Source organism: Cheilinus undulatus, linkage group 1, assembly GCF_018320785.1.
Source record: "Cheilinus undulatus linkage group 1, ASM1832078v1, whole genome shotgun sequence".
NCBI classification, from domain to species: Eukaryota; Metazoa; Chordata; class Actinopteri; order Labriformes; family Labridae; genus Cheilinus; species Cheilinus undulatus.
Window position 1 is genome coordinate 3,425,119 of NC_054865.1, and position 72,089 is coordinate 3,497,207.

Genomic DNA, 72,089 nt, shown 5'->3' on the forward strand with positions numbered 1-72,089 from the left:
GCTATTTTTAGATCGGCAGTGCTGAGTTAGGAGCTGCTCTGCCAACGCAATGGAGTCTTATGGTATCTCAGCTTTCCCTCATCAAACTCATCAAATACACAATCCAACAACTCCAAAACGATCTCGTGGACAAGTTGTGACCTGAACATTCACCACGCTATGAAATAATCATGGACAGTTACGAGACGGGGATGTTTTAAAGGTAAATGTAAAGCCAGAACTACACTTCAGACATGGCTACCGCACTGTGTCACTCCACCCAGTGTTTTACTCAAGAAATAGTTCAGAGTATACCTTCCTGCTGCCTTCCTGACTTGTTCACTCATTTTCAGTTTGGAGGGAATCACATATTCCTCCAGATATATATGTATAAAAATAGCACTCTGCATAAACTCAGATGGACAATAGGGGGTATATAAGAGTGTAATACTGTGAAAAGACAGCAAAGGGTCATCAGCAATGTTGACCAGTCATCAGACTTGTTCTGTTGTTTTGGAACTTGACTGTGTTTATGTTCTCAGCTTTCAAGCTGATTCAAACAAAGCAGCGTACTAAAACCACTCTAACTTGTTTTCTCCCTAATTTTTGTCAGCATCAGTATGCTCTTATGGACAATACAATAAGAGATACACATTTTTCCACAGCGGCAAAATCCACATGAACTGAGAGTTCAACCAAGGAGCTTAAAAGCATACTTGCCCCTCATACCACCTGACTGCAGGCACTGTTACACCTCTGTTAAACAGCTGTTACACCTCAGTTACACAACTCTTACACTACTGTTGCACCTCTGTTACAGCTTTGCTACAACTCTATAACACAACTATTACACCACTGTTATACCTCATTTACACCACTGCTACAACTCTATTACTCCTCTGCTACAACATTGTAACATATCTGTTATACTGCTGTTTCACTGCTGTTACATCCAGTTACACCTCTGCTACAACTCCATTACAACTTTGTTACACCTCGGCTACACCGCTGTTACACCTCTGCTACAACTCCTTTACAACTCCATTACAGCTCTGTTACTCTTCTGCTACAACTCTGCTACACCTCTGCTACACCACTGTTACACCTCTGTTACATCTCTGAAACACCACTGTTACACCACTTTTACACTCAGTTACTCCACTGTTACACCTCTCTTACAAATCTGTAACACAACACTTACACTACTGTTACACATCTTTTAACCCACTGTCACAACTCTGTTACACCTCTTTTACACCGCTGTTACACCTCTGTTACCTCACTGTTACATCTCTGTTACACCTCTGTTACAACTCTGTTGAACCACTGTTACACCTCTGTTACATCAATGTTACACCTCTTTTAACCCCCTGTCACAACTCTGTTACACCACTGTTAGACCTCTTTTAACCCACTGTCACAACTCTGTTAAACCACTGTAACACCTATCTTGACCCACTGTTACAGCTCTGTTGCATCACTGTTACCCCTTTTTTTAACCCATTGTTACAACTCTTTTACACCACTTTTAACCCACTGTCACAACTCTTTGACAACACTGTTACCCTTTTTTAAACCCACTGTTACAACTCTGTTACACCACTGTTACACTTTTTTAACCCATTGTCACAACTCTGTACACCACTGTTACACCTCTTTTAACCCACTGTCACAAATCTTTTACACCACTGTTACCCCTTTTTTAACCCACTGTTACACCTCTGTTACACCACTGTTACACCTCTTTTAACCCACTGTCACAACTCTGTTACACCACTGTTACACCCCTTTAAACCCACTGTTACAACTCTGTTACACCACTGTTACACCTCTTTTAACCCACTGTCACAACTCTTTTACACCACTGTTACCCCTTTTTTAACCCACTGTTACAACTCTGTTACACCACTGTTACACCTCTTTTAACCCCCTGTCACAACTCTGTTACACCACTGTTACACCTCTTTAAACCCACTGTCACAACTCTGTTAAACCACTGTTACACCTATCTTGACCCACTGTTACAGCTCTGTTGCATCACTGTTACCCCTTTTTTTAACCCACTGTTACAACTCTTTTACACCACTTTTAACCCACTGTCACAACTCTTTGACAACACTGTTACCCTTTTTTAAACCCACTGTTACAACTCTGTTACACCACTGTTACACTTTTTTAACCCATTGTCACAACTCTGTACACCACTGTTAAACCTCTTTTAACCCACTGTCACAAATCTTTTACACCACTGTTACCCCTTTTTTAACCCACTGTTACACCTCTGTTACACCACTGTAACACCTCTTTTAACCCACTGTCACAACTCTTTTACACCACTGTTACCCCTTTTTTAACCCACTGTTACAACTCTGTTACACCACTGTTATACCTCTTTTAACCCACTGTCACAAATCTTTTACACCACTGTTACACCTCTCTTACAAATCTGTAACACAACTCTTTGACACCACTGTTACACCTCTTTTAACCCACTGTCACAACTCTTTTACACCACTGTTACCCCTTTTTTAACCCACTGTTACAACTCTGTTACACCACTGTTACACCTCTTTTAACCCCCTGTCACAACTCTGTTACACCACTGTTACACCTCTTAAAACCCACTGTCACAACTCTGTTAAACCACTGTTACACCTATCTTGACCCACTGTTACAGCTCTGTTGCATCACTGTTACCCCTTTTTTTAACCCACTGTTACAACTCTTTTACACCACTTTTAACCCACTGTCACAACTCTTTGACAACACTGTTACCCTTTTTTAAACCCACTGTTACAACTCTGTTACACCACTGTTACACTTTTTTAACCCATTGTCACAACTCTGTACACCACTGTTAAACCTCTTTTAACCCACTGTCACAAATCTTTTACACCACTGTTACCCCTTTTTTAACCCACTGTTACACCTCTGTTACACCACTGTAACACCTCTTTTAACCCACTGTCACAACTCTTTTACACCACTGTTACCCCTTTTTTAACCCACTGTTACAACTCTGTTACACCACTGTTATACCTCTTTTAACCCACTGTCACAAATCTTTTACACCACTGTTACACCTCTCTTACAAATCTGTAACACAACTCTTTGACACCACTGTTACACCTCTTTTAAGCCCCTGTCACAACTCTGATACACCACTGTTACACCTCTTTTAACCCACTGTCAACACTCTGTTAAACCACTATGTTACCTATTTTAACCCACTGTTACAGCTCTGTTGCACCACTGTTACCCCTTTTTTAACCCACTGTTAAACCTCTGTTACACCACTGTTACACCTCTTTTAACCCCCTGTCACAACTCTGTTACACCACTGTTACACCTCTTTTAACCCACTGTCACAACTCTGTCAAACCACTGTTACACCTATCTTGACCCACTGTTACAGCTCTGTTGCATCACTGTTACCCCTTTCTTTAACCCACTGTTACAACTCTTTTACACCACTTTTAACCCACTGTCACAACTCTTTGACAACACTGTTACCCTTTTTTAAACCTACTGTTACAACTCTGTTACACCACTGTTACACTTTTTTAACCCATTGTCACAACTCTGTACACCACTGTTAAACCTCTTTTAACCCACTGTCACAAATCTTTTACACCACTGTTACCCCTTTTTTAACCCACTGTTACACCTCTGTTACACCACTGTAACACCTCTTTTAACCCACTGTTACAACTCTGTTACACCACTGTTACACCCCTTTAAACCCACTGTTACAACTCTGTTACACCACTGTTACACCTTTTTTAACCCACTGTCACAACTCTTATACACCACTGTTACCCCTTTTTTAACCCACTGTTACAACTCTGTTACACCACTGTTACACCTCTTTTAACCCCCTGTCACAACTCTGTTACACCACTGTTACCCCTCTTTAAACCCACTGTCACAAATCTTTTACTCCACTGTTACACCTCTCTTACAAATCTGTAACACAACAATTACACCACTGTTACACATCTTTTAACCCACTGTCACAACTCTGTTACACCTCTTTTACACCGCTGTTACACCTGTTACCTCACTGTTACATCTCTGTTACAACTCTTTTACACCACTGTTACACCTCTGTTACACCACTGTTACACCTCTTCTTAGCCCCTGTCACAACTCTGATACACCACTGTTACACCTCTTTTAACCCACTGTCACAACTCTGTTAAACCACTATGACACCTATTTTAACCCACTGTTACAGCTCTGTTGCACCACTGTTACCCCTTTTTTAACCCACTGTTACACCTCTGTTACACCACTGTTACACCTCTTTTAACCCACTGTTACAACTCTGTTACACCACTGTTACACCCCTTTAAACCCACTGTTACAGCTCTGTTACACCACTGTTACACCTCTTTTAACCCAGTGTCACAACTCTTTTACACCACTGTTACAACTCTTTTTTAACCCACTGTTACAACTCTGTTACACCACTGTTATACCTCTTTTAACCCACTGTCACAACTCTTTTAAACCACTGTTACCCCTTTTTTTAACCCACTGTTACAATTCTTTTAAACCACTGTTACACCCCTTTAAACCCACTGTTACAACTCTGTTACACCACTGTTACACCCCTTTAAACCCACTGTTACAGCTCTGTTACACCACTGTTACACCTCTTTTAACCTAGTGTCACAACTCTTTTACACCACTGTTACCCCTTTTTTAACCCACTGTTACAACTCTGTTACACCACTGTTATACCTCTTTTAACCCACTGTCACAACTCTTTTAAACCACTGTTACCCCTTTTTTTAACCCACTGTTACAACTCTTTTACACCACTGTTACACCTTTTTTAACCCACTGTCACAACTCTTTTACACCACTGTTACCCCTTTTTTAACCCACTGTTACACCTCTGTTACACCACTGTTACACCCCTTTTAACCCACTTTTACACCTCTGTTACACCACTGTTACACCTCTTTTAACCCACTGTCACAAATCTTTTACACCACTGTTACCCCTTTTTTAACCCACTTTTACAACTTTGTTACACCACTGTTACCCCTTTTTTAACCCACTATTACAACTCTGTTACACCACTGTTATACCTCTTTTAACCCACTGTCACAACTCTTTTACACCACTGTAACACCTCTTTTAACCCACTGTTACAACTCTGTTACACCACTGTTACACCCCTTTAAACCCACTGTTACAACTCTGTTACACCACTGTTACACCTTTTTTAACCCACTGTCACAACTCTTATACACCACTGTTACCCCTTTTTTAACCCACTGTTACAACTCTGTTACACCACTGTTACACCTCTTTTAACCCCCTGTCACAACTCTGTTACACCACTGTTACCCCTCTTTAAACCCACTGTCACAAATCTTTTACTCCACTGTTACACCTCTCTTACAAATCTGTAACACAACAATTACACCACTGTTACACATCTTTTAACCCACTGTCACAACTCTGTTACACCTCTTTTACACCGCTGTTACACCTGTTACCTCACTGTTACATCTCTGTTACAACTCTTTTACACCACTGTTACACCTCTGTTACACCACTGTTACACCTCTTCTTAGCCCCTGTCACAACTCTGATACACCACTGTTACACCTCTTTTAACCCACTGTCACAACTCTGTTAAACCACTATGACACCTATTTTAACCCACTGTTACAGCTCTGTTGCACCACTGTTACCCCTTTTTTAACCCACTGTTACACCTCTGTTACACCACTGTTACACCTCTTTTAACCCACTGTTACAACTCTGTTACACCACTGTTACACCCCTTTAAACCCACTGTTACAGCTCTGTTACACCACTGTTACACCTCTTTTAACCCAGTGTCACAACTCTTTTACACCACTGTTACAACTCTTTTTTAACCCACTGTTACAACTCTGTTACACCACTGTTATACCTCTTTTAACCCACTGTCACAACTCTTTTAAACCACTGTTACCCCTTTTTTTAACCCACTGTTACAATTCTTTTAAACCACTGTTACACCCCTTTAAACCCACTGTTACAACTCTGTTACACCACTGTTACACCCCTTTAAACCCACTGTTACAGCTCTGTTACACCACTGTTACACCTCTTTTAACCTAGTGTCACAACTCTTTTACACCACTGTTACCCCTTTTTTAACCCACTGTTACAACTCTGTTACACCACTGTTATACCTCTTTTAACCCACTGTCACAACTCTTTTAAACCACTGTTACCCCTTTTTTTAACCCACTGTTACAACTCTTTTACACCACTGTTACACCTTTTTTAACCCACTGTCACAACTCTTTTACACCACTGTTACCCCTTTTTTAACCCACTGTTACACCTCTGTTACACCACTGTTACACCCCTTTTAACCCACTTTTACACCTCTGTTACACCACTGTTACACCTCTTTTAACCCACTGTCACAAATCTTTTACACCACTGTTACCCCTTTTTTAACCCACTTTTACAACTTTGTTACACCACTGTTACCCCTTTTTTAACCCACTATTACAACTCTGTTACACCACTGTTATACCTCTTTTAACCCACTGTCACAACTCTTTTACATCACTGTTACCCCTTTTTTAACCCACGGTTACAATTCTTTGACAGCACTGTTACACCCCTTTAAACCCACTGTTACAGCTCTGTTACACCACTGTTACACCTCTTTTAACCCAGTGTCACAAATCTTTTACACCACTGTTACCCCTCTTTTAACCCACTGTCACAACTCTTTTACACCACTGTTACCCCTTTTTTAACCCACTGTTACAATTCTTTTACACCACTGTTACACCCCTTTAAACCCACTGTTACAACTCTGTTACACCACTGTTACACCCCTTTAAACCCACTGTTACAACTCTGTTACACCACTGTTACACCTCTTTTAACCCACTGTTACACCACTGTTATACCACTGTTACCCCTTTTTTAACCCACTTTTACAACTTTGTTACACCACTGTTTCACCTCTTTTAACCCACTGTCACAACTCTTTTACACCACTGTTACACCTTTTTTAACCCACTGTTACACCTCTTTAAACCCACTGTTACACCTTTTTTAACCTACTGTCACAACTCTTTTACACCACTATTACCCCTTTTTCAACCCACTGTTACACCTCTGTTACACCACTGTTACACCTCTTTTAACCCACTGTTACAACTCTTTGACACCACTGTTACACCTTTTTTAACCCACTGTCACAACTCTGTTACACCACTGTTACACCTTTTTTAACCCACTGTCACAACTCTGTTACACCACTGTTACACCTTTTTTAACCCACTGTCACAACTCTTTTACACCACTGTTACCCCTTTTTAACCCACTGTTACACCTCTGTTACACCACTGTTACACCTCTTTTAACCCACTGTCACAACTCTTTTACACCACTGTTACAGCTTTTTTAACCCACTGTTACAACTCTGTTACACCACTGTTACACCTTTTTTAACCCACTGTCACAACTCTTTTACACCACTGTTACCCCTTTTTTAACCCACTGTCACAACTCTTTTACACCACTGTTACCCCTTTTTTAACCCACTGTTACACCACTGTTATACCACTGTTACACCTTCATTAATGTGGAAAGGGTACAGAGGAAAATGCTTTGCTAAATCATATTGCCACAGTAGCACTTCTATACTTTTCTAGTGTCATTTCTTGGTATCACTGATACATCCTTCTTCCGTATGTCTGGGTGTCTGTGAGGGAGCACAGACTAAAATCAACCCCTACCAAATCTCATCAAATCTGATCAGTGTTCATTTTTTCATGAATCCTCAAAAATGGATCAGAGCATGCAAATCAAGTTCCACATCAGACAGACATTTTAAGCCCTCAGGCTTTAAGGCTTTGTGTGTCGACATAAAGACTTAGCGTCACGATTCTGATTTGGATTTGCTCCGTTCAGTGTTTGATTTCCGTTTCCTGTGTCCCTTCTGTTTTCATGCATGTTTTTCTTTTGTGTTGTTTTTTTCTGGGTCTCCTTGTCCCCTATTTTATTATCTTCTCTTTCTTGTGTGTTTCTGTATGATATTTTTCTAGTGCTTTCTGTTTTAAGCCTCCAGTCTCCCCCTTCTTTTTGTGTTATTATCTCCCATGTGTTAGTTAGTGGTTTCTGAGTTGTCCTCAAGCGGCAACCTCTGATCCTGAAAAATGAAGCCAATGCAGAAATGCCAAAAATTGCTATACCGCGAGTGTCCACTTGAGGCTGGCTGCAGGAACACCGGAAGTTCCATCTGCACACGTGTTAAACAGCCGGTTTTGACACACAAAATAAACTGGTTTACAGCCTAGTTCAAAACACCAAACGTGTCTCATTAGCTGGTGTCTTACTGTGCTCCCACTGTACGGGGGGTGAATTTTTTTGTACTACAATCATTTGGATTATATTTAGGATGAAAGCTGATTGGCGTGTCTCATTTGGTTGACAGATAGCTCAGCAGGCAGAGGCTCCATTTCTGCCAACCGGAATGCTAGCTAGCAGGCTGACAAGAAGTCGCGCTTAGTGGACGGGCTGTTAGGTTGACCCAAAGTTCGGTTGAGACCTCGATTTCAATATGGAAGCCTCGACGAATGGGCTTCAAGCCCGCCTATTGTAAGCAGACGACTGACGTCACACGGCGTTTGTCCAATTCTTTCTACAGTCTATGGTTGTCCTTCTTACCTCCCTGTTTTCTTGTTCTGGTCCTTGCTGTTCTCTTGGTGAGTTTCGTGTTTCATTTTTGTCCTTGTACTTGTCACTTGCGTCTCAGGTATAGTTTAACTTCCTGGTGTTTCCTCTCCACTGTGATCATCCCATTAGGCACAAGTCATGCTAAGTAGCTATGTTTGGACTAGGGTTGTCACAATATCAGATTTTCACTTCACGATTATTGTGGGCAAGAAATGTCACGATAATGATATCATCACGATTTCAACAAAAAAATTAATAATAATGGAACAATTAATCAAATTTATCTTTAACTTTATTTATGTTGTGTTCTCTCTTTTGGCAGATGAATTACTCTCAAAATACCTGTCTAAAGAGGTACTGCAGCTGCTGTGGCATTGCAGAGGGTCAGTGTTTGTGTGTAAGGAGGAAGGGGGAGGGGTTGTTGGGGTGCTACAGGAGGGAGACGAAGCAGGGCGGAAGAAAACAGGGGCAGATGTAGAAAACAAACTGTGTTCAAGTGGCACTGGATCATTTACACGATATTACCATATGCACATTTTTAACACGATATTGAAATTTTATTTTTTAATACCACGATTATCGTCAATATTGGTATATCGCGACAGCCCTAGTTTGGACTTTTGTGTTGAAGCCATAAATTCTGTTTTTTGCCTCTTGGACTTTAGCTTATTAAACAGATTTTTGTTTAATTTGCACTTGGTCCCTTTTATGTTTTACATTTTTGCAAAATCATGACACTTTGAGTACAACTTCCTCCCAAGTCCTTTTCAAACCAAGTCTACTTTACCCCCGGAGATTCAGTGCTTGCTACTTTATGGAAAAAGGTACTTAAAGGGTTTAAATAAAGCCCAGGCATGTCTGACTCAACACCCCAGCTCATTTAGACAAACACATGACCCTTGTTCCGGCATGTTTTCACTGCAGTCTGAATAAGAATGTTTGAGATGATGTTATTTTTTAAATAAATATCGACAATTGAGTGGACATTTTGAGAGATACTGGACATTCTACACTCAGTTATCAACATAAAAAACACACCTTTGAAAGGCTATCATTTAAAACCAAAAGTCATAATCATTAGCGGGAACTCTCAACTATGAGAGAGCAAAAAACAAACCCTGAGATCAAGACAACCACACAGCCTGACTACAGTCAACATTAAAAAAACATAGAGTAAGGAGAAAACAAGACCAGCATGTAAGAGATCAGCTCCATGTTACAGAAAAATTCATAGAAACAAACCAGTTCTCAGAAACTGGAAAATTTTATATAAAAAAAAAAAACCTACAAGAGGACCTTCCCATCAAAAATGGGTAAAACCACTTCTGCATCTCTTTTGACCCAAAGAGATGTATCAACTAAAATAAATTCAAACAGGATAGCCTCCATAGTCTGGGGTCGATGATTAAAAACTACCAGAACCCACTTGATTCCCCAATCACTACAGGAATTAAAGGACAAAATAAAGTCACTACGGCCTGTGGAGTTGATGAAATCTGAAATGAAATGATAAAACTGACAGACCTCAGATTCCAGCAGACTCTTTAAGATTGTCCTTAGTCCTGTAAAAAGCCCCAATATTTATGGTAAATGAACTTGATCTTGTATAGAGCTTTTCTGGTAATCTGACTACACTTTTACACTTTCTTACCATTCATACCCTTTCACTCCATATTCACACGCTGATGGAAGAGGTTCCTATGAAGAACTGGCCATCAGTATTGGCTACTCCCATTCTATTGCATCAATCAATGGAAATGTGGCTCTAGAATGTGAAGATATGGGATTGCCACTGGTTGCAGAATCTCATCTCCGTATCTCTGGAGATTGTCTTCAATGATGACAAGCCTTGTTTTTCCAGTGAGGGAGATGCTGCCTCACACCATCACCCTGCCGCCACCAAAAGATTTTACTCTGTCGGTGCTTCAATCAGCATTGCGTTCTCCATGCCTTCTGAATCAGATTTTTTGCTCATATGTGACTCATATCTGATTTTTTTCTAACAGTGTGAACAGCGCAAGTCACATTGAATCTGACCTTTTCAAATCAGATTCAGGCCACTTTCATGTGTGGTTCGGAATCAGATATGTATCTGATCTTTTGGAAGTTGACTTCAGTGTGAACAGGCAATCAAAAAAATCAGATCTGAGAAAAGATCAAAAATTAGCATTAAGGCCTGCAGTGTGAACGTAGCCTGTGACCCGCTCCATGCAACTGCTGTAGGCAGAATCATCACAGGTGCCACTCGTCAGCACCTGGGGGTACCAGAAGCTCAAAACAAGAGTCAGTAGCAACAGCAGAATAAGCTCTTTGACAATAGCAAAGAAGATTTTGGAAATTTGTATCATGGGTGCAACCCAAATACTCAGCTCTGCTGCTCATCCCATAAACACTTGTTCATTACAAAGGTGGCACCATTCAAAAATGAAATAAGATGCTTTCTAATGGTATAAGATTTTGGGAAGAATACCTCTTTATAGCCTTTTAGAACCAGCACTTAAAAGTTCGATATCCCTAACCTGGATATTAGAAATAACTCACTTCACTTCAGATTTAGTTTGGAGGGTTTTGGACGGTGTGTGTCGTAACGTTGTTTATGTACAATATTAAGTTCCTGTGGATGGATCGTAGGGCAGAAAGCTCAAAAAGCACGATATAGTGTCACGAATGTCAACCAACCTGCCAACCATGGTTTGATGGAGGAATTCTTTCTGTCTACTTTATTTCCTGTACAGCCTGGTGCCGTAAACCGTAAACCGTTAGCTGCGAACCACATCCAAACAATTGTTGTGGACGAGCAATAGCAGGCGGTCTCCTACCTGACTGGCTTTGTGGAACTGTTTCTTCAGCCCGGCCACAGACATCTTCTCAACACGTGAAACGTTCCACTTCCTGAAATATATTCCACAAAACCTTAAGGATGAAAGAGAGAGAAAGGAGAGGGAGAGTGAAAGCAAATCCACGCAAGAAGTCTAACGACTCCACAACAGCGCTCATCAGTCCACCGACCAACGCTGGAGCTCGGTCTGAGTCTGAGAGGGTGTCAAGCTCACACAGAGAAGCCGACCACGACCAGAAACGGTGTCGGGCTCTGGAAAATAAAGTTTCAGTTTCAACGATGGAGACTGAGACTCCTGTTCATTTACTGTCAATGAATCAAGCCGTCATTACAGCCGTCATGTCAGAGTTTTCAGGCATGCTAAACAAAATGTTTAGGTGGCGAGAGGTTTTAAGACCAGATCACTTTTAAAGCTTTTACGGTCATCAGATAATCCCACATACACAACCAGGACAGAATTCTACCACTGATCAGTGATGAGCCCCGACACATTTAAAACCAGGTCATTTTAATGATGACCCACTCTACAGCTTCATGGCTTAAATAGTTCACTTCCTTGTGGATGAATATAGGAAGATACAGCCCGTATATTATTGTGAAATTAAATCCGGAAGTCAGAGTTGCACATTCGCGCGTTACCTTGGAGTGGCAGAGGTGGATAGGGTTTCCTGAATCGCAGAGATGTCACCACTTCTGAAAGCTCATTGGCTGACAGCTGCTCGCGCTAAGGAAAGCACGTAGAGCAGCGATGACCTCAAAACATCCCTGTGTTTATATGGACGGATGGATTCACACCCACCCCGAGAAAAAGTAGTGCCTTAGAGGGAGACTCTATACTACCCTGGTGCTGACCAAATATCATTAGCAGCTATTAAAACTAAAGAAACCTTTCTGCTGCCTTTGTCTAAACTTTGAAAAATGTAAGTTCTTTCCATTAAAACTGTGACACTCCTCATATCTTTCATATACAAGCCAAGGAAAAGGGCTTGGAATAACACGTATGAGAAATGAGGAAGCGCTGAAAATCTTTATGTAATTTTTGACAAGACAAGAAAAAAAGTAAATCAGTGGTTGTAAAAAGATTTGTCTTTAAAAGGATGAGCTCTGCTGACAAAGGTAGGTCTATCTCATCTCTCCTTTGTCAATTAGCAACTCAGTAACTGCTGATGAATTATTTTTCAATTCCCTCTGGAAAAACAAGATGATTATGCAAAAAAAAACAAAACAAAAAAAAAAAAAAACAGTTAAAATACATGACTTGAATAAACTTTCATGACTTAACTACTCTGAGCAACACTTTAAAATACGCATACGCGATGCTAATATGGTGTTAAAATGCACACAAATACAGGAAATAGCATCTACTTAATTGAAAATGTTCTGTTCCTAGTCTGACTTCACTGGCAGGCTGCACTGCTGTAGCAGTCAGCTCACTGATGAAGCACACCTGTTGAAGATCTTAGGCCGGGGCTGGCAGTGTGCTGCTGGCAGGACGTCTTTGTTCTCTAGTTGTTAACAGCCATCTTATGATTTAGAGATTTAGAGACTGAGTGTTTTATTCAGCTGCTCAGTTTTCAGTTTGATTTGATATCCAGAGGGATTTTCAGTTTGGTTCTGAATTTTTTTCAACTCTTCTTCTGTGTTTGAGTCTTCCTTTTGAGTCCTCCACTTCCCCGTGTCAGTTTCAGAGACAAGTCCCTTCTACACTTCCTGTTGTCTCTCATTGGTCTAGATTTGTTGTTACCCTGAACTTAAGGAATATCTGGAACAAATAACTCTTTACAATACAGTAAGAGAAGAGACTTTTAAACTCAAACCGTTCATACCATGAAACAGTGGTACTTTTATTTTGGCGGTGTCCCCATGCTTACAGATCCTGGAAAGCTTTTTCTTGTTTTGATGTTGAAAACATTGACTCTGAATTTTCTCTTTACTGGAAAAATGTGCGGTTTGCTTTCGCTAACAACAACAACAGTAACAAATAGAAAAAATAGACCTGTTGATGATTTTAGGCAAATATCACATTTACAAAGAAAAATTCAGTCATTCAGAATCCCCATAGAGCTTTTAAACAGGAAACTGAACAACAAATTAAAGCCATTAATGGCTCTAATAATAAGAAAGCCCCTAAAACTCTTCTTTTGTGCAGCTTATTCAGAGAGTTTATGTGAGAGCTCCTCTGGCTCTGTTACTGCATCCTTTAGTTTTGACTGAATTACTACAAAATACACATTATTATAACTATGACTGTATCTGTGCCTATTATATTTGAATAAAGGATTATCTAAAAAAAAAATAATGGAAATAACATCCTCTTTAGTAAATATATCTATCTACAGTCCCCTCTAAAAGTATTGGAACAGTAAGACTTAAAACAAATTAAAGTGAACAAGACTTAATATTTAGTCGGAAATCCTGTTCTTGCAGTAACTGTATCAAACCTGTGATCCACTGACACCACCAAACTTTTACATTCTTCTTCTGTGATGCTTTTCCAGGCTTTCATCACAGCCTCTTTCAGTTGTTGTTTGTTTTGGGGAGTTACTCTCTTCAGTGTTCTCTTTAACAGTTTAAATGCTCTACAGGGTTCAAGTCTGTCTTGGCCGGTCTTAAACCTTCTACTTCCTGCCCCTGACAAACTCCTTTGTTGTTTTAGCAGTGTGTTTTAGATCATTATCTTGCTGCATGATGAAGGATCTCCCAATCAGTTTGGTCTCATCTCTCTATAAATTGGCAGACAAAATGTTTCTGTAGACTTCTGAGTTCATTTCTGCTGCCATCATGTGTTACATCATCAGTGAAGATTAATGAGCCTGTCCCCAAAGAAGCCATGACATTACCACCACTGTGTTTCACAGATGAGCTTGTAGGTTTGGAATCAGGAGCAGATCCTTTCTTTCTACAAACATTAGCCTTTCTGTCCTTTTAGTAAAGGTTCTTCTTTGTCTCATCAGGTTGGTCTCTGTACTTTTTGGCAAATTCCAGCTTGGCCTTCCTGATCTTGCTAATGAGAGGTCTGCATCTTCTGGTGTGGCCTCTGTACTTTTGTTCGTGAAGTCTTCTGTGAACAGTAAATGGTGATACCTTCACTCCTGCTGAGGTTGCTGCTGATGTCACTAATGGTAGATGGTGATACCTTCGATCCTGTCCTCTGGAGGTCGTTGCTGATGTCACTAACAGTAGATGGTGATACCTTCACTCCTGTCCTCTGGAGGTTGTCGCTGATGTCACTAACGGTAGATGGTGATACCTTCGATCCTGTCCTCTGGAGGTCGTTGCTGATGTCACTAACAGTAGATGGTGATACCTTCACTCCTGTCCTCTGGAGGTTGTCGCTGATGTCACTAACGGTAGATGGTGATACCTTCGATCCTGTCCTCTGGAGGTCATTGCTGATGTCACTAACAGTAGAAGGTGATACCTTCACTCCTGTCGTCGAGAGGTCGTTCCTGATGTCACTAACAGTAGACAGCGATACCTTCACTCCTGTCCTCTGGAGGTTGTCGCTGATGTCACTAACAGTAGAAGGTGATACCTTCACTCCTGTCCTCTGGAGGTCATTGCTGATGTCACTAATGGTAGATGGTGATACCTTCACTCCTGTCCTCTGGAGGTCATTGCTGATGTCACTAATGGTAGATGGTGATACCTTCACTCCTGTCCTCTGGATGTTGAATTCAAATAATTTAACATGAGTTTCATTATAGCATTGAAAATATTAGGTTTATGAAACGTAGGAAGCATGTATGTAAATAGGCATGTGCTTATCTTACAGTATCCTGCCTCCAAAAACAACCAGAAAGGACAACACCTGTGTGGCCTGTTATTGTTAATGGCCAACACACTGTCGCAAAATTGTGAAAAAATATGAACATTCTCAAGGATCTCCAGAGATCTTGAAATCTCTTTGTCCACTGTGTGTAATATAATCAAGATGTTTATAACCCATGGAACTGTGGGTAATCTCCCTGGATGTGGATGGAAGAGAAAAATTAACAAAAGAATGCAATGCAGGATAGTTTGAATGGTGGATAAACATTCTCAGTCAACTTCCACACAAATTCAGGCTGTCCTGCAGACTCAGGGTGCAAAAGTGTCAGCTTGGACCATATGTCATCATCTGAATGAGATGAAGCACTATGGCAGGAGACCAAGGAGAACCCCACTGCTGACAAAGAGACATAAAAAAGCCAGACTGGAGTTTGCAAAAATGTACCTGAGTAAGCCTCAGTCCTTCTGGGAGAACATTTTAAGGACAGATGAGACTAAGGTAGAGATTTTTTTTTTTTCGAAAAGCATGTCATTCTACTGTTTACAGAAAACGGAATGAGGCCTACAAAAAAAAGAACACAGTACCTACAGTCAAACATGGTGGAGGTTCAAGGATGTTTTGGGGTTGTTTTGCTGCCTCTGGCACTGGGTGGCTTAACTGTGTGGAAGGAATCATGAAATGTGGAGACTATCAAAAAATTTTGGGCCGCAATGTGGGGCCTAGTGTCAGATAGCTGGGTCTACATCAGAGGTCATGGGTGTTCCAGCAGGACAGTGACCCCAAACATACCTCAAAAAGCAAAAAGAAATGGTTGGAGACAACGCGCTGGAGAGTTCTGAAATGACCAGCAATGAGTCCAGATCTAAATCCCACTGAACACCTATGAAGAGATCTCAAAACTGCTGTTGCAAGAAGCACCCTTCAAATCTGAGAGACCTGGAGCAGTTTGCAAAAGAAGAGTGGTCCAAAATTCCAGTTGAGAGGTGTGAGAAGCTTGTTGATGTTATAGGAAGTGATTGATCCCAAGGGTGTGCAACCAAATATTAAGTTGAAGATGCCAACAATTTTGTCCAGCCCATTTTTTGAGTTTTGTGTAAAATTATGTCAATGTTTGCTTTTTTTCATCTGCTTTTTGTGTTGTTCAAATGCACATAAAGAAAATAAACGTGTGTATACCTAAAACATTTGTAATTACATCAATTTCTGGGAGAAATGGTGTATTTTCTGCAACAATTCTGGGGGTGCCAATACTTTCGTCCATGACTGTACTCCACTCTCCCATTGTATAGCAAATCTCTTCAGTGCTGAGTACAACATCAGAACCACAATAAAAACATATCGATCAAAACTGAAAAGCTTTCTGCTCTGAAAACTAGATTAGAACTCTGTTTAAATATACTTTTTAAATCTACAATAGAACTTAAACACACTCAAAGATGTGTGTCAGAGGTCAAAGATCAATAACCTGCTCACACTGGAATATAAAGAATGAATGTTTGACATAAACATTTAAAACCTAAGTAAAGCCTTTCGCTTAAAATCTCCTTCACAGTTCTTATTCTGGGTGAGGGATTCTTCAGCTATTGAGGAGTTTGTGTCCCAGGCTGAATAAGAAAAACAGAATCATAGTTTTTATTATGGCAAAACTTACTTCACACCAAAAGGAGAAAAACAAAAATTAATGATAGATCAATTCTTTTTTTTTAAAGATTTATTTTTGGCCTTTATTTTGACAGGACAGTGGATAGAGTTGGAAACAGGGGAGAGAGCGGGGAGAGACATGCAGGAAATAGTGCCACAAGCCGGATTTGAAACCGGGTTGCTTGCGTATGTGGTGTGTGCCTTAACCACTCGACTACCGGGGCACCCATGATAGATCAATTCTTAATTTAATTGTTTGAAATATGGCCTTTTATGGATGGTTTTGGCTATATTTCCTCTGTCCCCGGGTCAGAGTTTGGACATTCAACCCCTCTTGATATTAAACTCAGTTTTATATCAAGAGGGGTTGAATATATATATATATATATATATATATATATATATATACATATATATATATAGAGAGAGAGAGAGAGAGAGCGAGAGAGACATAAAGTCCTGTTCTAATTAAATGTATCATGTGATGTGAGATAAATCAGTATTTTATGTCTTTTTTTTAATCAAAAGGACACCTGTCCCTCAACCTGTCATGAACTTTAGGGAGTTTTTTTGGGGGGTTTGTGTTGTTAAAACCAACGCCGAAGTCATGTGATAGAGGAGTCTGGAGAGCAGAGCCAGCTCCATGGAAGGAACTGAAATCAGGAAAAATCGACATAAATCTGAACTAAATAGAGAACATGTTTGTTGGTCGTCACTCCATGACATCATGTGATGTTCGGTGTTGTCAGCCTGAGTGTGTCCAGCCTGTGTCTGTGAGAGCAGCTCCTTGATTAGAGTGATGTCACACACCTGGGCTTAGAGTGAGGAGGTTATTTAAGCTCACTAAATGTATCTTGAACATGTGGTTACAAAGAGATTTATCTATGATAGGGAGAATTCTTTTAAGTAAAGCTGAGGGCATTTCGAGATTTGTATATCCAACCCTTTCCCTCTTTGTTCAACAGTCTGTAATCAAAGATATTAATAACACTTTAGTTCATTTTGTTTGGAAGAATAAAATGCATCACCTGAAAAAGGAGGTATTAGCAGGCTCAAAAAGTGAAGGAGGTCTAGACATGTTAGACTTTGTGGATCTTAACTATACCTTTAAATTAAAGTGGATTAAAGAATTTCTAAAAGACCCAGAATGTTTGTGTGATTTCATTCCACAAAACATATTTAAAAGAATTGGAGGCTATCTACAAGAATTTCAACTGGTTGTAAATGCTATTCCAAGTGGTATACTACAGTTACTGAAGGATTCTTTTGAGAGCCAGGAACTAGATGAGCCAGTGGCAGGACCAGTACTCTCTGTGAGTGGGATAGATATTAAGAGTTATAAATGCACTAATAGATATATGAGAAGCTTTTTTTTTTTTTTTTTTTTTTTTTTTACAGTAACCACAAAATAAGTCAGAGAGGTAAATTTTTCTGGAATGCTTACTTCCCAAATCTTAATTGGCATAATACATGGCTTTTAGCCTACAAAATTTCTATTCCAAACAAGACAAAGGAAATGCAATATAAAATAATAAATAATGTCTATCCCACTAATTCATACATTTCAAGATTTGCTGAGATAGATAACTAGTGTGATTTTTGCAAAACAACAGAGGACAATATATTACACGTATTCTATGAATGCTCAGTAAGTAAATTGTTCTGGAAGGATTTAGAACATTTTTTGATAAATAATATGAATTTTACAGTAAATGTAGCACCGAAAGATATCATTTTATGACTGAAAACATGTATGAAAACAAAAACAAAAAACTACAACAGACAATTAATCTGCTGGTATTACTTGGTAAATTCCACATCCATAAAGCTAAATACCAGAAAACTCCCCCACGCTTCTTAGCATTTAATACTGAGTGTAAAAGTTACACTGAATCCATTAAAATGATCAATAATAAGAAATCTATCCACACATTAAACTTAATTAAAGACTTATTTAGAGATTAGGATTCTGACCGCCTTTAGCCTCTTCAACCTTGACTGACTTGTCTTGTTTTTATTTCATTTATTTACTGCCTCTTCAATTTTCCTTTATTTATGTTCCTGATGATGTTAAACGCAATTTATTGTTTGACTGTTATTGAGATGTTAAACGATGATTGTATTGTGCATATCATTCAATAAAAATCTGTTAAAAAAAGAAAGAAAGAAAACAAAAGGTTATTTAAGCTCCTGCAGTCACACAATCACTCTCTCTGACCTGGCCTCTAGTTATGTTAGATTAGGTTGAGCTTTAGTTAAGTTTGCATTTTACAACATTTACACACACATTGTCTTCACTCATGCACATCCCACACTTCTGACTTACATACTTCATGTTGTAAAGATTTAATTTGTTCTAATTTGAAGTAACTTTAAGTAATTTGGTTTAATTTGGTCTAATTTGGCTTTCCAGATTCTTTAGTTTTTGTTTAATTCAGTTTAAAGGTAAACTGTCTGATTTGATTATCTGATTTGGTTCAATTAGAGGAATTGTTTGATTTAAATGTTTAATTTGGTTTAATTTGAACAATAAAGATTTGTTTAAAACTTTGCCATGGCATTTTCTCCTTTCTTTGTTGTGACCACCTGAGCCAGGTCATGACACAGCTCATATTTTCTTGAACGTGCAAACAATAAAAGAAAAACAAAACAAAACATTTTTTTCTGTGTATTTAATGCTAACTCTAAAACTGAGATTAGCATGTTAATATACACTGCCTGGCCAAAAAAAGAAGTCGAAACCAAAAAAGGTCACACACTCTTATATTTCGTTGGACCGCCTTTAGCTTTGATTACAGCACACATTTGCTGTGGCATTGTTTCGATAAGCTTCTGCAATGTCACAAGATTTATTTCCATCCAGTGTTGCATTAATTTTTCACCAAGATCTTGTATTGATGATGGGAGAGTCTGACCACTGCGCAAAGCCTTCTCCAGCACATCCCAAAGATTCTCAATGGGGTTAAGGTCTGGACTCTGTGGTGGCCAATCCATGTGTGAAAATGATGTGTGATGCACTCCCCCCACAGGCTTGTACAGTAGGCACTAGGCATGATGGGTGCATCACTTCATCACTGCCTCTCTTCTTACCCTGATGCGCCCATCACTCTGGAACAGGGTAAATCTGGACACATCAGACCACATGACCTTCTTCCATTCCTCCAGAGTCCAATCTTTATGCTCCTTAGCAAACTTAAGCCTTTTTTCCCTTTAGCCTTACTAATTAGTGGTTTTCTTAAGGCTACACAGCTGTTCAGTCCCAGTCCCTTGAGTTCCCTTCGCATTGTGCATGTGGAAATGCTCTTACTTTCACTATTAAACATTCTCCTGAGTTCTACTGTTGTTTTTCTTCGATTTGATTTGGCCAAACTTTTAAGTAATCACCAATCATGATCATTCAGGATTGTTTTCCGACCACAGTTCTTCCTGGAAGTCAATGGTTCCCCACTATCCTTCCAGTTTTTAATAATGCGTTGGACAGTTCTTAACCCAATTTTAGTAGTTTCTGCAATCTCCTTAGATGTTTTCTCTGCTTGATGCATGCCAATGATTTGACCCTTCTTAAACAGACTAACATCTTTTCCACGACCACAGGATGTGTCTTTTGACATGGTTGTTTAAGAAATGAGAAGTTACTCATTGCATCAGCTGGGGTTAGATAACTTGTTGCCAGCTGAAAGATAATCACCCATGCAGTAATTATCTAATAGGAGGCTCGTACCTATTTGCTTAGTTAAATCCAGGTGGCGCCTTTTGGCCAGGCAGTGTATGAGTTTTTTTTTTTAGCATAACAGTCGTTTCCATTGTTGTTTATCCTGATGGAAGACATACTGTGATAGAGAGGAAAATGCCGGTGTTAAAGATGCATTTTATTTGTCTTCTATCACTGAAAATACTGTTGATGAACTTATATGATCACACAAAACACTTCATTAACTAAGTGATAGTGTTTTTACGCATAAACTACAAGCACAGAACAGAAACTTAAATGTGACACCTTCAGTTCTTTAAGAGGAACAAAGACCACAGCAGAGAGATCAGGAGCACAGGACATCCTAAACTTGGTCAAATTAGGTTTATATTTCAGTTTATTTTCAATTTAAAGTACTCGTCTCAGATAATCTCCTTTATGTTAATGTTTCAATTTCAATTTTTTTCCTTTTCAGCAAATTGTCATTTTTTTGCATCGTTTTGTTTAAAAACACTTTTTTGTGTGTGGTGTGATGGAAATGACTGTTAGACTAAAACAACATTATTTTATTTTACTCATTTTATCACAGCTGCTATCAGAAAGTGTTTCTACACATGATGGAGAAGTAACACATGTCAAAATATTTCTGTAAATTTAGATTTCCTAGACCAAACTGGTCATGGCCCAGGAATCATTCTGTCCTTCTTTAACACCACGCAGCACAAGTAGAGGGTTTCCTCTCCATGATAAATACTCCAGTGTGAGCTGCTTATATCTTTAATGGTTCACTAAAACTTTTACAGATATTTCAAACTTTATGAAAAATCTTCATGCTACACCTTGCAGCAGTGGGTGCCCACCTTTCACAGTTTTTTTTTTCGATTGCTTAAGCACGATTTTCAAAGCAGGGCTCATCTTTGAGAGTTGAAGACCAGTGAACTCACCTGCTGCATTTTTATAGTGCTTAAACCTGATTGGTGTGTCTACAATTAAGCAATCGTGTGTTTGTGCACCTGATGGCTGTGTTTAACCAATGACTCACATGTGTGGTAATTTGACAGTCAGTGCTTTGGAATTGCAAAGAAGTGACATCATGATATACTTCTGTGTATAATGTATACAAGTGTGTTTAGTGTTTTGCAAATCACTTTGTGTATTGTTTTGCAAAAAGTGTGAGGCTGATATTGTGCTTGTAGTGGTGCAAATCTGAGCCAATGTTTTGCTCCTTGAGTGTAAGGTTTTGATAATTGTGTAATACTTTTGATTTCAGTGTTTATGCAGTCGTAAAAAACTGTAACAGGAAGTAAGGGTGCTATGGATGCTGCAGCAGCACCCCCTGCTGGAACAGTCAGACATTACACAACCTTCCCGGAAGCTTAATAAATCAATGCTAAAAAAGTAAAGCATTTTTAAAGCTCCCACTTTTTTAAAATAAAATCTTGAATAAGAGATGCATTTGTATAAATACATGATATTAAACTACAGCAGAAATAACTCATTCACATTAATTCTCATCTACAAAACTGAAAAGCATTTAGTACAGTGATACTCAGCATGTGGCTCTGGAGCTCTTTTGTCTTCATTTGCAATATTATTCCCCCAGAAACCTTGAAAAAGGACGGTTTTACCTCAGAAATTATCCATTGCAAGTAACATTAATCAGTTTGTTTTCCACACTTACACAGCTTTAATCGTCAAACGTAATGTCAACCACTAGTTTTTGTCTGCATATTTCCATAGCTCTTATTTGCAATTTTTGCTACTTTAATTCAATTTTTACTGCTATTAGCCAATTTTTGACACTTTTATCCAGCAATTTTTTTTGCCCCTTTTTTGCTTTTTTTTTTGCCACTTTTCAGCCATTTGAGCTGCCTTTTGCAATTAAATGCCACTAATTTCCAATTTTGCCACTCTTTGATGCTTTTTGCCTATTTTTCACACCTTTTTCTGATTTTTGCCCCTTCTTAGTCCTTTTTCACTCATTTTCTCTACGTTTTTGCCACTTTTGGACCATTTTTGCCACCAGTACCCCTTTTTGTTGCTACTTTTCACCCAGTTTTGTCACTTTCTGACCTTTTTTTTTTTTTTTACCACTGTTCTCCCAGTGTTTTCTGCTTTAAGCTTATTTTAGCCTTTTTTTTGTCATTTTTCTCCCCTTTTTGACACTTTTTCCCAGCTTTTTTGCAGTTTTTTGCCCTTTTCTGCCACTTCTCGCCCATTTAAGCAGGCTTTTGCAATTAAATGGCACTTTTTGCCCACTTTCCCACCTTTTTCCGATTTTTTTCCCATTTGAGTCACTTTTCACTTAGTTTGGGTAACGTTTTTGCCACTTTTAACTCAATACTTTGTCACTTCCCATCCATTTTTGCCACTTTTCTCCCAGTGTTTGCCGCCTTTTGACCATTTTTGCCCCCTTTAACTTAATTTAATTGCCACTTTTCACCACTTAGAGTGTGGCTCTTGCAAATGTATATTTCAACAATTTGGCTCTTTGGTTGAGCAGAGATGAGTAACACTGATTTAGTGTCCTCTAACGCAGCATAAAGTGTCCGTTTCAAAAGAGAATGCTGTCATTTTAATAGGAGGCAGTTTGATTATTTCTTTTTTATTTGGAGCCTGAAGAAAAAAGCAGCATTGTAACATTCAACTGAAGAGCTGTTTTCTTGGATTCTCCTCTCGTGTCCTAGAAGCCAGATAGTAAAGCCTCACAAAATCACAATAAAATAACATTTACAAGATATAATGACCGAAATGATGCTGTCTTAATGAGGATGTTTTACACAAAATGACATAAAAGGGGTGTAATTCTTGAAAAGGGAACAGCCTTTTTCCTGAAGCAACACTTAAAGCATGCAGCTCAGTGTTTTAAAGGCTTCTGCACATCTTTGAGTTGTGAAAATATATTGATTTTTCAGACAGGATGACTCAAAGATTAACATTAGAGCATGAGCAACCTTCACAGTGATGAAGACATTCCTGAGCCATACATCCCAGAGAAGGCTGTAACTTGTTTGAAGGTGCACTAGATGGCAGTACAGGCATTTGTAGGAGATTAAATTAGTGAGTGAGTAGCTGTGATTTACACCAGAGAGGGGCAGGATAGCTGCATGTTTGACCACCTTAGAATTTATATTTATGGTCACTGCAGGATGAGGGCTGTAGGATGTTAGATCAGCTTTACCAGGGATTGTTAGTCAAAATAAATAAAATCAATTCCTATCCCTTTCATAATCTTATATGATTTCACTGCTCAGGGGCAAGACTCTATCTATTTGGTTTGAAAAGTGTTTTTGTCTGTACTTTATACCAACCTGAGAAAACAAACCTGCCCCTTTGAAGTAACTTTCATTGAAGCCTTCCTCCTTTCTCGTCCTGCTTTCACTCCTCTCCGTCTCTCTGCTCTCTTCTTCTGCAGTTTCTGGAACACTAAAGTCATCTGCTGTCCATCTGGCCACTGTTCTGGGTGGTAATTCCCCTCATATTCCTCAGCTTCCCAAGCACCCGTGGACAATCCATTCTCCCCACCCTGCAGCGCTGTATTTTCACCCCCCCATCCCCACCCCCAACAACCCCCCAACCCTGATTCCTGTCCCAGGAAAAAGTGGTGGGATCCAGTGTCAGTGCCCCAGAAAGACCACTCTCTCTGAAACAGGGGGATCAGCAGCAGTGTTCTGTGGGTACATATGCATTTTTAGGTGCTGGCTCTTAAGAAAGCTAACTTTCAGGATGACAAATCAGCTAAATTTATCTCATAAAGCAGAAAAATATCTTATAGGTATATGCTTAACATACCCAAAGATGTCCAGTTGGCTGTAATGCTGACCCTCTGTGCCTGAGGGAGAATTTTTTTTTACTTTATTCAAAAGAGACTCTTTCCTGGAAAGTCAAATACTTTGATGTTTGTCCTCTCTATTCCAATCCCAGTAAACAAGCTTTACACCAGACTGTCTCATTTCAGCTCAGCCTGAGTGGCCAGCAGGTTATAATGGCTGGGACCTTCATAGGATTCTATTCAGGAATGAGACAGGCCCCTACACTCTTTCTTACATTACATTCATGACTGGAATATTTATTCTATCTATAGATAACATTGCTTATATTTGACTAGTTTATCTAATCTTGTGATAACTGTCAGGTTATCATAATCAAAGGAATGTACATTTTTTTTAGCTTTATCATGATTAAAAATGATTTTATCTGTAGCTGAAGATAAATGAATTTGTTCAGCTGTTCTTGTAGGATTCTCTTCTTTGACATAGATGATCCAGTTTGTGACAGAAAGGTCAAAAATGATCAAAGAGAGTTTTTTTTTTTTTTTTTTTAAATCTATGTACCATATTCTTTTTGCCATGTTAAAAATCAGCCTGTTTGCACTGTATGTATATTTCAACAGCTCTTTGCAGGAGAGGTTCCTTTACAAGAATCTGTTCCATATTTACCACTAAACCATTGTTGAAAGTGGTCCACTGTTTCTTAAAAATAGCACAACAGATACACATTGTTCCCTAAACAGATACAGTGATGTGGAGGAAGCTGAGCAAGTGCTACACCTCTACAGATCACCCAGGTTCTCTGCTGAATGTGTCGCCTACATGCAGCACACTGGAGGGACTGAAATAACCCATTTTGCCCTCTCTGAGTGGTACTAGATTTCTGCAACGTGCCAGAGAAAAAGGATAGAGGCCACTTGTCAGAACTGGGTTTTTCAGCTCCTAAGTGATGAGGAACAGCTCTGTAGGCTCACTAATGTACAGTAAATGTGATGGGTGGGTTGAATTGTTTAGTTATGCAAGGCTTTCAGCCCTCTGTAATAGTGTAATACTTTGGCATGTTGTGTAACAGATTTGTCCTCCTCGCATTTTAATGTGGGCCCAGTGATACTTCCACTGTCCCTAGTCCATTTCTATCCGTGCCCTTCAACTTTCCATAGCAGAATATTACACTGATTAAGTCAGCTCTTTAATGGCTTTGGCAGATTTCATTTAATTTTTATATATTAGGGATGTCAAAATTGATGTGTTAATGTGGATGAGTCCATCATCATGATTAATCTGATTAAAAATTTTAACGCAATTAGCTCATCTACAGCGCACAATGACTCTAAATCCCTGAAACGTCTCTGGCAATACATTTTGGGCAGTTTGTCCAAGTGGGGTTACCGTCGAGCATGCGCAAATGGGCCGTTGATCCAGTAGTGACCAACCAACTCGATATGGAAGACGCTAAACAGCACGTTGGCCCTCTCGATGGAAAATTTGAGTACAAAAAAAAAACAAAAAACAAGACAGAACAGTCGACCGACATAAAGTATTATGCACATTCTGCAGGAAGGAGTTTTCTTTAACCAAAGCACTTGCAGCTTAAAATACCACATTAACGCGAAGCATACGTTTGTCAGAGATTGAGTCAGGTTGCTTATGCAAAAAGAAATGCGATTAATATAGATTAGAAATGAATGATATTTAATCATGATTAATCTAAATTAATCCACAGCAACCCTGTGATTAATCTAATTAAAAATTTTAATCATTTAACAGCACTAATATATACACACTGGGGTCAAGTCCTAACATCAAGCTACACTGGCGCAGTCCAGCAGACCTGGATTTGTCCCCAAACTAAAACATCTAAGATAATTTTTGCGATCAGTAATGGGTTGCCAGAGACTGTGGACCATCGACATTGTTGACAACAAGGGGCTTCCAGACATTATCCGGGTTGCCTTGGATGACCTGTACTACAGAACACCTACGAGAACTGCTGTCACAAGAATCCATGAACTGTATGACAGCTGAAAAGGCAACTAAAGTGGAGCAGCTGGCCCGAGCTACATTTATTACACTGACCAGAGACCAGTGTACATCAGTCAGCAACTTAAACTGGCCTACCCAGCGATTGTCGAGAGTCGGGACCAAAGGCCTCGGATCAGGTTGCGCATGATTTTTTAATAAACAATCCATCGTGTGGCTCAGGGTATCTGCCTCAATGAAGCTCACACAGATTGAGTAGTAATGTAGGGCACAAACACACCCCCTTCTCTCTTTTTCTGAGGCTCTCTACTGAAGAGTGCAGGCAGACACACACCAAGTTAGTTCTACTGTAACGTCCCTCTATAAGCAGATGGGGAGACATTAGTCAGTTTGGCTGCAACTTTATTTCGCAGAAGTACACAGGCTACTGTGGCCGTAGCCGCCACCAAAACAACAAACATTACTTGCCGTTACTTCCTAGAATCTCGCTCGTCTCTCATCATGCGGCAAACTCTCGCATCTCTCTAACTGATGTGGTTCTTATAAGTTTGTTTTTTTTTTAACACAAGTGAGTGAACGTTGTAAACCTTTCTTGTTTTTTACTCACTGTGACTATTGTATCATATTTTAAATTTCTTTGTGTTTGAAGTTTCCTTATTTAACATTACACAGAATAAACCTCTGCATTGCGCCACCACCTGTGTACCTCTCACTTGTGGTATGATACTATGGTTGACACAGGGGTCCAATTCATAATTAGTCTGGTACCTGTCACATAAAAAAAAACAAAACAAAAAAAAAAAAACAGGATTGGTCTCAAGTTTAGGTGGATGATGGTGTATATAATTTATTTTATTTCATCTACTTCTACACTGTTAAATGTGCAGCCTGCACATTAAAAGTGTAGTAGTAAGTAGTTTCAGTTTATGCAACTTGTGTACAGGTTATTGCAACACAACAGAAACATTTATTTTGTAGGGAAAAGAAACAGAAAAAGCTGTGTGGGCATATGCAGAGCCTTTGTTTTATTATTTTACACTCTTACATCAGTAGGTGCCCAACCTAACTCACTCTTGGTGTTTTGCGTTAATCGGGTGGTGGTGGCCTGGGATGATATCAAATTCCCAGCCTGAATTATTGTCCCAGTCTGCCCCTGTTTACAGCAAAAGTTATTTTCTACCTGATGTGTTTGTCTGCTGGGCTCTACTGCAGTTAATAAATATTATTGCTCAGTGAATTAAGACACTCTGATTTACAAACCACAAATAAGTTTAAAAACTCTAGTTTGTTTAATATTCCTACATTTAAACACCATACTTTACTAATTTATCTCAAACAAAAATGCAAGTAAATGGATTGTGATTATGCTGTGATTAACATTTTTTTAATCAATTAACAGCACTTATATAAATATATTAGTGCTATTAATTGATTTAAAATAATTATACACACACACACACACACACACACATATATATATATATATATATATATAGTGGGGCTGTAACAATTAAAATCAACATTATTGCATTAAAATCAACATGAATTGCACCCTTTAGAGGCATTTCAAAATGCCACTATTTTGCATTGAAAGTGTTTATGTGTCATTTTTTATTTTTCTTGACTTCAGTTTGCATACAGATCTGCTTTTAAGGGTAAATTGAAGATTTTGACTTGAACTTAACCAGAGAAAAATGAGTTTTTAAAAGTGAAATGAGACATTGAGTAGCAGTAGTGGACTTATTTTACATCAGAGTGGCTGAAGGGAGGCGCTGATGTGGATTAACCAACTTGTGCTGAAAGGGACAATAAAACATGAGATTAACTGTGATCAAAAATAATTAATGCACTAATCGTGGATCACCATTAATTGGGATTAGTTTGAATAAAATTGACAGCATTTGATTAAAAATGCACATACAAACATACATAGTTGCATTATTTTGGTGTTTTATAAATTAAATAGAATAAGGCTTGTAAACATATGGCTTTTTTATTAAGTTTGAATTATATTGTTACATTAAATCAAAGGAAACATGATTCAACACCATATGTCCATTTTGGTCTCTTTTAAACAAATTTAACAAACAACAAGTGGGATCTTGCCCCTTCAATTTAAATACAGACTGAAAAAAATATGTAAAATACAGAGCAAAACTGAAATTGCAAACCATGAAAAAGTTATCAGACAATGACATTTTTCCTTTTTATTCGTTTCTGAAAAAAAAACATAAAAAAAATTCAGTGGTTAACATTGATGTACTTTATATTTTTTGGTTTATTTCAGATAACAAATAACACTATTCACAGAATATACAGTTCAATAATCAGTTCTGTTTCTGGATGTGCTCATGTGTATGCATTATAATTTTCTCAGTGTTTGACTCATTCACAGTACATGCGTTTAGCCTCCAGACAGCAGATTTTAAGCTGTTTGTCTGGTCAGTCGGATACTGCAAGCTTATAGAAACACTTCAAAAATGGTTCAATAAAAGAAGAAAAATTGTACACCTTAATCATCCCAAGATAATTTTGTACTTTCTTTGTTTGGGGCTGAACTTTAAAATTCTTTATCTGAATTCTGTAAAAAATCAAAAAGGAGATGAGAGTGGACAGACCGTTTAAATACTGCATACCCCACATACAGTATGAAGGGCTTTCTATACACAACTGTGGACTGAAAAAATCTTTGGTCAGTTTTAGCAGTATGCAACACCCATGACACAAAAGACAGGTCATAAAACAACAGACAATAACTTATTGTTCAAAACCACAACACTATAGCTTTTCTTTTTGAACACCATTTTTCCAGATGAATAAAATGACACACATATGGTATACATCACTACTGCTTTATCAAGACAATATGCACAATTTCATATGGAAGATTTAGACATCTGATGACAAACACATAAGAAAATCTCTCGTGATCTCATGGCTCAAATCTCACCGAGACAGGGAAGAAAACAGTTTGCACAAAATAATTTCTTATTTTTAAGTGGGCAGTCAAGCAAACCAATAAGAAGAAATCCCAACAAAACACAATGGATTTTTTTAATTTAAGTTATAAGTTTTGAAAAGGAAGTAACTGACGAGTGTATGTCTGGATGTTATATACGATGATTTAAAGCACAGTCAGATGGATGATATGTCTTGTCAGTTTTGCCTCATGTTTTGAAATAAAGTTGCTTTATGTCTACAAGAAAACTGTGATTGTCTCTTTGAATCCACTGAATGAATGATTCTTTGAATGTAAAAAGTGCTAATTGATGAGCCTTTAGGTGCCCAAAGAACAACAGTAAGAACATTATTACAAAGGAAATCAGACATCTTGGCATAAGAGTTTCTACTCATGGTCCATTGCTGCCCCTGAGCTCACAGTCAGGTTCCGATGAAGGTTTGGGTTCTGACTGTGTCTGTTTCTGCTTCGCACAGAGGAGAAGGATGTGTCACAGCCGGGGACTTTACACTTGTGAAGCAGCCGCAGATGGACAGTCTTGTAATGGGCTCTGAATGTGCCCTTGTTGCTGTACACCTTTTGGCAAATATGGCAGGTTATCGGAGATCCACCACCACCACCATGAAGCCCACCTTGTGTTCCTCCAATTTGCTCAAGGGTCCTTTCTCCCCTGAGTGCTAACTCCTCTCTCCCAGACCTCCCCACACTAATCCCGTCGCAGCTTTCATCGCTTTCCTCAACTGGGAGGGCCTCCTCATCCTCTCCAATCCCATCACCTTCTTCACTACCAGCCCCATCAGAGTCCCAGGAAGATCTGGCACTGCCACCTCCATGAGGCGGAGCAGAGGAGGTACTCAGGTCTAGGACTGCTCCATCCTCCCCACTCCCAACACCTTCTACTCCTTCTCCTAACCCCTCCATCTCACCTAAAGGAGACGCCTCTGCACTGTATGGTGCTGTCGACATTTTGCTCATAGGGTAGACTAGGCCCATACGGTTGTGGCCTCGGAAAATGACAGAGGTCTGGCAGACAGGGTCTCGATGGGGCAGGTCTCTGTCCTGCTGGTCTTCACTGAAGTCCAGACTGACAGAGTCTCTATCTCGACACTGGGATGATGGTGAGTGGAGTGTGTTCGTTGGACTGAAGGAATCTTTGGTGAGCAGCTTGTGGTGCAGATTCAAATTTGCACTGTGTCTGTAGATGACAAAAAGAACATCAGAATTAATATCCAATTAAACTACACACTTTGAAACACTCAGACTTTTACATTCCAGACAAACTTGATGAGATGAGTTCAGTTCCTCCTCTCTGTAGACAAAGGGCATTTCTCGAGCCACTCCCTGCACCCTTTCCACACACACATACTCCACAGTATGGAGGGTCCGCCACATTGAGTGCCGTTTTAAACCTCAGACTATATAGTATGTTATAGTAATTGTATGGTATGGAATGGTAAGGCGTATAGAGTGTGCTGTCAAAAACCTCCGACAGAAAGTGTGCATGGATACTAACTTACTAAATAGGAGCAACACCTTTAATTGTTGATCATAGAGGTCATTCTGCTACTTGTTAGGCCTCGGTCTACCAGCTGTGGGAGCAGATATGCCTTGCGCGTGCATCACAGCACAACGTAGGCATTTCAACCGGTGATGATGGTGTTGCAGAAATCCACAGCGTGGCAAAGATTTTACCGGTGATGGTATTAATTACGGTTTACCGCCCACCTCTAATACTTGTTACCACCTCCTCAAACTTAAACACATTAGAATGAATTTTAGAATATTGCAGTGCTACACAGATGTAAAGTCAGAAGGTTTGCATGACTATTGAGGATATATGTAACAGTTTTTGTATTCATCTGAAACAGTGGTTGGGCAGTCACATTTCAGTGCATGTTGTTACACGAAAAATACATCTGTATGGAGAAAAAGGCAGTCACACATGGCAGGTTATACTCGCCAGTCTAGTAGTTGGTAACGCTTCTAACTGTTTCTTCACCACCATTCAACAACTAACAAATGACGGGAAACAGAGGGCACAACAAAACACATGAAGAAGAAAAGTTGCATCCAGTAACAGGAGACCTGCCAGCTTCTCTTCTCTCTCTCCCCAACTTATCCTCACTGTTTAAAAAACTGGATGTGAAAGCAGAGAATGTACAAAACATGACCAGTACTAACATATTTCAAAGGATGCATGCAGACATTCAGAAATAGAGAACACCGGCTACTAGTTTGCATTAAAGTGCGCTGCTTAGGCCCCATTACAAAGTCCTGAGTCTGTATGACTTCACTGATTTAACTAAGATTTTGTTAAGTAACTACTGCATCACCTTTTTACTAACAACTATTCAGTGGTGTCCCAGTGCACTTCATAAATCAAATAAATTATACATGGCTGAAAAATACATAGATTATTTTTTATCATTTCAAATCAGGAGACACCTGGCATTAGGCTTTTTAAACATTAAATCACTTTATTGTTTTCTTCTTTTGGCACCATGTTTACTATACCACAGGCTGTACTGGCTGAGGATATAGCCTACTGTGGGTGACTGTGGCTCAGTATGTAGAGTCGGTCATGATTGCATTAGGTTGTGGGTTCAATCCCCAGCTCCTGCAGTCACATGTTGATGTGTCCTAGAGACACTTAACCCCAACTGGCTTTCACTGCTTCGTCGGTGGTGTGTAAATGTGTATGGATGTATTTGAATGGGAGTAGTTAATACTGGTGGCCAATCCTCCAAAGCAGCCTCTGCCATCAGTGTGTAAGTGGTAGGGGTGTAACAGTTTTTGTATTCGTCCCGGTTCAGTGCATGCAGTCCCAAGACAAATACGTCCAAACCATTAAACAAGGTGGGGATAATACAAATCTCACCATATTTACTGTTGATCCCGGTGACAGTAATACCTATGTTTGCTAACTGCTATCAAACCACTAACATAGAAGAGGAAATAACCGGCCTGGCATATGAAAGAAAAGTCCGCTCCAGAGGCAGAGCAGCAAGAGGTCCATAATGTTTTGTTACCTCAACTTTGCCTGTCAGGCAGAGGCTGTAATACCTCTGCCCTTTTCTTTCTCTCTTTATCTCCCTGTGATTTTAAAAAGCCTCCATGCGTGAAAACAGAAAGTCTTGAATACATAACAGCTGCTAATACATTTTAAAGACTATTTGCAGGCCCACAGAAGCATAAAACACCAACAACAACATCACTTCCTGTGTTTGCATGGGCTAGTCTGTGATCCTCAGCTGACGAACATGAGTCAGAATTTAGCGCAAGAAATTACTGCACCAGCGTTTTTAAAAAAAGAAGTCACAGCACACTTTGTAAATTTGAAATATGATCAATTGATCTAAAACGTACATATTTTAATTTGCATTTTAAGTCATGTCCATTTTTTTAAAATCAGGACATATTAGGTTGTTTCCTGTGTTGATTTCATTTTACATGTTTTTTTTTCCACTTTTTGTCTCATGTTTAAAGTATCACAGATCTGTGATGATTGTACCAACTATTACTGATTAGGGGTGGGAATCACTAGTGGCCTCGCGATATGATAACATCATGATACTTGGGTCACGATTCAATATTATTGTGATTTTAAACATTTTGCAATAGAGTTGTGATACCATATATTGCGATCTAGACAATTTTTTCAACTGTTTAGCTGATTTAGCATTAGTCTTGCCCTCATGTTTGTCGTATTTCCGCAGAATTTTATTTTCATGTTTCACTCTTTGCAAACCTCGTGTGTCACGTTCATCTCATTCGTGCCCCGCTTGCATTCCTAACGTCCTTCCCCTGGTGCTAACATGTTTGTTGTACCAACTTTCTCCTGCTCTATGACTGTCACCTCTGCAGACCTCATTGGACAAACAATTGAATTTATTTTTCCTTTATCTTAGACTTTAGTTTGTATTAGCAATTCATTTGAAAAGATCAATAATTGTGAACAAGACGATATGATATATCACCAAACAAAAATTCGCAATACTATTCTGTATTGATTTTTTCTCCCACCCCTATTACTGATAGTTCAAAATTACACTAGATGGAGCAAAATAATCTATTGATTCAAATATATGTTTCAAACATGTAACAAAGGCATTAGCTGCTCTAATCTTAGTAAAAGGTCAATAATAATAATAATAATAATAATAATAATAATAATAATGGGACATCTAGAATTATAAATCTGGAACTTCAAAAAATAAAAATTTATAGATGAATCAAACCCGTACCAAACCATGACCCCAAACCCGAGGTACCAACATAACCATGATCTCTGTGGACCGTTGCACCCTTACTGTGTGGTGTGAATGGGTAAGTATGACCTGTGGTGTGAAAGCGCTTTGAGCAGTCAGACAACTAGATAGCACTATACAAGCTCAACTTCATTAACCGTTAATTCCCAGGCAGTTATTTCCCTATTTCCACAGTCAAACTGTGTTTAACTGACTATTATAGATTGGAAAAAATGCTTAGAAGACTGTCTTATTCATCACAAGCTCATTGTGCCTGTTGGTACATGATGTGAGGCTGGTGTGCTGAGTGGGGCTGAAGTTAGCAGGTAGCTCCGCAAGTCTTCGTTCCTCTTCACAGTTTAATAACATGCTCAATGTTTGTTTGAGAAGTTATTCATGAGTATAACTCTCATCAGCCAACATACAACTGTATATCTATTATCTAGTATAATATATATATATACATATATATATATATATATATATATATATATATATATTGGTGATACTAAATGCTAAGGTTCTCATGTTTATACCCGATGAAGAGTTGGGGGAAAGCTCTGGCAGGAAGGCAGGCTAGTAACTGGATCTACAGCAGCTACTAGTGGTGGGAGGCTTCATTACAGTTTCAAAAGAGCACCGTATTTAAAAAAGATTAATTAGTTCAACTGACATGAAGATCTTGCTCCAGCTTATTTGATATCTGAAATGAACCCTTTAGCTGATTTACTGCACTCAGCCCCAGTACCAACTATCACAGGTAGTTCTAAATAACACTAGATCAAACAAACTGTGCTGCATGACTGCCAATTGTTATATATATATAAACAATGCTTAACAAATTTATTAGATCACCTGTCATATTTGTCTCAGAGACCATCCAGCATCATGAAGTGCTTTAATGTGGACTCTTTCATTTTCAGTGAGCTCTCCACATTTTACCATTTTGAACAGGAATGAGGAATTTCAAACTGAATTCACCTTTTTATACCCAAATTTGAGCCGGCTCACTGGGCATTTCTGAGAAGTCAGAAATGAATCAAGCATAACATTCAACCACTATAATTCATTTTTCTGTTCCTGAATGCCAGTAAATAATTATAGCTTGACATATCAATCAAGAAATTATAATGTGCTTTACTATTTTTCAGTTTTTTGGTAAATCAGTAAATTTGAAATTTCATGGATAACAATAATAATAATATTTTATCATTGAAAATATCATTTGTGTTAAAGAGCTTCTACATATTGGTGTATTACCCTTGCAGAAACAAAAAAAAATTATTTTAGTAATTACCGATGCTGTTAATTTAGGGCAGCTGTGGCATAAACCTTACTTTGGGTGGTGGTCTAATAAATTTGTTAAGCACTGTATAGATAGATAGATAGATAGATAGATAGATAGATAGATATAAATAGATAGTGATAGATATATATAGATATATATAATTTATATACTGTATACAGGAATCCAAGGTTAATAATTCTGGGACTTTATCTTGATCTTTTCTCCTAATAATCCAACCCGTACTGAACTTTGACCCCAAAACCAAGGCGTGAACAAGCCATGACCTCTGTGAGTCGCTACGCCCCTAACAGGAGTGTAATTTTAAGAAGTTAAAAAGGTGCATCTATTTACCATTATTTTTATTATCAATCTTTGAAAATCTTATCCTCCTATAAACATCAGATTAAAACCACAGGATGTGTTTGAGAAAAGGACTGTGGAGTGATTTTAATGCATCGGACAAATGTTATTTAAATGGCCAACTTTTTATTTGGATGAAATGAAACAACAGTTACTCAGAGTTCCTGCTGTAGTGGGAGATAGGGGAGTTCATCCAAAAGCTTGCTTCTGTATTCATCCCGTCCACCTTGACAAAGGGTCAGCGGAGGATGTGACATCAGATGCAGAGTGAGTGTGGGGTGATTTGAGAAAGGCCCATATGGTTTTGCTACACAAGCATTGCCAGAAAATTCATAAACATGACACAATGACACAAATGTAAAATGTTATCGCCTCTCACCTGTCTCGGCTTCTGCGGGAAGGGAAGGCAGCGTTGCAGCCGTCTACTGTACACAAGTGCATCTCCTTCAGGTGGACATTTTGGTAGTGCATCTTGACACTATAGGGGTTCTTAAAGGTCTTACTGCAGATCTCACAGTGGTGCGGCAGGTCAGCATCAGGATCAAGATGAGACAAGGCTGGGTCACTATAGTCATCGACACAGCTGTCCGAACCATCCCTGTCATGGTCTATGAGCCGGGACGTGCTGCCATTCCTCACCCTGCTCTCGATCCCATCCCATCCTGAGTTTATGTGCTTCCTGTCTTCCTTTTCTGCATTGCCACTGGGTTCTTGACAGAGTAAGTTGTTGTCACAGTGATTCTTCACCAGTCTGTTTTCAAAAGGGGATGAAGAACAAGAGAGAACCTTAGTTTCAACATCCTTTGGCCTGTCATCCTTGTCCTCCCCTCCTGTAATTTCACTCTCCAGAGTTTGGTCCAACAGACTCTTGTAGCCCTCACTTTCCTTTCCTTCACCTTCCCCTTTAGTCTCCTTTTCCTCCCCAAGTTGTCTTCGGCACATGTGCCCTTCTGCTTGGTTAACATCATACTCCTCTTTTTCATGGCTTTGTAAAGGAGCCTCATCCTCTGAGCTGTTGTCCTTATCCATCTGCTCATCTCGCTCCATCGCCTCCTTCTCTATCTTTATTGGCATGCTTGACTTACGGGACTTTTTCTTTGGTATATGGTCCATCATGCAAGGTTCAGATGCTGTGATGGGTTTGACGGGTACAGAGGAGGACAACAGGGGAAGGGAAGGTAGTGTTCCTGGGGTGTTTGCCAGCTCTGCAGGGGTGACCAGGCTTCGGTAGAAAGGTAGGACCGGCTGCACTGTTTTTAAGTTCGGGAACAAAATGCCACTCTGGCTCATACTGGGAAATGAGCTGCTGTGTAGTTTAGAGTCCACATGGCTCACCATGTAACTGGGCACAGATTTGTGGCTTTCTGCAGAGCAGACCGGAATCTGGGTTCCATATTCAGACCTCTTCTCTCCTTGAGAGTTCTCATCAGCAGACAAGCTGCTCCGCAGGTCTTTATCTCTGTTATTTCGGTTCATAGGCATGTGAAGCCGAGGGTTTGGGTTGGCACTGTGGCGATTGCGACTACGCAGTGAGCTAAACACCATGTTGCAGCCCTCAATAGTGCACTTGTGCTTAATCTTTAGGTGCACTGCATTGTAGTGTATTTTCAGTGTGCCCTTGTCATAGAAAGTCTTCTCACAGGCGTTGCAAAAAACTCGGCCCTTCTTCAGAGAGCCTCCTCCTCCAACACTTCCCCCACTGCCACTGACGTTCCTGTCTAGGGAGCGCAACTTTCCTTCCGGTGACATCTGAGTGACATCAGAGCTCATAGAGGGGGTGCATGGAGTTGAGGGCCCATCGGAGTAGTTGTCGCTGGTTGAGAAGTCCTCTGCCTCAATCTTTGTAGTAGTGGAGAGGCTGTCAAGTGGTTTGTCTCCACTTCGGTCTATATCAGCAGTAAATGAAACAGAGCTGGAACCTAGCAGGCTGTTTTCTGAAGATTGTGAAAAAGAGAGGGGGTTTTCCCTCCCTAAACCATCCCGCCCTTGATCATCTCGTCTCTGACTCTGTTGCTCCATTGATCCACGGCATGGATGCTGGTGTTGCTGGTGCTGTTGCTGTAGTCCTCCTGTAGGGGAGCCAAGGAACGGTGTTGGAACAGAGCCTAACAGCTGGAATGGAAGCATGAATGCCATGCTGTTGATGAAGTTCTCAAAGTGATGCATACTGTTACCACTCAGTTTATCAACTTTTGATGCAGAGAGGTTGGCAGCAGTGCGTGGGGTGTTACGCTCTATAAAAGTGCGTATATCTGAGTTGGTGCGGGTGCTGGGAACCAGTACTGCCTGTCCCTCCTTGTCCTGTAGAGCCATCAACTCTACAATAGACTTGGTTTCCCCAAAACGTAGGAACTGCTGTAGCGTGGCAATCTCCTCTTCAAAAGTCATGATGGCCCACCGGTCAAGCACCTTTCCTGCTACATCCTACAGACAGCAATAGTGTACAGGATAGGGTGGTGGGCAAGGGTGTGAAAAAAATTGAGAAGGATAGGGAAATCAAAAACGAAAAAGAAGAAAGAGCAATTTCCTCATTAGCATTAAAAGTGTCGGTTGAGTTGCTCATACATATTCATAGCACAGGGCAGATGACACACCCTATAAAAGAGAGTGGCAGGGCAGCTAAATAAAGGAATCACATGGATTGTTAATATAAGCGAACAGCATAGAACCCTGAGAATCCTCATTACACTGACACACAGCGTTTCTTCTATCGAGTCATTTCTATTCATTTAAATCAGGTGGACCAGCTGCAGCAAACGGGGTCACACACATTCTGTGGCGGAGGCAGGCATGCATGCAGACAGGTTCACTCAGACACTCTTCCAAAGCCATGCAAAAAATGCACTTAAACATACCACACTCACATATACAGTAAATATCTAGACACACAAGTTGCGTGTGTGTGGGTGGGTGTGTGTGTGTGTGTGTGTGTGGTGTGGGTGTGTGTGTGTGTGTGTGTGGGGGGGGTGATCAGAGGGCGTCTCACATTGATCAAGCAGGTCCTCTCTCCCTTAGCCCATGTAATCACATGTGAGCCGTCCGTCTTTGAAAGTGAGGAGCGGGTTCATGCCGTAACTGAGATTAATATTTCATCACAGAGCATTCATTGGGCGCCTGTCGAGGATTCTGACTCTACGTTTGCCATTAGATGAGCTAACATGAATTAAACGCAGCCCAACTTGAATACTTGATGATATACTAATCGAAGCGCTGACATAGTGCCTGCAGCCCAGGCCTTGGCCAGTTGGTCTCTAGCTTGAGAGGAGATCTGAAGCAAAAGGTTTTTACAAATCTACGATGCAGGCGCAGTTTGGAGACCTCATGAGCTTGTGGTACCAAAGTATATTTGTAAAAACCAAGACACTTCAATGCCTTGGTTGCCACATCACTACCCTGTTCTGTCCTGTTTTCAGCAATGCTCTCCTAGCCCCTCTTATTCCTTCTTCTCTTTGCTCATGATTCCCTCAGTCTCTCCTGCTATGTCCTGGCAGATTTTGTAGGTTTCCTTCCAAGATTAGGATTAAATTCATCTTGGTAAGAGTTTGGTTTTATGGAATTCTTTATTTTGGGCTTTGCCTTCTTTAAGCTCAAACCGGTTTAAGGTTTTTATGTACAGACCAGGACTTGAGCAAGAAATAGGCCATCTGAGCATGAAGTTCAGATGCAGAGTCAACAGCTAGGATAGATGTATCCAACATACCAATCACATTTTCCTTTAATTATCATTAGCTATATCATTATTCAATCATGTATAAGGAGAAATGCCAGAGTAAGTGAAGTTTCTGGGGTTGAACTGAGAACAGATAAACAGAAGTCATCTGTAAGTCTGCAGCTGCAGGTACAGCAGCTGTTTCTGACCTGTTGTTTCCAATGACACCTTTCCACACTTTAACCTGCACCCAACCCAGACCTGGCATTAACATCAACTCTTGTCTGCTTTTGAACCAGTTTTCATTCCTGTCATCATCCTACAAATAAAAAAACACCCTCAGCATGCATGGCTGCAGGGAAAACACCCCCTCCCCAAATGTTCACCTGGAGCACGTATCCTCGTATGTAGTCCTGCAGAGTCCAGTCAAGTGCATTAAGGATCTGGATAACCTCCTCTTGCTTCAGGACAGAGAACAGACGGTCCAGGAGAATCTTGAGACGGATTGGAATGGCTTGGGTTCCATACAGCATTAGACTGCAGATATCAAAAACCACGTTGGAGTGCACAATCTCCACCTGGCTGCTCTGGTACATGTGATGCACCTTCAGTTTACTCAGAGCTAGAAGACACACAGCAGGTTTTATTTATTAGTCTTTATCAAAGTGGTATTGTCCTGGGCAGACATTAAATAATTCACTTTCCACACATATTGCTTTTATTTGTCAGCGTTCTGCACTTTTGTGCTTATTAGGGAATTTCTTAACAACATTTCTTATTTTTAAGATAACTTTTCATTTTGATAGGTCATAGGCATAACTGTTGTCAGAGGCATCAATAACATTAAAATGAATTATTTAGAATATTCTTGTAATTCAAGGACTTTAAGCTTAGATGATGAGTCTCGGGGTATAAACAAAGCTTCCACATGGTAGAAAATGCTCTTCATAACATAAAGGAGACAGTTGTGGTATGTTTTCTGATCTCTGGGTCGCCCCAGCAGTAACACTGCCTCAGCGTGGTTTAGAATCATGTCAAATGATCTTTTGATAGGAGCTGAGGACATGTAAAGACTGAGCCAGCAGGTACAGCTGATGTCTCAATACCATATGAGAGGATTAAAAATGTTTGATTTTCAATCATCAACACTCAAAACTGCAAGATTAAGAAAGACAGAATAAAATAGAATTTTCATTCTAATAAAATAGAATTTTCATTCTATTTTACTACATTTATAACCATTTTTATAATTCATGATTTTGCAAAAATATGACTTAGATATGATCAAGTATTATTTTGAACATGCAGAGTTTGATTTTAGCATCAAAATGTTCAATCATAAATATTATAAATCTAGCACATATGCAGGAGATTTAACGTTAGACGCTTGTTTAAACCACTGGTTCTCAACCTTTTCAGCCCGCAACCCCCAAAATAAAGGTGCCAGAGACCAGGGACCCCCACTGTACCTGAAGGTGGTCGAACACAGCCATGCACATTCAAGAGTAGTCATGTGGAGACAAGGTAGTGGATAAGGGGGGATAAATGGGAGAGCTTTCTGCCGCCCAGCCAAACTGGGAGCACATGGAGGTCAGCAAAACCATGGTCCATTGTAAAGTCAAGCTGGATATCCATATTTTATAATTAAAATGATTGAAAAATTGCTACAATGGGTTAATAATGGCAAAAAATGGTAGAAAAGGTGGTGAAATTGGATTCTAAAAGTAGTAGAAATGATTTAGAAGTGGCAAAAATGAGATAAAATGAAAAAAATGGGTTCAAGTGGCGTAAATAGTGGTAAAAGGAGTTAAAATGAGGCTGACATTGCAAAAACGGGTTAACTGAGAAAGAGAAAATAGGCAGATACTGGCAGAAACTGCTTAAACTAGCAAAAATTGGCATATCAAATGGTGAAATGGGGTTTACATGGACAAATTGGGCGTAAAAAGTGGTTTAAAGGGGTTAATAGTAGCAATAATGGCTCAACAGAGGCAACATTAAGCTTAAGTGGTAAGAACTGGTTTAGAAGTGGAAAAAACAGGCCGACAAAAAGTGGTGGAAAGAGTTTAAAACTTACCAAAACAGGTGTTAAATGGTAAAAATGTGTTAAAATTGGAGGGAAAATTATGAAAGGGATACAGATTTTGACAAAATTGGTATAAAGTGGCAACAGTGTAATTAAAAAATATTTGTAGTTTTTTTAGGACAACTGGAGAACCCCTCTCAGTGTCTCTGACCCCCAAGGTAGTCCCGACCCCAAGGTTGAGAACCACTGGTTTAAACAATAAAAACCTATCTTCACACATGGGTGTGTGAGCATCAGCAGGTATAAATGTGTTTAAGGGGAGCAGGTGGCCTAGTGGTTTAAGGCGCTCCTCATGTACGCGGGCAGCCAGGGTCCAAATCTGACCTGAGGCCCTTTACCGCATGTCTCTCCCCCACTCTTGACCCGGTTTCTGACTCTATCCACTGTCCTCCTCTATCTAATAAAGGCACAAAAATGCCTAAAAATAAATCTAAAAAAAAAAAAGTGTTTAAGTAATGTTCCAACATTTTTTATGCTAGCGCCATCTAAACCAATGATTTCATCCAATTTATTTTTGCAGCATGTATTTAAATCCACTACTGGTGCTAAAAATAGAACTAAATCTTTGGAGCAGCACTACACTTTAGAACAATCAAACATTTCAAAGTTTGTTTTAATCTGGATGTCACTGATATCTTGCTTCTTTTCTGCTCACTTCTGAGTGGATTTTGTGTTTGCACACAGCCCTACCAACACCTCTTTCATGCCCTTATATGGGTATAAAGGGTTCCTCTATGTTAATGAGGAGAACATACACGTATTTCCACCTTACAAGTAACTGGCGTTCATGGATTTAAGCACACAGGTGAGAACAATTCAGCAGTAAAAGAATGTGTCAGGAAGCGCTCTGGCTTTCTCAGAGAAACTCGCTTTAAGGCCCAGTGTTGTCATAAATACTGGTTTAAATGCTCTGCAGAGATGTAGGGGGTTGGGATTAAGATCTAGAAAGTAAACGTGAATCAGCATCAGACAGTTCATGAAGTGTAATCTAACCTCTGACTGCAGCTGCTCTCACTGAAGCTCCTGAACTATCACAGGAGGGTGTTTGTGTCAGTGTTGAATACACATATGAACAGTCTTTATCAAAAATCAAACCTCTGAAAGGTTCAGAAAAAAACTATTTTATTATAGAAGAACACTTTGATAAACAGCCTAACAGCAGCTGATTTATGCTAAACAGACTTGGACCAATCATCTGCACTGATAAAAATATTCGGCACATTCCACTTAGAAAAACTGAGGCAACTTTTTGCATCATTTATTTTGTAGATTATCCAGATTAATCTTTGTGAAAACTACTACTCTGTTTTAAGTTCAAGAACAAAAATATCAAAGTGAAATTTACTTAGATTATTAACTAGATCCAACAAGACTAATCTTTGTTTAACTTAATTTTTTCTGTGAAATACATGTAATTTCAAGTAAACCCAGCTTTTAAAATGACTCGTGCTTTCAATGCAGTCCAACAATAATATGAATAGTATAATTAATCATCCCCTCCACTAGTGGTATTCATTAGAAACACCTGTGACGATGCTTGCACAGGAAGTATCTGCATTTGTTTTCACACCATCTTAATTTTCCCTCATCACTGGAATTATCAGAGAATGATTGAATGATTGACTACATAAGACAATCAGGCAGTCAAAGTCATTTTCAAGAAGTCCTCTTTTCACTCATGGTGCAGACGTGTTGACCATCAAAATCAACAATAATCCATCAGAAAGATTAACAAAGGAATCCCAGCAGTGAGCTCTGTAAAACATTCAACATCTAAACTCAGCTGATCACATTTAAACACATCTAAACACATAGAAACACTCTGCCCCAGGGCATCATGGGAAAATTCTGCCTACATATCCCCAGATTTGAATCCCACCAATCTGATCTCTCATCACTGCTATGTCTTTAGTTAGCAGTTCATCTATTCCTGATTGTTAGAAAAGCCATTTATCACCAATTTGAAATACCCACAATGCATCAGGGTGTATTTATTCATGGGTAATGTAGTTTTTTTGTAGTTTTGAAACAGAATGAAACTGAGTAAAGGTAACAAAGTAGTTATGTGGATAAACTTTGGAAGATTGGCTTACATCTCCTAAATTATTCTTGTTTAGGAAAAAAATCAGTGTCTGTATTTTACCAAAAGAAACTGACAACAAAATTAAATGTACTTATGTCAAGATAGAAACGTGGATTTTTGTTGTTGATATCAAAGATTAAATGAAGTTAAATTTATTTTTGCCCAGATTCATTTTTCTCAGTGTGTAAATGAACAGTGTGTGGAAAGCTTTTGGGAAAGATTAGTTGCTGATTGATCAGCTCATGTTCTGAACACCACACATGAAGTCTCATTCACTTCTATTTTACAACAAGAGCAACAAAAATCTCAGAGACACATGGAAGACTAACACTCAACTGATTATATAATGAAATGCCTGTTTTTTTTGTACGAATATACATAAATAAGCTTTCCACACTTCTATTCATAGTTAGGGAGCTCTTACCGTGTGCTACCCAGCCGTGTTTGCAGTTTTCACACTGCCTCCTCTTCAGCTTCCCCGGTTTGAAGCTGTCACAGTTACAGTTCACCAAAGTGCAGCAGATAGCCTGTTTAAACACAAGCGGGGAAAAAGCAGGTTCATTTTTTCATCTTTAAACAATTCAAAAAAAGTAAAAAAAAAAGCTTAAAATCATGGATTTTTCTGTTATTCTGGATCCTGAGTAAAACTCGAGCTTTTTGGAAGAGAAGGCAAATGCATTTTTTTTTAACTTTTTATCTGCTGACATTAATGACTTTACATTGTCTGTGTAATTCACTAATTCATTTTTCACTAATAAAAATGAGCTCATTTTTGCAGAATGAAGAAGATTTAACACCTTGTAGAAAAACAAAATGATCTGGTCCTTCCCTCGCTGTGCAGTCGAGAAATTAATGCAGCTCTGCTGTTTTTACACAGCTACATGAAAAATGTACTAGCTGCTCACAGAAACTGAAAGAAAGAGTATGATTGCCTTAAGTAATTTTGCTCTCCCCCATGATCACTCGTTGCCTGGTTTACCCTGAGACTGTGTGCGATGTGATGTGTGTAAGCAGTGCTGCAGGGCTGGTCCTTAAAAGGTCTTAGACACACCTGGACCTCCAAAACCATCTTTATCAGTCTATGCCTCAGGTACGAACACAAACAGGCACATACAGCTGAAAGAAGCCCGTGCATTTGCTCATCTGTTAATGGGCTTTATCTTTTAAGGACAAACATGAGTGAAGCAGAGTAAGTGGCCAACGCAGAGACTGAAAGTGAAAAGTGGATGGCGGTAACGAGTGAGGTTCTCAGGGCAGCTGCTGACTTGGCAGCGACCCTGCTGCGAAGACTACGGCGCACTGATACACTGAAAATGACTCCACTTACCCTCTCTCTCTCTGCCTTGGACAAAAAAAAAAAAAAAAAAAAAGATTCATTTACACACCAGGAACCGAGAAAAGAGCATCATCAGATTTATGATCAAAGCTGGTGTTGTTAGTGCTATATGCACTACGCCACCTCTCTCCCTCTGCATCTATAATGCATGATCAGTGGGGTTTTAGTATACATGAGCTGCATGCTTAGACCCTCGCTGGAGCTAGCTGCCTCTCCAAGCTGGGAAGGAGGAAACATGTGGATTGAAAGGGCCCACCTCCTCCTCCTCATTTAGTCACTCGCTTGGCTCTGTGCTAGAGGCGAGGCTCGTCCTTGAAATGTGGGATCATGTTATTTTACCTTACAATAACCTCTCATCATTAGGATGGATAAAGCGACCTGAGATGAAGGTGGCAGCAGCTACCCGGCCTTGAACATGGCAGGGGTGCTCTGGGTCTTGGTCCCATGACATCTGTTTGCTTTTCTCTCTGTCAGGTTTTATCCCCAGCTGGCCGGCCAGTTTGGACTCCTCTGGACAGTGGTGAGGTGTAAAAACCCCTTTGCTCATCTCTCAGCCACATAATCCCATCATTACAGAGAACCAAGGACCAACACGGCCCAATTAGGCTAATCCCATCCCACTGTGGGTGCACATACACCTCCTCCTGCTGCTGCTCACCCTAATATACATCTCAATCAGGCGCCCTTTCTTGTTCACCAGCTTGTAACACTCAGGCACACACACATTCCAACACACAGCATGCTTCAGGTTGTTTATCTTAATTAGTGATTCATTTCATGAGCTCCTGAAAAGAAAAGAAGGAGGGGGAATAGTGGAATGACAGTGGCTCTTGGCGACCCCATGCCACCCCTGTTCCACCACGGTCCCTTCACACCAAAGCTATGACTGTTTGCATGCATCAATGAAGTCAATGACAAGAAGTCTAACTGCACAGAATGATGCAGCTCAGCTAACACAGATCCACCACGGCACCTTGGATTCATTATACAAGCCTCTAATTAGAATTTTACAGTACAGTCTGATGAGTGACTGGTTTCTGAATGATGATACTACAGATCTGTAGTCATGTGAATAAAAAGTTAAATGCTTGTAAATTATAAAGTGCTTTTATTACCTTTGTTTCTTCTTTTTTATTACCAGTGATTCCAAAGGAGGTAGTTCAAAAAGTCCAACTACTCATTTATTTATTTATTTATTTTAGATTGTAGGGATCCATGTACAGACGAGGGCAGCGTGGACATAACCAGCAGGCTACAGATGCCCCGGATCAGGGGTGTCAAACTCGAGGCCTAGGGGCCAAATCCGGCCTGTGGTGCAGTTATACCGGGCCAACCAGATCATATATTTTTATTATAACCAGCCCACCCAGTATGAGGTCTGCAGATTTCCTCCAATACAAAACTGTGACCTTAACCATGATGATTTACAATATCCCTGATGAGTCTAAAAAAATTATAAACAGTAAAGAGTAGAAATTATTTGATTAAAAGTCAGAAACGTGGAAAAGAAATTTGTTTTCATTTCATTTTTGAAGTGTTGTATCTCACAGTTATTACTCAAAGTTATGGTTTTAACTTTGTCTTATAGTTGGACCTTTTAGAATCACAACTTTAAATTTTAAGCAAAAGTTTGATCTTTTAAACCCATAAATTTTCTATTTTATCTCACATTTTGACCAGTGAAACTCATAATTTTGAATTTTCTGTCATTTTGACCTTTCAGATCAACAATTTTAAATTTTGAGCCATATTTTGACTCTCAGAAACTCATGTTTTGAATTTTTCCTCACATTTTGACATTTTCAACTCCTAAATTTGACTTTGTCTTATTTTAAGAGTTGTATCTTATTGTTTTGACCTTGAAAGCTCATGATTTTGACTTTTATCTCATACTTTGACCATCAAAAACCATGATATCATTTTTGTATCTCATATATTTGCCTTTTGAATATATTATTTTGTCTTTAAATGTCATGTTTTTACCTTTTGAACCAATAAGTTTGACTTTTTCATCTCAGATTTTGAGCCTTTAGACTTATCATGTTGACCTTTTTTAATATCAAAATCATTTATATTCAGCACTAAGTTTTCCCCCCATTATTGATTTCTGATTAAAGTGAGGTTGACATCTTGTGCTTAAATCTTGACCCTGTTAGGCCCTCAGGTTAGACCTAAAGTCAGAACCTGGCCCCTGCTGTGACTGGGTTTTGCGGTCAAACTATTCTCTCCTGTGCCTCTCAGACAGGTAGCAGATAAATATCAAAATATTCAAAATCAGAGAAACGGCTTTTTTACTTCTTTATTTAAAATCAAGTTGGAAGCTTTTTGCGCAGCTTTCAGCCTCCTCTCTGAGTTTAACAGGTCACTCTAAGGTCACGTGTCAGTGGCAGAAACTCGCTACCTTATGACCTAACTTCACCAGCTTACTGTAAAAGGTTTGAGCTCTTCCAAAAAATAAGACGGTGGATTTTAGCTGAAAAAAGGATTGTTAAATGTTAGAATGAATTCAAAATTACTAGAAAGAGAAAAAACCTTTTTCTCATAGTTATGAATACAGCAGCCTTGAATCTCTTTATCTCTAGACTTTTCTGAGTACATTTATATGGCAGTGCTCTTTTTGCATTTCTTACATAGAACACCAAACATGTATGTATTTCTAAGTGTGTTTTTCTTAATCTGCTACCCGTTGTATTCCCTCCATATCCATTTTACTGCAGTTAAAGGCATCCCAGAGCGATCAAGGAGGTCAGGCTGTGTGGGATGGATAGATCGAGGCCATGAAGGAGGGTTAAAGAGGTAAAAGGTGAGGTCAATCAAATAAAAATGAATCAGGTGAGGAGAAAGTAGGGACATTTTTTAAATATGGCATCGCCAAACCATGATGATGATAAAACTCTAAAGTGATGACACTGGTGCGCCTGCATGTGAGAATAAGAAACCTTTATACAAATCACAGCACTGTTATGAACAACACTCATCAGCATTTATTCAAATTGAATGTTTCTTGTTTGATTTATTGCCTAAATTATTTTTTCTCCTACTCTCTGCAACACAGGAATAAAAATTAAAATGTGTATAAATATTTAGATACAGATAAAAATGTGTATGGATCCATCAACAATGATAGGCAAAGACACGCAGAACCAGAAAAATCCTATTTTCCGTGCAGAAAGACCAACACTGAGAAACAGCCACAAAACACACACACTCACACACACACACCCACATACACATACAAATAGAAATGGAATAAAAGAATGGTGTGTGACTCTCTAAATGAATCTTTTCATTCATCCAGAATGGCCGTGATTCTGATGACAGAGACGGGGACTCGCTGGCCTAATGTGGTGGAAAACTGATCAATTAGCAGCAGCCGGGCACTGACTGACACTCAGCTGGGAAACAGGCAGAGCTGGAGCCAAAGAGAGAGAGGAACTCCAGGGAGGACGAGGGAGACTGACAGCCAACCAGAGCGGATCAGGTCTCACTACATCCATTAATCAGTTAACAAGAAAATAAAAGAGAGTGAGGGTTTATAAAGGCAAAATGTTGATCATGAAAGGATGGAACATATCCTGTCATGAAAGGTTCAAACTCTTTTTTTCTGTTATTGTTATTTCTAATAGGCTGGAAGCTGTATGGGGACTGGTACATGAAAATCAATAATTAAACACATCAAATACTAATTTCATCAGCATTAAAATGAGGATTTATACTTTAATATCCTGCACTTTTTTGTAAACCACGATGGTGGTTGTGACTCTTGCATATGTAATGTTTCCTTATTTAGGTTAATATTTATTTATTGGACTTGGCACTGAAATATTTGTATACCTTTTTTTTTTATAATTGTTCTGTTTCAGTTTAACAATTTGAGTCCATTCTGTGAGGTTAAACGGTTCATTTTAAAAATAGAAAATTAGAAATATTTTCTTTGTCTGAAGCTTTTATCAAAAATGTGTTTGAACCCCGATAGTCAGAATTTACTGTCCATTTGTACATGAAATGTTTCGCTCTCACACATTAAAATTAAAATACGTTATAACTTGTATATAATGTATTTAATTCCATTATAATTTAAAGGAAATTACACTTTTCCTTGACGATAAAAATCTGAAAATCAAAGTCAAACTGAAAACGATTTTTGGCAAAGAATAATGTTGAAATACGTGGTTAGGGTTTTCTTTAAATCACAGAAATAAAAACAATCTAAAAGTCAAACACTAAAAATACACAAAGAGCCTTACAGTTAAAAATTAAATCCCCTCACACACACACACACACCCACCCACACACACGGAAATGAGGTTTCTTTATCCTGGCCAGAGCACAGGGTTGAAGAATTTCATGGGAGGATAGTGTTCCTGGTACCGTTCAGGCGTCCTACTCATTACAACCACTTCACCAATAAAACGGCAGCTGCACACAAACTTAAAGCTGACTTCCTATCCTTCCAGCCGCTGCTCACCTGCTGCTGATGTCAATGTGGAGCAGCCATTCTCAATGTGTGGCTCTTTTGTGATGATTTGTGGCTCTTTTATGTCTTAATTTGAAATATTAATTCCCCCAGAAAGTCTTAAAAAAATGGAAACTCTGACCTCAGAATTGATCTATTAAATGTCCCATTAATGAGTTTGTTTCCTACACATATACAGTTGGCTTTATATCTCAACTTTAATTTTTTGTCTGTAGATTTCCATTGCCATTATTTGCAATTGTTTTGCACCTTAATTCAATTTTTTGCCACTTTGAATCAGATTTTACAGCTAAAAGCCCACTTTTGCCTCTTGTTTTTGCCCTTTTTCACCAGTTTTTGCCTCTTTTATCCTGCTTTTTACTATCTGCAATTTTTTTACCTCTTCGTCTTTTTTTTTGTTGCTACTTTCTCCCATTTAAGCTGCCTTTTGCGATTGAATGCCATTTTTGAATTCACATTTTTGCCTCTCTTGGTGTTTTTCGCCCATTTAAGTTACTCTTCACTCATTTTTTGCCGCCTTTTGCCCATTTTTGCCACCTGTAACTCATTTTTCTTTGTAATTTCTCACCAGTTTATGCCACTTTCTGCCCTTTTTTGCCACTTTTTCTCCCCATTTTTGACACTTCTCACCCATTTTTGCCATGTTATGCCTACTTTGCCCCCTTTCACCTATTTTTGCCACTTTTCACCACTTAGACTGTGGCTCTTGCAAAGGTATTTTCAACAATTTGGCTCTTTGGTTGAGCAGGGTTGAGTAGCACTGATGTAGAGACTGAAAACTGTTGTGTTTATGACAGCAGAGCTTTAAAATATTAAATATCAAGGTTCAGTAAAAGTCATGTAACAGCTATTCTTTATATATAAAGGTACACATTTATGCATTCATTTGTTCTCTGCTTTAGCAATGCTAACACGTTTTCCATGCTAATAAAGCTCGTGTCATTGGACTGAACTGAAGAGGTAATGATGAATGAGCTGCTCAGATGGGAACATGATCCTGTCCACACTTTAATGTCTCTCCACCAAGAAAAACGAAGCACTTCAACAAACAGCCAGACTGATGATAGCTGCAGGATTTTTTTTTTTTTTAATATGACAATAACTGACATGAAACTTTTAACATTTGACACAGAAACCTTTAACTCTCCTCTAACTCTCCTCTATACAGCCTGTGTTTATTTCATAGAATATTCAGGGTGTCAGATATAGCAATAAAAGCTCAGTTGAATTAAGAAAAAAAAAAGCACTCCTTTAACACTAAAGCTAGAGGAGGACAAAAACTGAGAAAAGCCTGGCAAGTGCAAGTACTGACAGGCTGTGTTTGAGCCTATTAAGAGTCCATACAGCCTAAAGACAGCGTGAAAAACTCATTCTTTCATTTCATCACCAGCAAGTTCCCGCACACACGCACACACACACACACGCACACCCACACACACACAGACACACAACATAATCTAGAGTAGACAAAGGAATCAGATCTTTACCTGTTTATCCATGAAAATTGCAGTCGTCTTTCAAGAAAAGAAATGTTAAGACAATGAGCCTGCATGGAGGGAGGGAGGTGAGCCAAAGTTTGGTTGGCTTCCTGGTGTTTGTGGCTCCCGGTTAGGAACTTGGAGGGAGTGCTTGGCTCCGAGAAGAAGTAAATGAGGGAAACATGTTAGTACACTGAGTCTGAGAGAGTTTGGCTCCCAGCTACGCTCTGATTAATATCAGATCTCCCTCTCTCCTCGCCTGCCTCTTGACAATCTTGTCACATCTGGCTGACAAATCCTCGCAAGCCCTTTGGTGGCAGCGCAATGCACACGCATGGGACAGCTGTGTGAGTGTGTGTGGAGATCTGGGGGTGTTAACAGGGTAGGCTGGGGCCAGAAGGGGCTGATTGTAGCTGGAGGAGACACTGAAGGGGGTTAAAGGCTGGAGCAGATACCCCACACCCCTCCATCCTCTCATGGAAGGACCATCATGGACCTAATGAAGCTGACTAAGTTAGATGGCTATTGTTGCTAAAACACACAATAAAGTCATCTAATTCTGTCTCAGCACCGTCTCATGTAAAGGCCTTCAGTCAACAAAATACCGGCTGTACAAAGACGGCCTGCAAGAGGGAAACACGCCTGTGTAAGGAGAAATACGTAAAAGCAAAGCGCTCCACTTTAAGATATCATTTCTTTTATCATAAAGTATTCTTCTGCAATTTATGAGTGGTGCATTTCTCCTTTTATAAATAATTTAATTCACTCTCCTCTCCAAGATTTAAAGTAAAAAAACTGATAAAAACTGATCTGACATCCATGAAATAGAAGAATGCATATCTGCTTCTTGATCAATCAAAAACATTATTTTTGTGAGTGAATTTTTTTCATATAATTGTCATAGAAATCCTTTCTCAGAATAACATAGCTAAAATAATATTACAAACAATGAAGTTCTGAGTAAATTAGATTGACTCTATGTAGATAAAATAAAACGTTTCTAAGTGTTTTTACATCAGGATCATAAATCAGCAGTCATTCACTCAATCTGGAAGTTAAACTCGTCCTGTTTTAACAGCCACTCACCTCTGACATGCTGTCATCTTACACAGAACAAACCACTAATGTTTAGCGCTGCTTACACACAAACACACACACTGAACACACAGGCTGCTACCGACACCAGCACCATGCAGACAGCTAATTGTTACATTATGGCTGCAACAAAACATTAGGCTGCTCTTAAATTGCATTCCAATACGCCAGTGGCCAACGGCCGGCGGCCAGGACGCTACAGGGGCCCTGGAAAATACAGAGAGACACACAAGGAGCGGTCTGAAGGAGGACCGGCCCAGGTAAGGATCTGAGGGGGTCCCTCTCTTGTTTTATGCTTTGAATAGTGATTCTGAAGTGTGTACAACAGTTTAGATTAAACCAGAACAAGAAGAGAAAAAAAGGTGGAATGTAATTTAAGAACAGAGCGGAAGGAGAGAGAAGCTGACTGGTTTATGCTCACTGTTTCTGTTTATTAGGAGTTTTCTGACAATTCTTGGAAAGCATGGAAGGACAATCTCTGTCCACACCGGCTAAGCCATTCTTCATCAGCCTCTTATTTATTCATTACAAGGGACAATGCACATTAATGAATATGGACATGTAAATGTGCCAGATTGTAGCCATAGGCTAATTTCCATCTTCAGTCCCTGGCAGGTTGATGGTATATACAACAAAGATGTACATTAAAAATCTACATAAAAATCAGACGACACCAAGAGACCAGACAACACAGACAGTACAATAAAATACAAAGACCCAAATATAACGATACAGGAGGCTGCTGCATGACTTTGCTTAATGCTGACCAGGAATAAAGTGACCATTGCAGTTAAAGTGCATAAGGCAGACAGTAAAGTGCTGTAGTGCTAAAGTGCAAGTGTGCTGATATATTGCACATGATCATGAGTGTGCTTACAGAAGAGACTGCACATAGCCCTTGGCCTGATTAGTTAAAGTGCTAATATTAATGCACATAGCCCTATTGCACATAGTTTTCATTAACAGATGTGTTTATGCATGCATTACTGCACCAGAAAAGCATACATAAGTGTATCTATGTATGTAATATTGCCCAAAACATGCATACATCGCTGTATGTAAGTATGTATGCACAGAGACATTTAAATGGTTAAACATGGAACTCAAAGTAAAGTGTGTGAGAAAAATTGAAATGAGCCACTGTCAATTACCAAACGCTTGAATTTAATCGCTAATTTATTGATCAGATGCTTTCAAACAAAAAACAGACAGTTTTGGGGTGGTTCATCAAGCAAACTTCCTTTTAGAACAGGAACACTTCAGTGAAAGACCTTGGCCTATTTTCTTTAAAAAAGTTTAATTTTATTTCACAAAATCCAGTTTTTAACTAGCACTTACTGAGAAAGTAAGAAGATACTAAAATTGGGTTAAATATCTGTATTTAATGTTATTTCTAAAACATCCCCTCCACTGCGGATTACTTTGTGACAACTTTTAACAAAGAAAACAGCTTTAAAAAAATCAAATCATAGCAAAACTAAGTCCATGTCAGCATATTTTCACTTGTTCTATATAAATAGAGAAGCACATGCATGTAAATGTATTTAAAGCTCTTTATTCATTCTAATCTCTGCATCTTCAACAGAAGTCTGCACTCCTACTGTCAGTCCCGGCGCTCTACATAAACTCTATCCACTTTGTCTTTGTTAAACACGTCCCGACCGTGTGAAGGCGATCTGTGGAAGAGGAGTCGGGGCAGAAGATCAGAGTGAAAAGCCGTCCTTCTTACCTCAGCCATTGTCATCTAGTTGGATGTTTCCAAGGATACCGTGGAGTTTGCCATTCCCGGAGAGTCCCACAAAACAACTGGCTCCAATTCTCCTGTTCACTCAAGTACTAAAGCAGAAGAGCCATGACACAGAGCAGCATCTCCTCTGCTCCAACAACAGACTCACATGTAGTCTGCCTCACAGTGAGCCACCGTCCACAAAACAAGAGAAGAAGAAGTAGTCAGTGTGCTTTCACTCTTACAGCACAGATGCTTTCTCTCTCCAGCGCTGCCGGGACTCGCTCTAAACTACTCAAGATGTTCATGTGTCATTGAGTGTGTGTGAGTGTGTGTGAGTGTGTGTTCAAACTGGGCACAGGGGATTGGAATGAGATCCTCCCACTCGGCATTCTCACCTCAGGAGCTGCCTGCTCCCTCTCTAGCTTGCACACACACACACACACACACACACACGTGCACACAGACAGAGGTGTGTGTGTGTGCATGAACGTGCACCAGCACACACACTCACAGATCTCCCCCCTCAGAGTCACAGGGCAGTCCCCTCACAGCTGGCTGGAAGAGGGCATGACACTCATCTTTCACAGAGATTTGATCAAAAGGAATCACAAAGGCTGGAGGCTCTCCTAATGCAGTCGGGGGAGACTCTCCCTATCTGCCCCTCTCTCTCTCTCCCTCTCTGTCTGAGTAATGCCCTAAATCAACGCTGCCCCTCTCGCTGCACACAGCCCAGTGTGTCTGGATTCACCTTAACACAGCCCTGCGAACAGCCTCCATAACAAGTTCTGCCTTGTGCCGTCAGGAATGTGTCAGTGTCTGTGTTGAGAGTTTCTCAGGAGGAGGGGGACTTCACACATGACAAAAACTCAATCTGTGCTATCATCAGGAATAATCAAAAATCACTTTTTCTTCAGTCCTGACAGAAATCTGTCTGTAGATCACTTAGAACTGAACTGCTTTAAGATTCAAAAGCCTGCAGCCAAAATCTAGGCTCAGATTTGTAATCTTTTGCTGTTTTCCAATTTTTTAATCCTAAATTAAAAAGGGAAGGGTTTTTTTGGTGAATATTTTTTTTCTAAATGACAGTACTTGACAACTCATCAATGGCCTCTCTACCCATGTCATTCATACGCTAACATGTCCATGTGGTCTGATGACCAAACTGAACATAACCTCAAATTAAGAACCGCAGAACACAAGGCTAATGGCAGAAGTGATAACATGGGTCAAACCATTGTGAGTCACTACATGGAGGAAAATCAGGGGTCAGTTTGGAGCCTGAAATTCATTGGCATTGAAAGAGAAACACTTCAGCCTGGAGGTGACGATTTAATCAAGCAATGCTCAAGAAGGGAGGATTTTCTGGATTTATGAATTAAACGCTGTTGCTCCGTATGGAATTTGAGCTTCTTCTTGTGAAACTTATTTGTCTTTGTTCTCCACAGGTACAGACCCAGAGAGAGAGAGAGGAGACCCCTCACTGAAGGGGGCGCTGCACTGAGATTTAAATGTTTAATTTGGTGAGCTATTTGAGGACATCGATCCTTGGATTTATCAAATATTATTTTATTTCTTGTAGGCCTGTTAATATTAACGCCTTAACGCTCGTGATTGATCCAGAAAGCTTAACACGTTAAAGAAATAATAACACAATTTACTAAAACTTACTAATGTGGTCAAATTTAAATTCCTCCCGTAGTCCCCCTGCATGGATGTTTACATCCCTGTGGTGTAAAGGTTAAAGGCGGGTCAAACAAAGCCAGCAGTGATGAGTGGAAAGCTGCCTAATGGAAGTCTGGATGAAACAAAGTTGTGTGTATATACTGCAGTGTTGAATTGTCTTCACGCCGAAGTACGAGTCTGAAGTACCTCCACTGGGCAAAAAGCATCTTTTCTAATGTTAGCAAAGATGCTAACAACAACACGGGGTCAAGTCATAATAACTAATGTTGTTAATGTTAGCAAAGACACTAACAACAACAAGGGGTCAAGACATGATAGCTAATGTTGTTAATGTTAGCAAAGATGCTAACAACAACACGGGGTCAAGACGTGATAGCTAATGTTGCTAATGTTAGCAAAGACGCTAACAACAACACAGGGTCAAGACATGATAGCTAATGTTGTTAATGTTAGCAAAGACGCTAACAACAACACGGGGTCAAGACATGATAGCTAATGTTGCTAATATTAGCAAAGACACTAACAACAACACGGGGTCAAGACATGATAGCTAATGTTGTTAATGTTAGCAAAGACGCTAACAACAACACAGGGTCAAGACATGATAGCTAATGTTGCTAATGTTAGCAAAGACGCTAACAACAACACGGGGTCAAGACATGATAGCTAATGTTGTTAATGTTAGCAAAGACGCTAACAACAACACGGGGTCAAGACATGATAGCTAATGTTGCTAATGTTAGCAAAGACGCTAACAACAACACGGGGTCATGACATGATAGCTAATGTTGTTAATGTTAGCAAAGATGCTAACAACAACACTGGGTCAAGCCATGATAGCTAATGTTGTTAATGTTAGCAAAGACGCTAACAACAACACAGGGTCAAGCCATGATAGCTAATGTTGTTAATGTAAGCAAAGACGCTAACAACAATTCAGGGTCAAGACATGATAGCTAATGTTAGCAAAGACGCTAACAACAACATGGGGTCAAGCCATGATAGCTAATGTTGTTAATGTTAGCAAAGACGCTAACAACAACACGGGGTAAGGCACGATAGCTAATGTTAGCAAAGACGCTAACAACAACACAGGGTCAAGCCATGATAGCTAATGCTGTTAATGTTAGCAAAGACGCTAACAACAACACGGGGTCAAGCCATGATAGCTAATGCTGTTAATGTTAGCAAAGACGCTAACAACAACACAGGGTCAAGACATGATAGCTAATGTTAGCAAAGACGCTCACAACAACACGGGGTCAAGTCATGATAGCTAATGTTGATAATGTTAGCAAAGACGCTCACAACAACACGGGGTCATGACATGATAGCTAATGTTGTTAATGTTAGCAAAGATGCTAACAACACAGGATCAAGCTATGATAGCTAATGTTGTTAATGTTAGCAAAGATGCTAACAACACAGTATCAAGCTATGATAGCTAATGTTGTTAATGTTAGCAAAGATGCTAACAACACAGTATCAAGCTATGATAGCTAATGTTGTTAATGTAAGCAAATACGCTAACAACAATTCAGGGTCAAGACATGATAGCTAATGTTAGCAAAGACGCTAACAACAACACGGGGTAAGGCACGATAGCTAATGTTAGCAAAGACACTAACAACAACACAGGGTCAAGCCATGATAGCTAATGCTGTTAATGTTAGCAAAGACGCTAACAACAACACGGGGTCAAGCCATGATAGCTAATGCTGTTAATGTTAGCAAAGACGCTAACAACAACACAGGGTCAAGACATGATAGCTAATGTTAGCAAAGACGCTAACAACAACAAGGGGTCAAGCCATGATAGCTAATGTTGTTAATGTTAGCAAAGACGCTCACAACAACACGGGGTCAAGCCATGATAGCTAATGTTGCTAATGTTAGCAAAGACGCTAACAATACGGGATCAAGCCACAACGTCAAGCTACACCAGGGCAGGCCAACAGACCTGGATTCGTCCCCAAAACAACATCTAAGCTAACTAATGCGATCGCTAATGGGGCACTAGAGACTGCAGCCCATCAACATTGCTGATGACAAGGGGCTTCCAGACATCATCTGGGTTGCCTCTGATGACCCGTACCACAGAACACCTACGAGAACTACTGTCACAATGATCCGTGAACTGTATGACAGCTAAAAAGGCAACTAAAGTGGAGCAGCAGGCCTAAGCTACATTTATTACACTGACCAGAGACCACTGGACATCAGTCAGCGACTTCAGCTACCTCGGGGTAACAGCACACCTGATCATTCACTTTACAGCACAAGTTATTTTCTACCTGATGTGTTTGTCTGTTGGGCTTGTCTGCAGTTTATAAATATGATTGCTCATGGAATTAAGACACTTTGATTTACAAACCACAAATAAGTTTAAAAACCCTAGTTTGTTTAATATTCCTTCATTTAAGCACCATATTTGTACCAATTTATCTCAAACAAAAATGGAAGTAAATGGTAGTATTTTAAATGTTAATGTATAGATAAAAATAATAAAAATAATGATAAAAAATAAATAAAAATACATTTTTAAGTAAAAAGTGCTTTCAAAGGGCTGTACATAAAGGTAAAATAATGAAAATAAACACTTGATAATAACAACTTTTAAAAATCTAAAAATTACTTAAAATAAAGATTAGCTTGATTTAATTTTTTAATTAATAGCACTAATTTTATTTATGACTTAAATTTTGAATGATGTATTTTCTTTTAATTGTACTTCACATCATACTGTCTTGTTTTAATAACTCTGCTATATCACTCATGTCGTGCTTGTGTTTTGCTGAAGTATGCAGATGCTGATTATTAGTCATGTGACCTTATGCATTCAACTCACTGTTTATGCCTGTTTGATTATGCTGGGTGAACCTGAGGAAGCTACCGATGAAATGCATAGTTTGCTCATTAAATATCGTTTGTGGTGTGCAGAAAATGATCTTGTTTGTAAACCAGCACCTGGGAACTTGGGCTATACTCGGATCTCTGTTTGTCCACTGTCAGTGTTAAGCTGCCGCATGCATGTATTATCAGTGTTAAGACTTATGTCTGATAATTGCATTTTGCATAAAAAAATTACAATAAACAACCCGAGTTAGATCAGTTCCTGCAGGAGAAAGCACTAGAAGTCAGATAGTTTACACCTGTTGTGAGAAATGCATTCATTTGTGTGGACAACAAAGTGATTAATACCTTTATACTGGGCACTATGAGGAAAGCAGAGGTCACCTTTTGAAACCTTGCTACCAAAAATGCTGGTAAGAAGAGCTCTGAAAGTAAGATGTGATAAAAGGTGAGCCTGGAGACAGGCTTTTAAACAACAGAAATGTTTGTGTGGTGTAAAGGATCTGTGGAAGTTAAATGAAATGTGTGCTCAGGTCAGCTGATTCATCAAATAAAGATTATTTTTGGAGGTTTTCTTTAACTACCCTTTTCTAATAGATTTTCCGTCTTGGTCATCTTCCTTTCCATTTCTTCCCACCCCCCATGGAAGAGGGAAAGCCCTGATGATTTAGCTATTAGAAGCAGCTGCGGATCCACAAATTACACAGCAAGTTTATACAGGTACACCTGGTCTGCTCTGCTGAGTGGAGGGGAGGGGGCATCAGATTTTCAGATACTTTAAGGTTCAGAAAACAGATCGTTGTTTTATTTGCCCTGAGAGTATCAGCGTATCAATGGAGTGCTCTGATTTTACCACCACCACATTTATATTATTAAACAGCTTCTTGTAAAAGTGTTTTCTCTTCTTTAGCCACTGAGGCAGCGGTGTGTTCAGTGCCTTGCTCAGAGGTAGCTCCACTGAAGTGCTGTGGGGAATGATGGGTATTACTCATCCACTTTCCCCACCCACACTCTCCCAGCGAGGAACTAAACCTGACAACCCTCCAATCATAAACCTGCTGCTCTAACCTCTAGGCTCACAACACCCCCTAACTTGACATTCAGAAATTTGCCAAGCAGCCCTGATAACTGATAAAAATGCAGCTAATGGCCCTTGAAGTTGGACATTAAAACTGCATTACTTTCCACAGGAGATCAAAGCTGTTCTTATTTGTGAAAAGCCCAAATGTTATGAGGTTACATATATGGATAAGAGACATCCCGTTAAGGCATGTAACGCAAGGTTGGAAAGCCCTCTACTCCCCTGCGGCCGTCCAGGCAAGCAGATCTGCTTACCGGCCTTGTATTTATTCCATACCTAGGGGATGCATACCAAACACAGCCCCAGACCTGGCCTGGATTAGGTCTGCGCTGCTTGTCAGATTGCTGCTCCCTAGGCTGGAGCACCACAGACGTATTTGCGCCCCGGGGGGCTGAGTGTAGAAGCTGCAGCTAAAACCACAGCAAATAAACTCCATGTGCAGCTGAACAGGTCACGCTGCCTACTTACATGTCTGTCATTAGCCTTCCTGCGGGGAAGAGTGAAAGGGGCTTGAGTACTTGAGCAGATGAGCAGCTCTGGGAGAGCAGTGCACACCCCTTTACATTTTCTTTATGTGAAAAAGCTGTTAGAGTGTATTTGCACTCAGCTATGTTTGTTTAAGGGTACTTTGACTTATGGGGCCTTTATTTTAGAGCAGTGTTACTCAACCCTGCTAAACCAAAGAGCCTAATGGTTGAAATAAACCTTAACAAGAGCCACAATCTAAGCGGTGAAAAGTGGCAAAAAAAAAGTGTTGAAGTGACAATAAAAAATAAGCTAAAGGTTGCAAAAATGTGTCAAAAAGCAGAATAAATTGGCAAAAACTGGGTGAAAAGCGACAAAAGTGGGGAGAAAAAAGGGCAGAAGTGGTGAAAACGGGTGAGAAGTGACAAAAAATGCGTTGCAGTGGGCAAAAATGGACAAAAAGTGGCAAAACATGAGTTGAAATGACTAAAATGAGCAAAAAGTTGAGGAAAAATGGGCAAAAAGCAGGAAGATATGGGGAAAAGTTGGCAAAAAATGGGGGAAAAAGCTTCATTTAATGGCAAATGGCAGCTTAACTGGGCAAAAAAGTACACAAAAGGAGAAAAATATAGCAAAAAGTAGGATGAAAGTGGCAAAAACAGGCAAAAAGATGCAAAAAGAAGTGGCAAAAGTGAGCTTAAAGGCCCATTTATACTCCCTTTACGTACGAAAATGTATACGTCCTTTTCAAACGATGTTACCATCACTGCTCACATACTTCCATGCGTCCTTCACGTTGGCATGGATGTTAACCAATACATCCATCAAGGGGGGCAGCCCAGAGATAAAAGTTTATGACAAAAACAAACTCAAAAACAAACATGGCGACTGTGGAGGAGGTATTGATAATATACCTCTTGCTTAAAGACAAAAATGGAGGCAGCGTTTCTAACCAACTCGCACAACTTTTCCTCAAAAAGTTCCACTGTTGTTATTTCTTCTTCGTGTCTCACTAGAGCTTAGAATCTGGTAGTGACAGCTACACTGCCCCCACGGTTTCCGGTGGTACTGCTCTGTTTGGCCCGTATCCGTAAGCTTTATGGAAACGTGCAGAAATACGGATAAAATGAACGTGGAGCACGGACAGAAGGCTCCGTCCGTGTCCGGGTCTGTATGTAACGTTGAGCATAAATGGGCCTTAAGGCAGTATGAATTGAATGAAGAGTCATAAAAGAGGAAATAAGCAGTATTTAATGGCAAAAGGTAGCTTGAATGGGCAAAAAAATGGTGGGAAAAAAGTAAAAAATGGGATAAAAGTGGCAAAAAGAAGTTTTGCAAAAATGGGCAAAAATAGAAAACAAGCGGTATTAAATGGCAAAAGGTAGCTTAAATGGGTAAAAAGTGGGAAAAATGGGGAGGAAGGGCAAAAATGGGAAAAAGTGGTGAAATGGGGAAAAGTGACAAAAATAAGTTGCAAAATGGACAAAAAAAGGACAAAAACGTGGCTTAAATGGGTGAAAATAGCAAAAAAAATTCCCTTTTTAAGGTTTTCTAGAGGAATAATATTTGAAATTAAGATATAAAACAGCCACAAATACTCACAAAAGAGCCACATGTGGCTCCAGAGCCACACGTTGAGTATCACTGCTATAGACAAAATAAAGGTTGACAAAGCCAACTACATAAGCTTGGGAAAAAACCTTTTTAATGTAATTGCAATGGATCATTTCTGAGGTCAAAGTTTCCCTTTTTAAAGGTTTTCTGCAGGAATCATATTTCAAATTAAGAAACAAAAAAAAAGGAGCCACGCGATGAGTATCACTGTTTTACAGAAACGACCCACAATTAACGATGACACTGATGTTTGATTACACCAATCAGGGAAGGTTCTGCTTTATTTAAACTGGGTGTGTATGTGTAGATGGGTAAGTAGGACTCCTTCAATGATCATGCCATAGCTTGAACTTCCTTTTACACATCTAAGAACAGTTCCTTATGATCCATAAGAGCAGCCTTTGTGATACTGGGATAAGACGTTCTGGTTTCTATCTCTCCTCACTGACTGCCGTGTCATGCAGAGCCTGCCCCAACATAACCACTGACAAGGAGTGTAGCATTTAGTGTGTAGGTTTGTGAGTGTGTGTACATACATGCCCCCTGTGTTGTCCGAGGGCTGGCCTGCCTTTCCTCACTTTAGTTGATGGTAAAAAGGCCAAAAGGAGAGCTATTACCTCCCGTTCTCTGCAAACCGTCTGTACCAGGCTCCAGTGACCACAGCAAATGGCCCAAGCTCTACCTGCCACTACACGCCATTATTCAATACACAACCTTACCAGGTCACTCTAAATCACTCCAAGAGCAGTTGCGTATAACAACATTACAGGACTTTAACTCCTACCCATGTGGATATGCAGTGTGTGATGCAGTCATACTGGTGTGTGTGTGTGTGTGTGTGGGGGGGGGGGGGGGGGTAATGTGTGCAGGAGTTGGAAACCAATGTGACAAGAAAACAGTGAGGAGAGCACTTTCAGCATGCAGCATGAGGGGAGGTCAGAGCTGCTCATGTGTGTGGGAGGCTCAGGGCTTTCATACAGATTGGTTTTATATAAAACAGCATTAGTGAAAGCAGAGCTGGCCACTGAGTGCACTTCAAATGTTAAAAGAAGACCATGGGTTATTAGTGCTTACTATGACTATATTCTTTCCTTTTTAGTCACTGAGTAAAGTGTAGAGGACATAGAAGGAAAAATGAAACCCAACACCAGGTATCAAGCTCAGTGCACACATGATAAATGGAGAGTACAAAATAGTGCAGATTAACACTTATAGATGTCTTTCTAAAGGACTTGTTGGTTAAATAACTATGAGAGATCCTGACATGTTTCTATCTTTTGTGCTTGTGCACACTATTGCCCCAATTCTGCTCCACCTTTAAAGAAAACACTCAACAGTCATCGTGGCTTCTTTAGGACTCCAGAAACCAAACGAGCTGTGAGGATTTTGTTTTTTTCATGACCACAAAGGTGCATTTATTTATATTGTATTATTATTTTTGCCTCCACCTGTGTTAAGGTCCAGCAAAAGTGTTTTGTTTTTAGAATTTCATGATGGTCATTGTGCAGAGGTTAGTGCTGTTGCCTCACAGCAGAAGGCTTCCTGGTTCCCGGTCAGGGCCTTTCTGTGCGGAGTTTGGATGTTCTCCCTGTGCATGTGTGGGTTCTCTCTGTGTACTCCGGCTTCCTACCACCACCAAAAACATGCTTGTTAGGTTTACTGGTGACTCTAAAGCCCCGTCCACACGGAGAGGAAAATGTTCTATTCCCATTTCAGGAAATGTTCACGTAAGCATGAAACCACTGAAAACGGATGGAGATGCTGTAGTATATATGCCAAGCCTGCACTTGGCGCTGTATTTTTTTTTTTTTTTTTTTTGTATGTGGCGCTTATTGCTGCCATGGAAATGCCCCCAACGAGAGAAGATCAAAAAAACGGACACAAACTTTCTCCTAGTTGCCCTTCTGGTTGTTCTCCGCGTTGGATTTAAAAGGAACCCTGCATGATCAGACAAGGTTATCTTGTTGGATAGATATTTGTATCTCTAGTGTAGGGGGCTACCCAATAGGATTAAATAGAACAGTGCTTATTATTATTACCTCCACCAAGGAGGTTATGTGATCGAGAGGGTTTGTTTGTTTGTTTGTTAGCAAAATAACTCAAAAACTTGTGGACGGATTTTGATGAAATTTTCCGGAAATGGTAGAAAGGCATAAGGAAGAACTGATTAGATTTTAGGAGTGATCCGGATCACCGTCTGGATCCATACATTTTTTGAAGGATTCTTTACTATTGGGAGATAGGGCTAATGGCGGAGGTCTGTGCTCTCTGAGTGCTTTTCTAGTTAATACAAACGTATTCTTGGACATTTTTCATTTTTCTTCTCATGATGTCTTATTGGCTGTTGAACACGTTTTTCTGTTTAGGTAGCCAATGTTTGTTTTAATTTCTTCTGACTTACGTAACCTAAGCCAATCAGAGACAGCTTTGTTGGGAAAGGGAGGAGTGAAGTGGAAGTGGTAAAGAGAAAGGGAAGAGGAAAAAAGAGATGAAATGGCTAAGAACTGATATCTGTGCTGTCACAAAGTCTTTACCTCTCTCCGATATGTGAAACGCATCTTTAAGAGACTTTTGTTTATTTCTCACCGTGTATGTGAGAGTGCAGTTTCAGTAACTGAGTCTTGATGTCATCGCATTGTGCTTAGTTCTGAAATTAGCACGTGAATCTTGTAAGCTAGCACCGTCATGAGGGACAGTGAGGGAAAAGCACAAGCTACAGGCTGAAGGAGGACGGAATGATACAAGGACTTTGCTGGAGTATCGTGGGGTTGAGCATCCTACCTGCCGTCCTTCACAGACACCTGCAACGTCCTGCCTGGCTCGGCTTTCCTCTGCAAGACGGTGGATTTAAAGGAGCTGCATATCGTGGTTTTGTGAGTAACTGAGCATTACAACCCAGATAGAAAAAGTCATTAATTCAATGTTGGATTTTGGTCAGATTGGTTATTTTTGGTTGAGGTTGAAAAATCTGTGTTGTTTCAATGTTTAATTACAGTTACCATTTCAACGTTTTAAAAACTGTTGTTGAATCAGTGTAGTATAGATGATGAGTTTTCAATGTTGAAATGCCCTACAATGAATTGACATTGCTTCAGTGGTGCTGATGGGGGGAGGGGGACATGTAGGCAGCTCACGAGACCAGCGAAATCTCATGGATCAGACCAAGTAGCTCAGTCTGGAAGGAGTCAGGCTGCAAGGAAGGTCGCTGGTTTGAGTCCCGGTGGGAACAGAGCTGGACCTTGGCCTGGAGAGGTTCTTTTATGTCTTGAGCACTGTCGAAGTGCCCTTGAGCAAGTCACTGAACCTCACGACAGTACTTAGCAATGAGCACCCAGGCAATTGCTGTATGTTTGTATAATATGTAAAAACAACAGCAACAGTGTAAACTATGAATATGAATAAATTACTGCTTTACTTAGTAATAACATTGTTTCAATGGATAATGCAATGCATATTTATAGTTGAATGCAATTCTACATTCTTTCATTGTTGATCATATCATAGTTGAATCAAGGTTGATTTATTGTCAGAACAGAACTAGGGCTAAGCCACGCCCCCTCCACTCACTCGGACAAACAATGAACATTCACTGACAGATGCCATTGCAGTTGTCACAGTAGGAGACATTTCACTGGAGGCCATTGATGATTTTTGGAGACAGAGAGATCACATATAATCTAGAAGTCACCAAAGGGGTCTAAACTACGCACTTGAAGGATCTATTAATCATTTTATTGTTGAGAAGGTCGATAAAAAGCTTCAGTTACAAGCCCAAACTTACAGGTACCACTGCAAACGTGATAAACTGCATCTCGTTGCAATCACAATCTCAGACCACAAGATAGAGGATCAGCATCAAAGTGCCACTGAAGTTAAGGTTTTTGGCTCAAAATATAAAAAAATATAACAGCCTTTGTACCATCTTTACCAAGAGTGTCTCTCCGTTAGTTTGGTGCTATAGTATATTTACATTGATTCATTTAGCATAACGTTTGCCAAACTTTGTTATCTCTGCTTTTACAGATAAGTTAACAAAGCTAAGCTCCTGAGGTTAACGTTAGTGTAACTAGAGCCCTTTGGACAACAGCTATGATGTACGATCACCAAATAACAAAAACTAGAACAAAAAATGCCAATGAACTCCCAACAAACAACGTGACACAATGAACAACGCAGCTAGGAGCTAACGTTAGGCTAATGTTAGGCTAACTTTAGCTAACATTAGAGATGTTAAAGATAACTTTATATTTCTTTCCAGCAAAGTGAAAATATGCTGCCTCAAATACGATGTTGGCTTACCTTAGAACAGATGTTGTTAATTTTATCTACATTAGGTTGATGTTGTGGTCTACTGCAAAACTTTTATCTAAAGAAGACACTTTTCTCAGTTTAGATGTGGCTTAGGAAAGGGTAAAAAATACACTCCGTCACCCAGACTCTCAGGATACCTTGTGTTGGAGTTGCATGTACCCCATGAACACCGTTTGACCATTTTTAAACTTAAAATCTAAAAAAAAAAAAAAAAAACTAATAAAACCGGATGAAAACAGACTCTCCCATTCATTTCAATGGACTTCCAGGCAGCCAATGTCCAATTGTATTGGAGTGGTATACGCACTGTGATTGGCTCATTGCGTTTGAGGGCGGGACTTAGCCATAGGTCAATTGATTGGAAATTCAATGTTATTTCCATGTTGATCATAGCGAGCACTTTCAATGTTTTTTCAACGTCTGACATCAATGTTGATTGCAATCTTCAGCCTGACAATATCACAATGTTGATTCAGTCACTTTTTGCTATCTGGGAAAGGATCTGAGGATGCCTCTCCTTTCTTCATATGTGCACCAACTTTCGTTTGTTTTGCATTGTGTTGCATTTTGAAAGTACTAAATACTCTCTGCTTTTAACTTCCTGTTTGGAGCGTTCTTATCGATGAGAACTGGCACAGTTTGGCAGTGGCCAGCACTGAAAATAAGTGGCGCTTAAGGGACGTGCCAGTGCCGGGCTAGACTGTGGGTAGCGGGACTGCGCTGACTAGAGAGGGAGAGATTCGCTCCGCAGTACGATTCACCAGCGGAAAGTTGAGCAGCAGCAGTATGTGGAAATTGCGGGTTACTCGTATTCCCCATCAAGTGTGCCACAGCAGACAATATGATGTTTTTGTTTGCCATTACCTTTTCTCTTTTCTCAATTCTTGACACCCAGAGACCAAAATACTTCTTCATGTAAGATTTAAAAGCCAATGAGAGAGCCTCTTAATCTGGCACACCAGATGATACTGTTCATTTTGGCAGCTATTTTTGATTGTAGTCATAGTTTTAGTCTATAAATTAAATGTCTTTTAGTTTTAGTCACATTTTACTCATTTCTGCCCTTCTTAGTTTTAGTCTAGTTTTAGCTGACAAAAACTCAAAACATTTTAGTCTAGTTTTAGTCCATAAAAAGGCCTCACATTTTCGTGTTTACTTTTAGTCCAAACATTTATTCTCTTGACTAAATCTGGTACCAAATCATGGTAGTGTCTTCTCTGCACTCTGCCAAACCTGGGGTCCCTGCTTTCTACAGCTGAGAGGCAGAATAGCTACAGAGGCATTCTTTTTTGACAGATTTACCCACAGTGGAGAGACATTATGGATTTTGAATGTCCGATGAAAACTAAATTACATTTTAGTCTAGTTTTAGTCATCTTGATGAAAACTAAACTTAGTTTTTGTCGGTTTTTGTCATCACAGATCTATTTTTGTTAGTCTTAGTCTAGTGTTTGTCATGGAAAAAAAAAGGCTGTGGATGAACATTTTTAGTCAGAGTTTATGTTTATAGTTTTTGTGTTTCACATATCTATCTGGGAAAGATCTCATACACAGCGTTTGGGAAAGGGCAGAGGCTTTGAAAAAAAAAACTCAGAGGGCGATTGGATGAACGTTGGCTGTCAGATCTGATTATGGGCCAATCAGAGCAATAAAACACATGACGTCGTAGCCCCTACTGAGCAGTAAACTTAATAGAGAATTGTATAATGCGAACCATGGCAACTGTAGACTTGTCAGTACACGACTTTTGTCATTTTTGAAAAGAAAACAACTCACTGCTGTTCTCTGTTCTTATTTTAACCAAGAAATGTTGTCAAGCAACAACCACGCTAATCTCTTCCGCCATATCTGCACCAGCCCCTCGTCGCTGATTGGTCCTGTCACTTTCTAACCGGGCCCAAACTGTTCAGATGGGAGCTTTGCAAGATGGATTCGCCAGTGAGAAACAAGGAAACGTGCAGATCCATCTGCTTTGCAAGGTTAAGAGCCTCTACAATCTCAAAAAACCTTGCTTCCAAGACTAGCATCCGCCATTTGTTAGATCAAGTATGTTTTGTTTTAGTCACGTTTACAGTGAAGCTGACACTCTTCAGTCACCATGACACTGCAAAATTAACAATACTGTTACATCTACATACTGACCCTTATCTTAGCAATAGCAGAAACAGGGAGTAATGACTCCTGCAATGAGAGACACACAGCCACAGCCAACTTTGATCCTCCAGGACTAAAGACAAGCAAGATACTGGTTTTAAAACAGATGTTAGCTCCTGAGACAACCACTCCAGCAAATAGCCTGCACCCTGACATGTCATGCATGGTGTCAGTGTATGGATGCCTGCCTCTGTGACGGAACAGGAGGGGCAGAAATCCAGGATTAAATTCAGGTGGTTTTGGTTCGTCACAATCCGTGTCACTTTTATTAACTTTCCTGCCACTGTGGCTTGCAGGCTGGGCAAATTCACCCAACACTGGTGGCTAATTTCCAATAAAGGCATAATAAGCCATCTAAAAAACAGACTGTATGAAGATAATGTGCTCCATGCTTTCTATCAGTGTTAGGGGTGTTAGGGGGACAGGAGAATCTATTTGGGGCTACGCTACATTAAGTACCCCCAAAGTTGGTGACATGCTTTCTGATAGTCCAAGTCCAAATTTTAGTCATATAGCTCTTGATCTTTTCAGATGTTTACAGTGATTTTATTCCATCATATCTGGTGTGTTTACAGAAAAATCGCTTTGTACAATAGCTGTTTTAAACCATGTACCAATTTGCAATCCTTGAATTTTCCTCAGGATTATCATTCCTTCCTTTCATCCATCCATCCATCCATCCATCTTAAACTACTGCTATTGATCTGCTTCACTTACTTTCACTGTGTTACTTGTGTTATTTTCAGGCAGTGTTGGGAATCTGGTTTAGGGTTCCCTGGATGTTCTTCAACACGGCTTCAGTGTTTAGTCCACATCAGGGCTGCGAGGCTGTGGGGACTCTGAGGACTAGCTGCCCATCTGCTCAAACCACAAACTGCTGTTAAAGAGTGATGTGGAGGATCCTAACATGTTGGGCACACCAACAGGTAAAGGCAGATCATCAGCAGGAAGATCAAAACTTCTATCATCTTTTCTTTTTAACTGCAGAATTTGTGCAAGAAGGGCTTCCTGCAAATCACTGTCATTTTTACAAAAAGAAAGATAAATTTAAAAAATAATTAATTAATTAATCAATTAAAAATTAAAAAAACACAGAAAATCCTTCTCCTGAGAAATGGTCTTTGGCTCAGAATACCATGGCATCAGCTCCTCATGCTTTGCAGCATCGTTTCATTTCGTTCATGAGTGTCACCCCTTGGCGCGTTTTCTCTTTATGTCTGCATAAATGAACACAACTTTGTATTTTCTTTTGCCAAATTGCTAAAATTTTGTTGAAACTTTGTCAAACATTTTGATGTTTGATTAATATTTCTTTGAATGTTTTATAAACTTTCAGTGGTAAAGACAACTTTTTATGATGAAGCTTTAGAATATCTACTCTGAGTGTAAAGCCTCAAAGTCATCCTCTTCTGAAGAACTTTCATTTCATGTGGATTTTTGCATCCTCTATTAGACCAGACAGTACCATAGTCTCTCAAGGATCTATGTGTGTTTATGCTGCTAGCAAGTTTAAAGACAGACTCAATGTTATAACTGACTGCTACTTTTCATTACGAACACTCTTCAGGATCATATTAATGAGGTAATATGAGTCCTAAAATGTGGAAGTGAGATAGTGAGTTTTGGTTAAATGCCTGATGTAAGGTCTGAGGTGAACACAAGCTCAAGAGATTTTAAAGTGAAAAAGAATCTGTATTTAGGTTTGTTGTATGACAGGTCACTGTGTTATGCTGAAGCCACGCCCACTCAGAAGAAATACGATCCTCTCAAATTTAAGCCCTTAAAGCCTGCTGTGTCATATTTTATACATACTTTTATGATACCTCTAATCAATATTATCATAAATGACTAAAAAAATAATTCTGAATACAATCTGATAAATTATAAAAATGTCATTAAGTGGATTATCTGTTACCAAAAAACACCTAATGTAAAATTATATATATATATATATGTTAAATTTGATGGAAATTTAGATTTTTTTTATGCTCATTTCTGAGTGCTGCCGAAAAAGCCACGTCATCTCTGCACCACTCTTTCACTGATATACAGAGTGGCCCCTCAGAGTGGACTGCCACCTCTATCCACTGTTCTGTCTCTCAAATAAAGGCATAAAAAGCCCCAAAATAAATCTTTAAAAAAGCTATGATACAATCAACTTTTTGAACTTTGTTTTAAACCAAATACCAAATTTCCAAAAGTCCAAATTTGAACAAAATGCAATGACTTGCAAACAAACTTCTATTTTTTCATGATGCAATATGAACAACATATTAGATATTGAAACTGAGACATTTTACCATTTCATGAAAAATATTAGCTCATTTTGAATTTGACAGCAGGAAAACATCTGACAAAAGTAGGGGCAGGACAACAAAAGGCTGGAAAAGAAGGTGGTTCACATGAAAAACAGCTGGAGGAGAATTTAGCAACTAAAAAGGTCAATTTACAACATGTCAGTAACATGACTGAGTATAAGAAGAGCATTTTAGAGAGGCAGAGTCTCTCAGAAATAAAGAAAGATCCTGAGGGAAATTCAAGATAATTGAAGGTTCATCAATCTGCAAACAAACAAACAAACAAAAAACCCTGCATCTAAATACTGTGGGACAATTTTAGTGTAAAATTGCAAAAACTTTGAATTTCCCACTATCAGTGCATGATATGATCTAAAGTTTCTGAGAATCTGGAGAAGTTTCTGAACAGGGAAAAGGGCTGAAGGTCAACAGCTGCTGCTGATTTTGGGCTCTCTGGCAGTCACTGCATGGGCTCAGAAATACTTTCAGAATCATTTTTTGTTAACACAGTTAGCTGTACCATCCACAAATGACAGTTAAAGCTGGATCATGGAGAGAAACTATATTTGAACAGGATCCAAAAACACAGCAGTCCTCTCATTTAAATAGACTGAGACAGAATGGAAAACTGTTCTGTGGACGGATGAATCAAATTCTGTTGTCCTGTGGACAGAAGAGGTAGGGAGCATCCAGCTTGTTCTCCTGGCTCAGTTCTAAAGCCTGCATCTCTGATGGTATGGGGTTGCATTAGTGCCTATAACGTGAGCAACTCTAACATCTGGAAAGGAACTATCAATGCTGAAAAGTAGAGAGAGGTTTTAGAGCAACATATGCTCCCATCTAGGCCAGTGGTTCTCAGTGTTGAGGTCACGACTCCCTTGGGTGTCGTGACACATTGAGAAGGGGTCTCCAGATGCCTCAAAAAAACTAATAAAGTTTTTTAAAATTACACTGTTGCCACTTTACACCAATTTAGGAAAATTTCAACACATTTTTGCCACTTAAAACCCATTTCTGTCCATTTCAGACCCTTTCTACCACATTTTTTCTGCCTGTTTTAGAAACTTCTAAACCAATTTTTGCTACTTTATGCCTATTGTTGCCTCCGTTGACCCTTTTTTGCCAATATTCACCCCTTTTTAAGTCCATTTTTGCCCTTGTTAACCACATTTCACAATTTGATACTCCCATTTTTTTCAGTTTAACCCATTTCTGCCAATCTCTGACTATTTCATTCCATTTAATCAAATTTACACCCATTTTTGCCGCTGCAATGTCGCAGCTCATCGTCAAAACTCAGGCCCAATTTAGAGCATCAGGAACGACAAACGGTCTTGTAGTGTGACATAATTAACAACGCGTACATGATTCAAGAAGACTAGCATGTCAGAATTTTTTGTACATCGTCATCTAGTTTGACACACCATGACCTGACATCAACGTCAGAATCCTGATGCCAACAGCAGGGCATTTGCTCCTTATCTTTGCATCATTCATAAGATTGACCACTTTTATCCCTTTTTATTCCCTAAAACTAATGTGTACATTTTATTTTATTTTATTTACGTTATCACATGCATACACAGCAAAATCGCCAGTGTTAGATTAACACTGAGAGTGTTAAATCTAACACTAGAAAAGTGTGTATATGTGTCCACTCTTTTGAGTGTTAATTTAACACTTTTCAAAGTGTTACTTTTTTTTTTACACTGAACCAGTGTTACTGCAACACTGCATGGTGTCAAAAATTTACACTGGTGAACATTGAGTAGTGTTGATAGTACTCGACACTGGCATCAGTGTTAAAAAATTAACACTAAAGAGTGTATTACAGTTAATTTCAGCAGGTGTATCATACTGTGGATAGCAACTGCCCCTCGTCCACCAACCTGATAATAACAAGAAACAAGACATGTAAGTTCCACAAAGTGGGTGTTGGTAATCAGACACACCTGAGAATATTGACTGCCACCTCACACTGTGAGGTATTCAACAGTGATTAGGAAGTTATGAGGCAGACTCAAGGGCAAAGCCTGTCCTGAGATAACAATCTGCCCTCACTCTACAGTTATAAGTACACCACAGCCAAGACTTGACCAACCTACAAGACAACTACACTCATGGTGCAAAAGTGTTTATGCATCAAAAACTTAGGAACTCAAGATAATTCAAGAAACATGTGCAAGTGAATCCCAGCAGTGACCCCTGTACAACAGGCAACATCTAAACACAGCTAATCATCTAAATACATCTAAAAACATCTGAACCCAGCTTAACACTCTGCACTAAGGCATGATGGGAAAACTCTGCCCCCCAGATTTGAAATTGCAGGAGGTGGGGCTTAGATCAACTGACTCTCTACAGTGTTGAAATAACACTGGTTGATTTAACACTGTCAAATAACTCCAACACTGAAGACCATTCACTCTGAATGGAGTTAAAATAACACTTTGAGTGTTA

General features: G+C 39.5%; 2 protein-coding genes across 4 annotated transcripts in view; both read right to left on the reverse strand.

Moving 5' to 3' along the window:
• sh3gl3a (SH3-domain GRB2-like 3a) overlaps positions 1 to 11,691 on the reverse strand; it is a 77,055-nt gene extending 65,364 nt beyond the window's left edge. For both annotated transcript variants that reach the window (XM_041792744.1, XM_041792736.1), the window contains exon 1: positions 11,511 to 11,691. In XM_041792744.1, coding sequence (XP_041648678.1) covers positions 11,511 to 11,555 — 45 coding nt within the window. In that variant the 5' untranslated portion in view covers positions 11,556 to 11,691. The remainder of the gene's footprint in view (positions 1 to 11,510) is intronic.
• A 16,553-nt stretch (positions 11,692 to 28,244) lies between these two features.
• bnc1 (basonuclin 1) lies at positions 28,245 to 53,447 on the reverse strand. 2 transcript variants are annotated; one of them, XM_041795428.1, is made up of 6 exons: positions 53,172 to 53,447; positions 43,481 to 43,583; positions 39,274 to 39,509; positions 37,407 to 37,662; positions 35,618 to 37,307; positions 28,245 to 30,538 (listed from the first exon to the last, which is right to left on the reverse strand). In XM_041795428.1, the coding sequence occupies exons 1-6, from the start codon at positions 53,184 to 53,186 to the stop codon at positions 29,731 to 29,733; spliced, it is 3,108 nt and encodes a 1,035-aa protein (XP_041651362.1). In that variant the 5' UTR covers positions 53,187 to 53,447; the 3' UTR covers positions 28,245 to 29,730. The 2 variants fall into 2 exon arrangements, with proteins under 2 accessions (XP_041651362.1, XP_041651352.1); XM_041795418.1 differs by having other exon boundaries at positions 35,618 to 37,662.
• Between the last annotated feature and the right edge of the window lie 18,642 nt (positions 53,448 to 72,089).

Bases quoted from the DNA above. Each gene is read 5' to 3' on its own strand.
- bnc1 (XM_041795418.1), bottom strand. The intron at 39,510-43,480 runs GTAAGAGCTCCC...TGTGTCTTCTAG, and splicing joins ACACGGCTGGGTAGCACACG to CTCTGAGTAAACTGAAGGTG. The intron at 37,663-39,273 runs GTGAACATTTGG...TGCTGTCTGTAG, and splicing joins TACGAGGATACGTGCTCCAG to GATGTAGCAGGAAAGGTGCT.